Raw genomic sequence first — 72089 nt, 5'->3', positions numbered from 1 at the left:
GTACGGTGGCGTCCAAAGGGAAAGAAGATAGAGCAAAAGAGTCGCCCACAAGTTTTAGGAACTTGTAAACCAGGGTGAAGGTTACACCCCTTAACGATCCAAGATATCGTCAACTCCATAAGGTCTTGAACCAAATAGGGTTCGGGGATGAAGGTACAAATCCAACCTAAAAGAGATTGAACCTGCCCTAATAATAGGCCCTTACTTTATTCTGATCGTATTCATGTGCGCTTTCTGACTAACATGCAATCAATAGGTTTAACCCTAAACTTTTTTATCTATGTTGGTTCAATATTAATGCACAAATAAATCTATTATTGTCGATCACTTGAATTATAATCAAATTAACCCTAAACAAGATTATTAATTATCTTATTAAGCGTGATTACAAGTACAAATTCCCTTTAAGCATGCATAATAGGTGTGATCAAGCAATAAATAATAAATAAATATAATCAAGCAACATAATAATCATCATAATAATAATTATAATAATCATCATCATAAAATTATAATCATAATTAAAATAATCATGTTAAAGCATAATAATAGCAAGATCCTAGGCATGATACTAACAAGATTAATAACAAACCCTAACATGTCACTAAACAATAAAAAATCAAATATTTGGAAGAAAATAAAAGGCATCATACTTTTAATCATACTTGATATTAAAGTTACCCTAGACATGATACTAGGAATCAAAATAACAATCTAAGTATGATTTCTACATAATAATATCAATTAAACCATTAAAGTACTTACTTGGATGCCTCGTACCTCTTTATAATAACAAAATACACGCGTTAGTAACTTCAAGGAAAATAATAAAACAAACAATTAAATTAAATAATTGAAACAGAGATTTGGGACCAAACCCTCAGAAATATCAAACCTTTCACGTCTAGGGCGAAGGCAACTTTGAACTTGCCTAGGTGTGTCTAGTGCTAATGTATGAGCAATTGTGTTTGTAAAAGGGTTGGTTTAGAAAGAGAGAGAGAATCAAGAATTTCTTGATGAGAGTTGATGAGAATTGGTGAATGAAAACGGAGTTTTTAGAAGACTATTTATAGAGAAAATCAGCCAAAAAAGATAGAAAATCGAAACAGAGTTCTGACGCGCATAAAACATGATTAGCGTCGACGCTGGAAATTAGCGCCAGGCGCTGAAGGTTAGCGCCAGGCGCCAAGGCTTAGCGTCATGCGCTAATAATCAGTTTCACGCGTTTTTGTTTTTATCATATCTTTTGATCCGGAAGTCCAAATAAGGCATATAATATGTCGTTGGAAAGATCTTAGAAGTCTTATTTCCAACCCAATTAGAATCAGATTAAAATCTTTTGTAGATAAAAAGATATGGCCGAAATAGTGGAAGGGTGTCATTTTTGGATAGAGTTTCATGTCTCATTCATATCTTTTTCGTTATAACTCGGATTTAATATTATAATATATCATTGGAAAGATAATTTCAAGATCTATCCAACCATATAAGATTTGGATAAATATTATGAGGCACGAAAATAAAATCTGAATATATTCAACTTCGTACAAAACAAGGATTCTTAAAATGAGTAGTTTTATTCAATTTCAAACTCTTTAAAACATAATTATCAATCCTAACTCCATTAGGATTTAAAAGAACCTTCTAGAATATTCTATAAGACTATAATCAATCCTAATAGCTTTAGGAATGATAATTAATAATAGGCCCTCCTCTAGATCATTGGGCCGCATATAAAAACCAAATCGGGCCCAGTTTAGTATTTTGGCCATAACTTCCTTATTATTTATCGCAATTGGGCTTATAATATATCGTTGGAAAGGTCTTTTCAAACCCCATCCAACTACACCATTATTGGACCCTTATCTTGGACCAAACTAAACTAGAATGCACGTTTTTCAAAAATAAGGTAAGAAAAGAAATATTTTCAAAAACAGAAAGAAGAGATATTTTAATAAAAACATCCTTATCACTAGACTTTTCACACTTTTGCTTTGTTCGATAATCAAATGACATGAAAGGTATTCATCACTATGTTTTGTTCTGGGGAGACACATTTGGGTGTCTACACCAAACAACCAAGAATTTTCCCAGAAAGCCTATTCTTTTGAAGATCTAATGTTGTGTAGGATGTAAAATGGCATATAGACTTTGGGATTGAACCATTCATCAAGTTATTGGATAGGACGAGTGAAGTCAAACTAGGCATTATATGATACAGATGTTCTGGAAGTTGCCATGAGATGGAACTATAAGACAGATCAATTGTATTAGCCTGATAATACACCTTATTTCTATAGCTTGCACCAGGCATAAATAGGCAAGATAATGAGTTATGGGAGAGAAATAACTTATTAAAGTTAATGGGAAAGTTCGGACAACCACTGATATTGTTATAAGAGATATCCACATCAGAAAGAGATTGCAAATTATGAAACCATTTTGGCAATACCCTTGGATTCCATCATTAGATGAATCCAATTTGTAGAGATGATTTTGTGTTTTGAGCCATTGAGGTAGTTGACTATTGATCTTGCAAGTGCTGGCAAGGAAATGTGTAAGTTGGAAGGGAGGCACCCAACTAGAAGGCAACTTTAACGTTAAGAAGCTTTCATACATACTCAAATAAGTCAAGCTTGAAAGATTAGCAAAGTGAGTTTCAGACAAAACGGCTGCTTCCAACGAATTATAGGAAATGCTTAAAACTTCCAAGGCTGATAACATGCCTAGAGAAGTTGAAATTTTACCTGATATGCTGTTATTCCTAAGAGAAAGGTGCTTTAGGCTCTGGAACTCCTCTCCTAACCAAGTCGGTATACTGCCACTAATGAATGAATTGTCAGACAAATCCAGCCACTCTAAGTTAAAATGGGTGCTAATGGAGGACATATTTTCACGAAACTCCAACTTCACTTGTAGTTTATTATCACTCACATCTAGATATTTCAAGTTGCATAAATTGCGTACAAGGTTCCAAATATCCCCACCTTCAAATCTTCAATACCAGTGAAAGCGTTAAATCCTAATTCCAACCCTTCTAGACTTTTAATTTCACCTAGCCAAAGCGGGATTTTAGAATCAAAGTGATTATATGAAAGGTCAAGGTATCCAAGAGAAGTTAGATTTTAAATAAAAGGTGGATTATGAATCTGATGATTGTTTGTTAAGCTACACCCAGAAAAACCCAAAGTAGTTACAAAAGGAAGTGGCCCAATAAGTGAACCTATCCAATCATGTGCCTAACTTAGATTCACACCACTTAAACCAAGTAGACTCAATTGCTTAAGGTTAGAAGCCCATTTCAAATTTTGCAAAAATAAATCAGGGTCTTTAAATCTATTGACAACTTGCAAATAAGGATTATAAATTGATAGATCGAGGACTTGCAAGTTAGTGTGATTACCAAGCTCAGGGGGGGCTTCTCCATGAATGTTACCGTATGAGAGATTAAGGTACCTGAGTTAGTTCATGTAACCAAGGAATTTCGGGATTTTGCTATAACTGAAATTGCTTTTGCTTACATCCAAATGATTAAGATGATTCAATTTTACCAAAAAAATCAAAGATGACTCCTTCTTTCTAGATGCAAACAAATACTTAATGGAGACAAATCCATAATCATCCTCTGTGATAGTGCCATGGAGATGAAGTTTGACAACATGACCGGCAGTAGGATCACACTTGAACCTACGCCAGCTACAGCAATCCTCGCCTTCCCACGAAGACGAAACAGGTTTGTTAAGGAAGGTAACACTGTCCTTGAATTGGAGCAGTGCCTCCCTTTCATAAGGTATACACCTAAGGATGGAAATATCTAACGGATGATCCGACCACCCAGTCCATCCTCTTTATTAAACGGGTGAAAAATACGGTTTATATGGATGAGAGGCGGGTGACGGGTGATGGATCGGGTTGGATTCGGTTGGTGGTTAATCCCATCCGTCACCCATCCATCCATCCGTTTAGTATTATAAATATTCTTATTTTTTAAAAATAAATATAAATATCTTATACATATATAATATTTGCATATTAGAAGTTGTATGGTACAATTATATTTTATTTTTTATGTTAATATTTGACATATCACAATTATTTTACAATAATTATTTTAATATTAAAGGGTCAAAATAGTTTTCTCAAGTTTTTTTATCTAAAATTAATTTTTATTCACCCACCCGTTTACCACTCAGCCCATCCATTTCACTCGCGGATGGTAGATGGATGGATTTCGGGTGGTGTATTATGCGGGTGACGGATGGATCGGGTGAAACGGATGGATGTGGGTGACGGATGCGGGTGGAGCTCCACCTGATCCGAACCTGATCCATTTCCATCCTTAGCTGAGCACCTAACATTATATATATTTGTTTTGAATATTATTTATATAGGTTTTTCTGTTTTTTTTTTTAAATAAAACTCCCAATTTTTTTCCGGATCCAACGGGATTCAGTTGAACCCCCGCCGGATCCGCCCATTGCATGGGGGGGTGTTTTAGGCGCTGGTTTTTATTTTCTTTGTTTTTTTTAATTATCTTTAAAAAAAAGAAACAATTAGAAGGTGACATGTGACAAGTCACCTTCTAATTAAAACTAGTTACCAATTTTACAAACAGGTAAAGAGAATGTTTTGAGCAGATGAGTGTTTAAGGTGGGATTATTTCCATATTATGCAAATATGGGATTATTTTGAGCAGAAATGACAAAGGTGAGATTATACGTTTTATTTTTTTCCTTTACAATATTCTAATTTGTTAGTGTGTGTATCCTAATTGTAGGTTAGACACACCCAAAAATTTACAATAACCATGAGCACATCCCACGTATATATGACTAGTTTCTTATAAATTAGGTAAATCTTTAATAAGTGTTACACTTACCGAATCCGACCGTGTTTTGATAAGTGTTACACTTCCTTTTTTTGGCAAAAAACTACATTTAAACATTATATCTATCTCCTCTCATGGTCCCCACCTAAACCTACTACTCCCTCCATCCCCGATTGATTGTCACTTTTGCCATTTTTGGTGACTCAAAATGTTAGTCACATTTGCTTTTTTCAAGTACCAATAATATTATTTTTTTTTACCAAAATTCTCTAACATTTGCAAAAATATTTGTGCAAATTTAACTTTTCCATGTAAATTTTACTTTTTCATGTACTTTAATTACATTCTCTCTCTATTTTTTTGCATACCCAATGTAAATTTACCTTTTCAATGTACTTTTTTTTAATTCTCCTTAATTCCCGTGTTTTTTCTTCAAAAGTGACTATCAATCGGGGACGGAGGGAGTACTACTTTTATTTATAATATCTTTCATCTCACATTTATTACTTTTCAGTTAACTATATATTAACCCCCACTTTTTTTCTTTTATAATTTTTTTTTAATACACCAACTACCCCACTTACCACTTATATTTAACTCAATTAAATTATCTAAAACTATGTATCAGTTAAATTGTAACACTTATTAAAACACAGAGGGAGTAATTTATTTCATCTCAATGTAATTTTGGATTATTCAACTTTACATTTAATTCATTATATTTATTCTACCCCAAATTATTTACGTAGTAAAAGTTTATGGTATTCTTTTACCAATATGGTCAATTAGCCCTAAGATTTTATTGATTTACTCCCACCTAGGGATGGCAACGGGTCAGATCTGGACCGGGTCCGGATGGACCCGGATCCAGATCTGTTTTTGTACATAGGATCCAGATCCGACCCGGATCCGTCAGGTCTAAAAAATGAAGACTCGGATCCGGATCCGGATCCATCGGCTCCAAAACGGGTCCAATATATTTTGCCTAATTTTTTGCAATAAATGTAATGTTTGGGTCAAAAAATTTATTTATGTTGTTGGTTATTAAGTTCAACCCCCCAAATTAACCAACTTATACACTCATATTTTGAGTTAAACTTATAAACAACAAAAAAAATACGATGTTGCATATGAGCTAGTGAAAAAATAACGATGATGTATATAATACAAGCATCCAAAATTCATCTCTTGAAAGGGTTAATCTTTATCATTACTAACATTATCAATATTTTGAATAAAGAAACAAACAATTTTAGTTTTCTTTAATAGGATAAATAAAAAAACGGCTCCACGGATATGGATCCGGGTCTAGGGCCCACACCCAGATCCAGATCCGTTTTTGTCAATAGGACCCGGATCCGTCGAGTCCAAAATTTGAAGACTCAGATCCGTGAAAACGGATCTGGATCCACGGATCCGGGTCGGGTTCAGATCCATTGCCATCCCTATATCCAGCAAATAAGGAGCTAGAAAGAATCATTAGGGTGGTGTTTGGTACATGGGAATTAAGGGTGGGTGTAGGGAATAAATTTCAAGCGTTAAACCCCTAGCTTGAACCCCACTGTGATCATACACTAAAGTATGGTGGCGTCCAAAAGGGAAGAAGATAGAGCAAAAGAGTCGCCAACAAGTTTTAGGAACTTGTAAATCGTTCATAGGATGAAGGTTACACCCCTTAACGATCCAAGAGATCGTCAACTCCATAAGGTCTAGAACTAAATGAGGGTTCGGGGATGAAGATACAAATCCAACCTAAAAGAGATTGAACCTGCCCTAATAATAGGCCTCTACTTTATTCTGATCGTATTCATGTGCACTTTTTGACTAACATGCAATCAATAAGATTACCCTAAACCTGTTTAATCTATGTTGGTTGAATTTAATGCACAATTAAACTATTAATGGAAATCACTTGAATTTATAATCACAATTAACCATAAACAAGATTATTAATTATCTTATTAAGCGTGATTACAAGTATCAAAATTCCCTTTAAACATGCATAAAGGCGTGATCAAACAATAAAAATAAAATCAAGCAACATAATAAATAATCATGAATAATTATTAAATAATCATGAATAATAATAATCATCATAAAAATAATAATAATAATATTCATAATCATCATAAATTATAACAATTATAATCATAATCATGTTCATGTTAATATTAAAGCATAATAATAATAGCAAGATCCTAGGCATGATACTAACAAGATTAATAATAAATCCTAGCATGTGACTTAGCAATAAAACTCAAATCTTTAACCCTAACATGATACTAGCAATCATAAATATTAGGAAGAGAATAAAAGGCATCATAGCAATCATAATAAGCATATTTGATATTAAAATTACCCTAGACATGATACTAGGAATATCATAATAACAATATAAACATTGATTTCTACATCATAAATCAATAAAAATCATTAAAGCACTTACTTTGATGCTTCGTACCACTTTCTAATAACAAAATACACACATTAGTAACTTCAAGGAAAATAATAATCAAAACAATTAAATTAAATAATTGAAAGAGAGATTTGGGACCAAACCCTCAGAAATCAAACCTTTCACGTCTAGAGCGAAGGCAACTTCGAATATGGCTAGGTGTTTCTAGATCTTGGGAATGCGGAATTTTGTATGTAAAAACAAAGTTTAGAGAAAAAAAGAAAGAAAAAAATTGATGAATGATGAGAGAATTAATTGAATGATTGTAGGCGAATGCTAATTAAAACTGATTGTAGATGAGAACTCGTGAATGATGAGAATTGGTGAATGAAAACGGAGTTTTTAATACGTTATTTATAGAGAAAATCAGCCAAAAAGATAAAATAAACAAAACAGAGTCTGGCGCACGAGCTGGCGCAAACCCTGGCTAACTAGCGCCAGGCACCAACACTAGCGCCAAGCCTGGTTCCAGGCGCCAATGCCTGGAGTTAGGCGCCAAGCCTGTTTTTAACGCATTTTCAAAAATCAGATAATTTTGCCGTACTGAAAGATAAAATCATATAATTTCCTCAAAAATGCTATTTGATTTTAATTAAAACTCTGAAAAGTCAACAAAAGTCAATTTATTAATGCTAATTGAATTAGGAATGAAAAGAACCTTCTAGAAGAATCTAGAAGACTAAAAACCATTCCTAATTGCATTAGGAATGATAAATCATATTAGGCCCCCCCCTAGATCATTGGGCCGCATATAAGACTCAAACCGGGCCCAGTTTAGTAAATTGGTCATAACTTCCTCAATATTCATCGGAATTGGGCTTATAATATTTCGTTGGAAAGGTCTTGTCAAGCCCCATCCAACTACACCACTATTGGACCCATATCATGGACCAACCAAACTGGATTGACTATTTTCTTAAAATAAGTTTTCAAAAACAGAGAGAAGAGAAAAGAAATTAAAACTATCCGCAACACTAGACTTTCCACACTTTCGCTTCATTCGATTATAATTCGACGCGAAAGGTACTCATTACTGGGTTTGGTTTTGGGGAGACACAAATGGGTGTCTACAGTGGGAATGAGAATTTTGATCTCAAATCAAAAAAATATCTCTTATTTGTTAGATGTGATTAGGAATAAAGAAGGGAATGAAATTGGGAATAAATGAGGTGAATTCCCACCACTTTATTACGTAGGGAGAGTAGGTAATAAAATAGTGGGAATGGGAATAAGTGAAAAATGACATTTTTGCCAGCAATGAAAAGAATGGATGAGAAAGATTAAAAAGGGTAGTTTTATATTTTCATTATCTATTCCTTACATATCTCATCTTCCACCCAAACAGTGGTTGTGTTTGGTAAACATCTTATTTGAGTAAAATTAGCTTGTTTGACTAATATTAGCTTATTGACTATTAAATAAGCTAATTTAAGATGTTTGGTGGGAAGCTTATTTGAACAGCTTATTTCACTAAATAAGTTTTTTTTTTAAAAAAAGGCTTTAGGAGCCTTTTCAATTAGCTTATTCATTAATTTATGGTGAAATGACACTTATACCCCCATTTAATTTAAAATCCTACTTAAACTACCTACCCCACAATTAGTTTATTGGTCATTTCACATAATCAATCACCTTTAAGCTATCAGCTATTTATCAAACACTTTTATATTATTAGCTAATAAAATAAGTTAGTCAAATCAATTAATACAGACCCTGTTTGGGAGAAAGCTGAAAGTTGAAGCTGATTAAGTTAGCTGATTTTGACTAGCTGATTTTATTAACTGATTTGACTAACTTATTGTATTAATTGATTATATAAAAGTGTTTGGTAAATAGCTGATAGCTTAAAAGTGATTGAGTATGTGAAATGACCAATAAGCTAATTGTGGGGTAGGTAGTTTAGATAGGATTTTAAACTAAATGAGGTTATAAGTGTCATTTCACAATAATTAATGAATAAGCTAATTGAAAAAGCTCCTAAAATGAGCTTTTTCAAAAAGAGCTTATTTAGTGGAATAAGTTCTTTCAAGAAGCTTACTACCAAACACTTATATTAGTTTGTTTGACTAGTCAATCAGCTAAAATTAGTCAAATAAGCTAATATACCCCTAATAAGCTTACTACCAAACAGGGCCACAATCAGCTAGTCAAAATCAGCTAACATAATCAGCTTCAGCTTTAAGTTATTCACCAAACACGGCTAATGTATTACCATATTTTTATGATGGAAAAAAAATATAAGAAGCTTAAAGATGGAAAAAATTGACAATAAAAAAACATTTATTACACCAATTTACTCGTGGTTGTTGATACATTCCCAACTAGGGTTGTACAAAGTGCGGTTTAGACCACACCAAACTGCAAACCAAACCGCTGTTTAGACCGCAAACCGCAAACCAAACCTCACCAAACCTCACCAAACCAAACCAAACCTTGGATGGAAAAGAATGCGGTTTGGTGCGGTTTCCAAAAATATTTAGACCAAACCGCACTTTAATGTAGTTTTTAGTTTTTATACTACATTTGATTAAAAATATATAAAAGAACTAAAATATATGAGCTAACCTTTGACTATAAGTTAATTAAAGGTTAAAAAAAGTGTTAAATATTTGAATTATAAACTAATAATTATAAAATAAAATAAATATTTTGTTTTAAAAAGAATTATTATAATTTTAATAAACTACAGTTAAATCGCAAACCGCAGGTGCGGTTTGGTGCGGTTTTTTTAAAAGTGCGGTTTGTAATTTTTACAAACCACACTTTTGCGGTTTGGTGCGGTTTAGACTCCAAACCGCCCCGCAAACACCCATATTCCTAACTTAATACTCCCTCCGTGTTTTATTAAGTGTTACACTTACCAAATCCGGCCGCGTTTTAATAAGTGTTACACTTCCTACTTTGGCAAAAAGCTACATTAAAATATTATATCTCTCTCCTCTCATGGTCCCCACCCAAACCCACTACTCCCCCCGTCCCTTTATGGGATTTGTTAAACATCGCCCGCGTTTTTCTACATAAAGCCCACATTTTTTAAAAATGTTGACATTATTGCCCTTGTTTTAATTTTTACCGAAAATAAAATTTTTCACTCATAAAAAATGTGGAGCAGGACTGGATCGCCGAGTGAAACCGAAGAGCCCTCAACGTCGGGTAGATGCACCGGAGAGACGCCGTTGACGCCGGAAAAGGAGGTACGAAGCCATCTAAAACCACGAATTGGCGGCTGGCGTCCTGCCGGGACGCCGTGACCGTAGTGGTGGCGCCTAGCCAGGACGCCGCCACCGTGGCTCTGGCGCCTGGCCAGGACGCCGCCACCGTGGCGGTGGCGTCTGGCCAAGACGCCGCCGCCACGGTGGCGGCGTCCTGGCCAGGCGCCACCGCCACGGTGGCGGCGTCCTGGCTAGACGCCACCGCCACGGTGGCGGCGTCCTGGCTAGGCGCCACCACTATTTTTTTTTTTTTTTTTTTTAATTTAATTTAAAATTTGTTTATTTTTTTTTTTTTGTGTTACAATTTTTTTCTTTTTTTTTTTGGTTTTTTTTTTGTTTTGTTTTTAATTGTTTTAATTTGTTTTTGTTTTTAATTTATTTATTTTTTATTTTTTTTTTTACAATTTTTTTCGTTTTATGTTTTTTTTTTTGTTTTTATTTTTTTGGTTTATTTTTATTTATTTAATCTAAAGTTTTGTTTATGTTTTTTATTTTTGTGTTTTGTTTTTTTTTTTTTTTTGAATACTTTTTGTTTATTTCTTTGTTTGTTGTTTATAATTTATTATTGTTTTTGCTTTTGTGCTAATGTTGTGTCAAATGTATTAATTTAATCTACTCTTATGTGATTATATTTATATGTTATTGTTGCAGGATTATGGTGGAGACGGAAATGATTATAGTGGGATTTTTGTACACGATGGTCTGTTCGAAGATGCTCAACAAGCGGTTGATTGGGCGAAACAGGTTGCAATTAGATCAGGTTTTTGTTTAGTAGTAGCAACTCATAAATCTCAACGGGATGGTAGAATGGATCGCATTTTGAGATGCGACCGTTATCGCAAAAGGGAGGAACGAGATTTCAGTCAAGCGATTCGGTTTGATACAAAGCGGAAAGGTTGTGGGTGTCAGTTCAGAGTAAAGGTTCGACAACAGCAAAGGGGTGACGGTTGGGAAGTGAAGAGTTACGGTAAATGGGGGTATCACAACCATGAGATGATCGCATATGAAGTGGGTCATCGACAGTTAAGTGGCCTAAGTCCTGCTGCGAAACTAATTGTAAAAGAAATGAGTGATGCTCAAGTGAAGCCTGCTAAAATATTAGCATCTGTGTTGGAGAAATTTCCTGAAGACCAGCCAAACCGAAGACACATCTACAACGTCAGACATAAATTGAGGTTTGAACGGTCAGAGGGAAGGAACCCTATACAGCAGCTTCTACACCAGGCACAAGCACGTGGTTACCTGTACTGGTTTGAATCTGATGAAGACACATCGGAGGTGACTCATTTGTTCCTTGTGCATCCTGATTGTGCTGATATGATTTCGTCTTGGCCATCTGTGATTCTGATCGATTCAACGTACAAGACAAACAAGTATAAGTTTCCACTGGTTGAGATGGTTGGGATGACTCCAACGAACCAGAACTTTTTGATTGGTTATGCAGTTATGAAGGATGAGACGGTTGCGAGTTACCGTTGGGTGTTGGAGAAGTTGAGAAATTACATCGGCCCAAGTGTTCAGCCATCGGCCATCGTCAGCGATTGTGAGGGAGGTCTCTTTGCCCCTATAGCGGAGCTGTTTCCGGAGTCGAGCCATTTACTGTGCACATGGCACATCAACAAATGCGTGAAAGTCAAAGCCTACAACCTTTTCAACAAGAACTTAGATTCAGCAGAGAGATTGGTAAATGGTAAGTGGCGGAAGATCCTGCAAGCTACCACGGAGGCAGAGTACGACCGAGCCTTGGATAACTTCAAGGATGCATACCAATGGTGCCCGGCAATCGTAGACTATGTGATGCAGCAGTGGGTGCCTCAGAGGGAAAAGTTTGTCAAATATTGGACAAACCAAGTTCTTCATTTTGGAAACACTACTACATGTAGAGTTGAGAGCGCTCATAGAGCTCTGAAGGACTGGATTGATTCTTCCACCTCTGCTCTGGATACACTGTTCGAGAGAATAAACAAGGCTATTGATACTCAGAGGAACGGCATCAAGAACTCTCTCGAGGACTCCAGACGGCGACATGGCACGATGTATAGCCATTTCATATTTAAGATTCTCCATGGTCGTGTGTCACACTACTGCTTGGGGTTGATTCTGAGCGAGCACACCAGGATGAGGGAGTTGGGTGATGAAGTGGCTATTCGGTGCGGATGTGCTATATCGGTGACTCATGGACTACCTTGTGCATGCACCATTCACCGCGTAATTACGCAAGATAGGGCGTCGTTACATGTTGATCAGGTTCATACATTCTGGCGGACGCTCGTTATCGGAGAGCATGCTGTTCCACAGACAGTCAACCGTGAACAGGAGGAGTTGGAGCAGTTTCGTTCGATGTTTGACCAAGTGTCCTCCAGCCACCCTTCAGTCATTCGTAGTGCTACCCACGTACTTCATGACATGTTCAACTCGTCGTGCTTGGATCATGAGGAACCTGAGGGGGTCGAGCGACCACGGGGCCGACAACCACGGCGGGAAAGGAGTGCGTTTGAGTACATTCGTGGTCGTGGTCGTGGTCGTGGCCGTGGTCGTACATCGTCATCAAGTGGTAGTCAAACATCTTCGTCGGTGAATATGCCCGGCACCGGTACGGTACTTTAGTTTAATTTACTTTTTAGAGTGTTTGTTTAGTTTTCTGCTAACTTGTTAATTGTGTTTTTTGATGTGTGCAACAGGCAGAATGGACATTGAACATTTTCCATATAAAGACAGGATCCCTAACATCATGATGCCGTTCCTGGACGGGTGGAATGATGTGGTTGCAGATGGTAACTGTGGATTTCGGGTTGTGGCTGATGTGTTTCAGATGGGTGAAGACAACTACGGTTTAGTGCGTCAGTTGATGTACAGTGAAATCGCCTCAAACCGAGCTGTTTATCGCCACGTGTACGGACAGGACTTGGATAGGTCTCTGCAGCGTATCCGGTGGGGAGGAGGACGTTGCGGTCAAAATCATTGGTTCGACGCGCCCCTTGATCTCTTCGCCGTTGCAAACATCTACAAGTGTGCAGTGATGCATTTCGGCCTTGGTTTGCATGGTCGAGCTTACTATCCGTGTACCACGGTTCTGCCTTGGTGTTCGCGTGAGACCGTCACCAGACCGGTAAGAGAGGTTGCTATTGGATTTCTGGGGCCGTCATACAGACATTTCATCCGACTGGACCTGTCACCCGATTTTCCGGTCCCACCGATTATACCAACGTGGTACACCATTCGTACAGCAAGCGTAGAGGGCTGGGATGCGTTATATCATGACCGGGTGCAGCAGTGGAACAATCTAGTTGCCTTTTCTATGTGACCTAATATTGCTATTGCTATGTTTTTCCCATTTATTTAATTTTCGGATTCTAATTTTCGTATTTAGTTTTCCCATTTAAATGTGAACCTGTATTTAGTTTTCGTATGCCCACTAATTACAACTTAAAATAAAAGTTATAAAAACTAAAAATATAATGTCAAATTCTAAGAACTTAAAATAATAATTATAAGAACAGATAATGTTAACTTTTACAAACAACTAGGAAAATGTTTTATAAATGCACTGCCGACATATCAATAATCTCTCTGTGACGCCCACTGCCACTGCTCAAGGGCCCGTTCCAGTTCATCAATAACAGCTCTGCCTGTTGCAGTCGTCATGTTGTCCCTCTCCTCAAAAAGTCTGTGTCCCAACTGCGTCATCTTTCCCATCCACTACACATAACAAAACACATAAAATTCAATAACGACGTATTATGAGACGTATTATATGAAAAAAAACACAACTACAAATGTTTTATGAGACGTACCGCATCCACGGCAGTGGGCGGTGGCACATCATCATCATCGGCGTCGTCGCCGTGGTGGACGTCTCTGATCAACCTCGGGTGCGAGTGCCGGTTGTACCACTCCATGTAGTGCTGGTCACACATGGCAGCCACCCCAGTTGGCGGCCGCTGCAACTGCTCAATCCATATGCGGGCAACCATCGGAAACTGCTCCCACGTGCCAATCATGCTTGCCGGCCATTGGACGACGTACTCCTTCAACGACGCAGATCGGACGGCCTTACTGGGCCATGCTGGTGGAGGAGGAACAACTTGGACATATCCAAGCTGGCGAAGACAGCGCTGCGGCATGTACGCCTCTACGATCTCACGATACTGAATCAGTCCCGTGTAGAGGGTCCTGGGTACCCTATTACTAGGGTTCTGGCCGAAAGGCATCCAGTTCACCTGCACATTTTTTAAAATTAGTAAGATTCATACAATAAACACATCAAACTATAAAAGTAGAAATAATTTAAACACTTTACCTCTAATGGGGACATCCTGTCAAGCAATAACCGTATCGATCGCAGGCGGTCAATGGACTTCTTCTCGACACGCGGACTCCACGCACAGGCACGTGGCTGGCCATCCCCAATAGGAACCGGGTCGCGGTGTGGTCGAAACGCCGGGAAATACTCGTATATCCACGTCTGTAACAACGTCATACATCCAGTGATACCTGCCGCATCAGCCCGGCTCGAGAATCCTAACTGGCGATACATGTACGCTAATGTAGCCGACCCCCAAGAAAACTGGCCTACTCTGTCGGGCTCACACGCGTCAACTATGTCGCGTGGCCTGAGCTTGTTTCCGCTCTTATCCGGAAACAAGGTACACCCGAGAAGAAGAAAAACATATGCAGCCAGCTGTGTGTCCTGCGTCCTACGTGAAGTGGGGTGCAAACATCGCTGCAAAACTGCTGCGATCTTAACACCGCCGTGATCCCACACACCAAGTGCCGCTGTGTACAGCGCAGCCCTATCCACCGCCAACAGCTCCGCCAATAAATCTGCCTGATCCGCATCTGTGACAACAGATGCTCGGTTTCCCTCTACGGGAATCCCAAGGATGGCCTCGACGTCATGCAACATGATCGTCATCTCACCGAACGGAAGGTGGAAAGAGTTCGTGTCCGGCTGCCATCGCTCAACGAAAGCCGTGATCAGCGTCGAGTCAATCCTCTCATGCATGGTGGCAGGAAGGTGGCTCACTCTAGTGGCCCTCAATCGGCCGACCATCTCGCTCTCCTCCGGCCAAGCCTCAGCCCAACTACACAAGAAGTTACAAGTCCTCTCCCGGGTTTGGCATTTCAAAATGCCGCTATCCAAAGCCCGCTCTTGGTCCTCCCAAATACGGGTAGCGATGTGTCCTAGAAAGCTAGGAATCACACTCCCGTCTATAGGTCCCCCAGCCACCTCGCCCCTCACCACCCAAGAATCATTAACGGCCCTCGACCGTTTTCTGCTAACCGCAGACACAGTGGACGCAGATGATGTGCCAGATCTACTAACAAATCTACCATCTCTACCCTTACGCACGTCTACCCTACGCGTCTCATACACATCATCAAGCCTCTGACTGAATGGACCGTAATCATCATATGGTCCACTCTGATCGTCCACATCCTCATCTGCATCCTCCTCCTCCTCCTCCTCATCACCATCATCATCTTCATCATCCTCAGAATAGTGCACCCGTTCTCTACGAGCCGAGGCCGAAATACCACGGGATCTAACGTGTCTGGGCCCCGAGCTCTCCATTGAGTTCATCGTACTTCTCATAATGTCCATACTCTTCCCAGCCCCAGAACGAAAATACGATGCCTAACACAAAATAACAAAACATGTAATATGCAATATAAACATGTAATATAAACATAAAAAAAGTAATTAAAATAAATAAATAAAACAATATACATATGATGGAAAATAAATTAAAAACATTACAAAATATTAACAACCTAAAAATAAAAAAATTAATAACCTAATAAATAAATAAATAAAAAATTGGAAAAAACAAAGCAAAAAAAAAAATTACCCAAAAAAAACAAATTGGAAAAAACAAAGTGAAAAATATAAAATTATAAAAACTTAAAAAAAGAAGAACATCAAAATTTTAAAAAAAATTTATAACAAAAAAAAGGGAACATAAAATTTTTTTTAAGTAAAAAAACTAATTCAAAAAAAAAAAAACAAGAACAATAAACAAGAACATAAAATTAAAAATTAAAAAAAAAAAAGAGGAACATAAAATTTTTTTAAAAAAAACCAACAAAATTTAAAACAAAATAAAAAAAAAATCAGAAACATAAAATTTAAAATTAAAAAAAAGAAAAACAAATTTAAAAAAAAATCAAAAAAAAAATAATTATTTTCGAAAATTAAATTTCAAATTTAAAACCAAAAAAAAATTAAAAAAAAAAAATAAAAAGGCGGCGGCGCCTAGGCCAGACGCCGTGACGGTGGCGGCGGCGTCTAGCCCAGACGCCACTACCACGGCGGCGGCGCCTAGGCCAGACGCCGGTGCCGTGGTTCTGGCGCCTGGGCCAGACGCCACCGCCACCGTCACGGCGTCTGGCCTAGGCGCCGCCGCCGTGGTAGTGGCGTCTGGGCTAGACGCCGCCGCCGTGGTGGTGGCGTCTGGCCTAGGCGCCACCACCGCCTCCGACCTTTTTTTTTTAATTTTTAAACACAAAATTAATAAAAAATACCTTCTCGCCGGAAAACCGCTGTCCACCCGCCGCCTGTGCCGCCACTTCCTTGCCGGGCCGCCTCGACATCGCTCGGAAAGTTTTTTAGAGAGAGAAAGTGGAAGTAGAGAATTGAGAGAAGAAATTGTGTTTTTTACTTTGAGGGCAAAAGTGACAATTCACTCTAATTTTGTGGGCTTTATGTGGAGATTCGCGGGCGATGTTTAGCAATTGAGCCCTTTATTACATGCTTATTTTTCATTTTGCACGGGAATTAAGAAAGTTAAAGATTCGTTAAAAGTAATAGTTTAGAGTATAAATAGCATGTGGGGTTAGATAGAGATAGAGAGAAAGAAAAAGTGGTTGGGAATTAGGAGAGAGAAAGTATTGGAAATTGATGTTAACGTACAAAAAAGAAAAAAAAATGATGACAAATCATCAAAAAGAGAATAATACTGTAAAAAGTACAACCTATAAATAGAAATAGACACTTAATTTTGGTCACCCAAAAAAGAAATATAGACATGTAATAAAGGGACGGAAGGAGTATTATTTTTTTATTATATTTTTTTCTCTTACATTCATTACTTTTAAATAAAGTATTAACCCCACTATCTTTTCTTTACAATTTTTTAATACTCTAATTACCCCACTTACCTTTTATTTTATTTAAGTCAATTAAATTGCCTAAAACTATGTGCCGGTCAAACTGTAACACTTACAAAAAAAACAAAAGGAGTACTAAAAAAAGAAATATATTAAATACTTTTATGATTACCACATTTTAATCCCAAAACTTGCACTCCTACATTTCAAAGGCCCCTCAATTGTTATGCTTAGGGGTGATAATGAGACTGAGCTATTTGTGAACTGTTTGAGCTCGGTTCAGTCAAAGCTCAGTTCGACGAGGCTCAACTCGGGTTCTAGATCGGCTCGGAACCTTAATGAGCCAAGTCGAGCAAGTCAAAGCTCGGCTCGAAAAGCTCGTAAACAGGCTTGATTAAAATATAAGAAGCTTATATATATTATAAAATTGTTGATAATTTTTTTTATATATATAAAAATATGGATGTATAAAATCTAGACCTGACAAATGGGTCATTCGGGTCGGGAATGGGTCGGGTCATTTCGGGTTGATTTCGGGTCGACTGATAATCGGGTCGGGTCGGTTTGGGTTGGGTCAATTTTTGGGTCGGGTCAGTTCGGGTCAGGTCAATTTTCGGGTCCAATTTCCGAGTCAAATTCGGGTCGGGTCAACTTCTAGTCGAGTCATATTCGGGTGATTCATTGGGTTAAATTCAACTCTGTATATATATTTATTTATTTATTGACGAAAAACTCACTATATTTATTTATTAAGAATCACTTTCAGGATCTCGTGAAACTAAGAAGAACTAATTGAGTTATACCTCACTCTCTTATTGATCTTAGTTTAATACGTACTCTTATTATCATTGTCATTGTTGTAATAATTTCTTTGAATTATTCTTGTACTCCCTTCGTCCCAAATTACTCTTAACGATTTGACATTTTGCACTATTCACACATCTCACTTTGACCATCTTTTTTAGCTATTATATGAAAGTCAATGTAGTCATGTAAGATGTTGTTGGGTCTATTTTAATGTATAATTTCCTAATATAAACTTTTTATACTACCTCCGTTAACTTTTATTTGTAACTTTGGGGTATTATTTGTGAGATATAAAATATTCCAAAATTACAAAAAAAAAAGTTAACGGAGGTAGTAACTTATATAATTATTTACTAAAAGAAGTTAAAGGTCGGGTCATTTTCGGGTCGGGTCAACTTCGGGTCTCGGGTCAACTTCGGGTCGGGTCGTTTCGGGTTGGGTCATTTCGGGTTTCGGGTCAAGGTCGGGTCAGTTCCACTTCGGGTCGGGTATGGGTCGGGTCGGGTTACTTCGGGTTTTGGGTCGATTTCGAGTCACTTGGTTTCGGGTCGATTTCGGGTTATGGGTCGGGTCATTCGGGTCGGGTCATCGGGTCTGGGTCAGGATTGCCAGGTCTAATAAAATCTGATGCAATTACATGGTGGAGTAGTATACTTCGAGCAGTAGTATTTAATAAAGCTTTCAATATTCATTCATTTATTAAAAAAATACAAGTAAAATAAAAAATTTGCATTGTTAGTGGGGTTTGGTGGTTTACAGTTACAGCTCATGTCTTGATTAACTTGGCTATAGTTTTACTTTTACCTCATTCTCAATTTCTCATTTCTCACGCACAGCCGTCACTCCGTCAGGCTCACAATTTCACCAGCACAATCGTTCAACTCACAGCATGAACACCACCTGAATATAAATTCGAGTCTGGGCTCAAGCCAATAATAATTTTTAAAAAAAAAAATGAACTCGAGTCGAGCTTCGAACCGAGCCGAACCTGCGTCTTGTGTCACGAGCTCGAGCCGAGCCTATCTTTCGATAGCTCGTCGAGCTTCGAGCTCGAACCGAGCTTACATCAAGGCAAACGAGCTCGAGCCGAGCCTACCACTATTCGGGCTCGGCTCGAAGGTTTAGCACCCCTAGTGCCTTATGCTCTACACTTTTGACTTGGGGAGACTAATGTTTACTCTTTATGATCTACACTTTAGACTTCCGACAAACATCCAACTTCAAGCTTTGTCTCTCTCCCTTTTCGTATTAATATTCGGAGCAAATAATGCAACAACAATCTCACGATCTTTGCGTTTCTAAAACCGAGAATGATTCCGAACAGGTTATCTCTCTTGATTTAATCTATATTGGTTTTTCAATTTTTTAATCGATATCTGATTGCTCATCAATTTTGTGATTGCTTGAATTTTTTTTTTTTTTTTTTTTTTTTTTTTTAAGTTGATTAAATATGTTTATTGATAATTGCTTGAACTTTTTTAGGTACGTTTCGATTTTGATAACAACTGATGATTTTTGCTGGAATCTTATTTGGGTATTTTTTATTTATTTATTTATTTATTTATTAATTTTGCTTTTGTTCTTCTGTGTTTGATTTTATTATATGTTTTTTTCCCATCAAAAGCTTGAAATAATACTTATTCAATGTCTCTCAAAAAAAAAAAATACTTATTCAATGTTGTGGAATTGATTTTGTATTAAGTGATAATCATGTGATTTCTTTGATAGCTTCACTGAATTTAGCAAGGATCAAATTCTTGTTGATTCTTACAACTTTGGGTATATTTGTGATTCTTATTGTTTACAAGATCATGATGTGTGAACACACTGTGTTGCTTGGATTTGGGCACTCGTGTTAGACATGGGTACATGTCCAAGTGTTCAATTTGACTATGTAGTGAAAACATTTCATGACTTTGGTCCAAAGTAACGGGTCTAAGTGTCGTACTCTTGTCCGAGTGTTGAGGATCTGACATGGTATTTGAGGGAAGATGAAGTGTCCGAGCAACATACCCTGCAATAATATGTGTTATTGTGTTGTATGCTATGATTATTGAAGATAAGTTTTAAAAATGTGGCAAATTGTAAATTTTATTAGTATTCATTCTTATTTAACAAAATGTGGGAAAGCTGAAAACTCGAGAAATTTCCATTCTTGTTTTGAGGGCTTTGTTTTTTTGTTAAACATGATGTTTTAAGTTTAGAGTTGAAGCTAAAAAAGGTATAGACGCCTTCAATATCAGACCTTTATTTATCTCTTTTACAGTCGACATTATAGCGTAGCTAATTTTTGTGCTTCTTGAAGAATGGTTTAGGCTGATTGGTTTAAATGGAGCAATCATTGGAGCTCATTATTTTGATATGAGATGGATATAATTAGAGCGTAGGTAAGCTTGAGGATGTAAAAGTTAATTTTGAACGACTCGTACCTCACATGAACATATGGCATGATACTGGGATGAAACAAAAGAAGGGAATTTATAAAAGTATCATTGATTGCTTTACTGATTTGAAATTTTTTGGGATTTTAAGTTGGTGATGGTGAAGAAGCTGGAATGTGTGATGGGTGTATTGCCGTATTGGTGTATATGTGTTTCTAATTGTTTAAAAAACTAGAAAGCAGGAGAGTCCTAGATACATGTAAATACATGTTGCTGTAATGATCTTTGAAACTATTCCCCTTGTTATGAAATACTTCCCTAGCTCCTCTCCATTAGATATATACTATTTTAGAGACCTTCATTAACTTGGGAATCTCTTTCTTCATCATTAAATCTGTTTGTATTATATGTATCTTAAGATGGGCAGTGATATCATGTCAAAATAAATTTTCTCACTGTTTTAAGTGATCTCTCCTTCCCTAAATCGAAGCTCTATTTCTCCCAAATTATTGAACCTTATTAAAAGCTCCCTTCCTCATTTGGGTGGAAGTTATCACTTATACACTTTTTATCAACAAACCCCCTTCAACCCCCACTGGACTTTCTCTCACTTACCCTAAAAATAACAAGCTAGGGGAAAAAAAAATAAAAAAATAAAAAAATTCAACTGCTAATCAATAATATATACTAGAATTTCTCTTCTAATCTTGTGCTCAAGAGAAATGTGGCTTTTATTTAAGGACGAACGAAGAAATTAGGTTTTATTAATCACTTAATTATTTATTTGACTAAAATTCTATGACTAGTGAATCCTTAAATTACCGTTATTATTTTGATGTTATCGACTACCATAACCAGTACTCAGCCTAAAATGTCGATGAGTTGTTTCGGTACAACAACTACTCTTCTGTAAAAGTGAACCAATACCCTCAAGCCCTCAACTAACAACTAGTAATGTCAAAAGCATAAGCTCCAACCTCCAAGATACAATAATCAAATAGAATAAATATGCAACATGTCAACAAAATTTCGTTTAAAAAATAAAGCACCAACCTAGAACTTAATAGCCAAATCAACAAAATTAAACAAGTAAAACATTTAAAACACGAGGAATAATAAATAGGAATTAAACAGCCAATGGCCAGTAAAAGTTGATTATGCTAATTTAAAACAAGTTTAGTCCTTTTATTATGCTAATTCAAGGATGGGAAGATTGGTCTGGGAGGAGTCATGAGGGACTGTGTGGATGATATCATGGCTGCTACGTGCTATGTGGTGAAGGGTGCGGGTTCTGTCAAAGTTGCTGAGGCCATAGCAGCTAGACATGCATTGCAAATTGTTGTTGAGGCTGGTCTTACACGCGTGGAATTGGAGACTGACAGTCTTAAACTGTTTCATCAACTTGACCAGAAGAAATATGAAAACAGTTGTTTTGGTCTTATTGTTTGTGATATTTTAATGTTAGCAAAGCTGTGATGCTCTATTAGGTACTCTCATGCAGAGAGGAATTGTAACAAATTGGCCCATAAGCTAGCACAATTGAGCAAAAACTGTAATGTATTTCGTGTGTGGATTGAGGATGTGTCTCATGAAGCTACTAGTTTTGTATTAGCTGATTCTGCACTTTTGAATTAATAATACTCCCTGCTTTCTGTACATGATTAGGTGGACCAAAAATTATGTTTCGTTGAAACGAATCAGATTTGTAGTTTGACGGATTTCATATCTTTTCGACGTTGGAAGGATTTCATTCAAAAGGGAGAGGAAAGTGAATCCTACACTGATTATTTCCCTTTCCTTCCTAGTAAACATCTCCAAACAAGGGGATATGGATCCCTCCGGATTCCCCTATCTAGACAAATGTAAATCCACAAGTAATTAGCTAGTCTATGATAATTGGTAGCAGTAATCAGCCCATTTTCAAGGAAACTGAATAGTATTAGAGTAAGATGATAACCAATCAGCCCAAAATGACCCTTGTTCTTTTTGCATGAACTTTGTTGATTAAGTCTACAGATTGTGGTGCAGGAGTGAAATGTTATTGAAATGTGTTGTCTATGGTTATAGATAATGGTTCAAGAATGAACTTTTATCAATATACATAGTGTACCTGATATTTGGGCTGTAAAAGTCAATTAAAGACTTGCAATTACTAAGATCAAAGTTTGATAATGCTTAGTTCAATTCAGAATCAGTTTTTGATTAGATAATGATGAGATCAGAGGAATTTCACTGAAAGGGGTGTTACATGTAGGTGAATTCTTATGATTTGCATACAGTTGGTGAACAACAGTGAACTTCAGATTCAAAACGGGAAATCCCAAAACTTTCTCTTCAAATTCCTATAAAGCCTCTGGTATATACAAATTTTCAAGGTGGGGTTCACTTCAGCCTCAAATTTCATCAAAATGTGGTGCATCATCTCCAGGAAGTATCCTACGTGGTTTAAGCTTCAAGAAGAAAAGTAATCCTCCTGATGGTGAGAAAAGCCGCCTCTTAAATTCAAATCCACAAGCAGTCGCAGGAAGTTCATCTTTGTCCAGGGCCATGTGGGGGACAAGATGTTCTTCCCTTTCAGGACCTGCATTTGAATCATCCCCTTCAGTTACTACCCCTGCTTCTGCAAGAACTGCACGTGAAAATCAGAGATCATATGTAGGTTATTACGTTCTTTCCCTTTTACAAAGTATTTTTTTTATTTAATTTTATAGTATGTAACATCTGTATGCAGTTTTTGACCGTATGATCAAGCTTCTCCATCTCATGTTGGTCACTTACTCTAGACATAATGTACAATTCCTGAAAATGATACACTTGAGTCTTCGTCTATTAGAATTAATGATTTGCACGGTTGCACCCTTAGGTTCTGAGATTTTCTTTTGGTTCTTATGCCACTACCATGGAATTTTTTACAAAGAATCTTCTTCATGTTCCTCTAACTAGCTTGATTTTAAAACTACGGTGATAGAGATGAATTTCTAATTCAGTTTTGGACTAGCAGAAAGGGGCTGTTCATAAAAACGTTACAAGGTCATTGTCAGTACCTGGCAGAAATATTGTTATCGTGAGGTCCCCATCATTTGCGGCAAGTATTGTGCAGAATCAGCCTGATCATCCTGATGGTAAGTAATTTTTTTTTTTGTTCGTGTTTTTATTTTAATTTTTTTTGTAAGTCCTTTGTTTTTAGTAGTAGTTACGTGTATCAAAAGACAACACTTTATTAAATTTTAATCTCTTCGGAACTTGATTTTAACATAAAAAATGTGCAAATGAGGGAGTATTTAGATTCTGGGCCTTTATATCCAGTATTCTCAATAATTTTCTTTGTAAACTACATTAATTAACAATTTCTGCTCTATAGAACTAAAGATTCATAGATTTCTGAAATACATTTTCTCAACGCTTGAATTTAAGAAAAATATTGCGCAAATTGCGCTGTTTTACGTTCAAATACATTAGGTTTCACTTCATTGGGATAAGTAAGAGAATAAAAGATCCAATATGCAAGAGAAATATGAATATCTCCATTTCAAATAACTCTGTGAGTAAGAAAATTGCCATCCTAAAGCTAATAAGATACATATCACAATTATATTTAACTTAAACTAACAACTTTCTAGGCACTTTCACATGCCTCATACAGTATACATTAATCATCACATAATATACCTTTTAAAACAATTACTCTCTGTATCACCTTTAATAATATACCTTACATAAGAATTGTGAGAATAAAGAAGAATTTTACAACAAAAGTAGTAAATTACCCAAGTATATTTGGTTAATCACATGTTGACTTAGGGGTCTACTAGAATTAATCTTCTACTTTTTCTCTCTCTCAAAACACTCTCTCTCTCTCTCTCTAAAGTCATTTACTGACTTGACCGTTGGAGGGGCATCATCGGGAACATCCCTTGTTCCCCCCTAAAGCAGTTGACTTTCGTGGTGTGACTCGATAGGCTCCCCCGTTTTCACATCAGAAACATAAACAGAACCAAATTCTTACCAAATAGTAACGAAAGACTACCAAAAGATACAATATTCAGGGCTAAGCAACAAAAAAAGAATGGAAAATGTAATATAGGATAGAAAAGAGTCTATAGCAATGTGAGTTAAGGGGCTTTATCCCATTCATTATATTGATAGAGGGACTCAGGGAAGTGATTTCAGGAAGTCTTCGTTGTAGTTGGTTGAATTTTCCAGTGTAAATTTAATATTGTAAATGGAGGATTTATACGAGTTACTTTTTCTTACAGAAAAGGACTGTTTTCATAATTCTAGTGTTTGATTATCTGAAATATTTTTCTGTGTCGAGAGCTCACTGTCAATCGCTCATTTATCTTACTGTAAATTCTACTTTATACTGTATGAATTTGGCTATTGTTAAAATTCTTGTTGTACTAGGATTTTGGTCTCATTTATCTCTCTGTCTTAATTTATTGTAAATTGTATATGTTTATTTTATTCTACTTTAATTAGTTATACTTTCTTCTTAACTTTATATATATACATTCTGTTTCCTCATCTTTAGTTTGCTGTGCAAACTTTCTCCTGTAAGCATAATTTACTTTCTTAAGGTTTCCCAAACCTTTCTAATTTTTACCGCCCCACATTTTATTTTAAATGTTATTTAGTCCCTTTATTTTGTGGGTTTAGGTGTTATTAGTGTAATTTCAATATTCATATTCGTAATACCTAAACGGAACACATGCATATAAATAACATGGATCATAAAACAAATTAGGAATACAACCTTTGATGCATGTTTCCAATGTTACGTTCGAGCTCTTGCTTGGAGATTAGAGCCTTACACATTGCTCCTCTGTTGTTGTTCCACACGCACGGATCAATGAATCTACCTTGCGTTTAGGGAGAAAGGGAGCGCTGGTTATAAGTGAGAGAGAGAGAGAGTGAATAACATTCTTTGTGTTGTGGAATAATTCTACAATATCTCTCATTTTTATCCATCAATGTATGTAATCTTATTATCAATTTAGAACTAACTCCCTTGGTTTACTCCTCTCAACCGACCACTAAGCCCAAACATGGGCTTGATGTGTTTGCTTTGACCCGTCACTATTGTGTGACTCATATAGGATCCAGTTAATTATCAGTGAGCTAATCGTCCACAGATGATAATTGGTATCTAGCAAGACATTATGCCCACCAAAATATCAGAACTAATTATCCTGTTATCCCCATAATGATCCTTTATTTAGTAATTGCAGTAAAAATTGAGGCCACATTTCCTTCATTAACATCTCTTCTTAGCCTTTGAAATTTCCTCAAATTTTAACTTTATAATTATTTTTTTATTTCCATTTACACTGCCATTAGCTCCCTGTGTTTTCTCTCGTTTTCTTCCACTCTCATTCTCGCACAGTTCCTTATAATGATTTATTTCAGCCTACCCTAATCACTTAGAGCCTAGTGTTTTGTTGTTGTTGTTTGGGTAATGGGTTACATACTTACATGTCCGTTTGGCATACTATTGTCAACCGATAAGTATTTCGCTTCCTGTTGCCAGGGTAAGAACTATGAATTTATGACTGCTACAAGTTGTTAAATGTAATAACTAATTTTTGGGTCCAGGTGACGCCTTGAGTTATATCATGTTTAATAATAAATATGCGTAAATACTTTTATCAAATTTTGTTTATCATATGGTCATTTATTAATTTAATTGTATGATGATGTGGAATGATAATCAACTAAGGAGGAAGAGTGGCAGTGAATGGACTTGCCTAGGAGTGCTTATAGATTGTATAGTATAGATTTATTAGTGTTTGGTAATATATATGGGTAGATGCAACTGAAACAGAAGTGAGACTTGTTTTTTTTATTTTAATTTTTTTATTTATGCTATAACACCAAGTCATTTTTGTCTCCGTGGTCAGACCAAATAACTCCTGCCTCACCTGGTTGTGATAATGATGAAGAGATTCCTGAAGATGAAGCAATTTGCAGGATTTGCTTCGAGGCTTGTGAAGAAGAAAATACTCTTAAGATGGAGTGTAGTTGTAAAGGTGCCCTACAGTTAATACATGAAGATTGTGCAGTGAAATGGTTTAGTATTAAGAGAAATAAGATATGTGATGTATGTGGGCAAGAGGTTCTTAACTTACCAGTGACCTTGCTTAGAATTTCCTCTGATGTGCAGAGGAACAATGGACCAGTCCAAAGTCACCAGGCTGTAACTTCTCGATCATTTAGGTGAGTTTATATTTTTGATGGGTATAACATAGCTTGTATTACCTAGCTGGCTGGTTCAGTTATTGTCTTTGTATGGATCTGCTCGGCTAAAACTTTATTTCTTAAGAGTTAACATGTGAATTTCCCGTCAAAAAAAAAAAAAAAGGTGAATTTTGTGTCAAGAGGTATGAATCAAGCAGTCATTTTGCTGTTTATCTAATAATGCTACTTTTGCAAATGTTGGTAATATTTTTGACATTTTCTGCAGTGCTTGGCAAGATTTTGTGGTGCTGGCCATAATAAGCATAATATGCTATTTTTTCTTCATTGAGCAGCTGTTGGTAAGACATTATTGCTACACAAACATACTCCCATGCTCATCTGCCTCTCTAATTTCGTGGCCAAATGCAGATCCAAGATTTAAAGACTCGAGCAGTTGTGATTGCAGCACCATTTGCATTTGCATTGGGCCTCGTGGCATCAATGCTGGCTGTCTTCCTAGGTAAGACATTCCTATTGAATGCGAATGACAATAGACTTATTTATCAATAAACTTATTAATGTAATTTTCCTTTTGATTCAGCAATTAGAGAGTATGTATGGACGTATGCAGCTATAGAGTTTGCATTTGTGGCCGTAATTCTTTGTATTTTCTACAGTGTGGTGAGTGTTACAAAGTTTTGGGTTTCTCTTGGGTGTTGCATGGACCTAAAAGTTTCTTAACCACTATTTTACTTGAATTTTTATGGAAAGTGCATTGTTCCAACTACATTTAGCCACTACTCAGAAAAAATTGGACAGGCTGCTAATTGATATCTTTCTCTGTTGCAGCTTCATCTGAATGCAGTCTATGCTGTAATGCTTTCATCAGTGTTGGGATTTTCGTTCGCCTTGAGCCTTAACGCGCTGTATATTCATTTTTTTTATTGGAGGATTCGTGCTGCTGAGAGCTCCACCAATGTATGATTTTAAGTTAGTAAATTGATGAAATGTAAAGTATTTATTTATTTTTTTTGAAAAAGAAAAACTATTATTTTGAGGGATGATGGTGTATTATAATTTTTGAGATTATCCTTTTTTATACAATAAAAATCCAACATTCCTTAATCTTTGGATCTATACTAAAAATCTAGGAATTGTTGGCAAAATTATTGAATAAAAGAAGGGTGCAACAAGGTTATAAATGATATCATTGTTTAATGTTTTACTTGAGAGCTTGCCTCAGTACAATATTTCTGACCTTCTACTTGTGATTTCTTTATTAAGCATGGTCTGTAAATTTATAATATTCTTTTTAATATAGAGAGTTTATTTGTTCATTTTAAGGGTCTGTTCACATTTACTTAATTTCATTTCAGTTCAGCTCCAATCAGTTCAGTTCAGTTCAACTCCAATCAGTTCAGTTCAGCTCTTGATTTCTCTCTCTTATTAAATATTCATTTCAGCTCAATTCAATTCAGTTCAGTTCAGTTCAGTTCCAATCAGTTCAGTTCAGCTCCAATCAGTTCAGCTCAGTTTAGTAAATGTGAACAGGCCCTAAGTCCATATTAACAAGCCGACCTTGATTTTCAAATTGCATCTACTCCCTCCATCCCCTTTTGATAGTCCCTTATGGACATTTTTCACGGGAATTAATAAACACAAATAAGAATAGTAAAAGTACATTGAAAATTTAAATTGACATTGGGTATACAAAAAAGTAGAGAGATAAAGTAATAAAAGTACATGGGAAAACAAAATTTATATGATAAATTTAAATTTGCACAAATATTGTTGCAAATTGGAGAGAATTGTGGTAAAAAATTAATATTAATGGTTGTTGGAAAAAGTAAATGGGGTGAACATTTTGAGACTAAAGTTTGCCCATAAGGGACTATCAAAAGGGGACGGAGTGAGTATTATATATTGTATGTAGACACTTATATTAGATATACTACCACTGCTTTTTTTTACTTGTAACAAATGAAATGTTTTGTCTCATATTAAATACCCATTTGTGCCTATAAAAAGAGGTAGTGCTTAAAATGAGGATGAAGAGTTGTGGTTAACTATCCAAGCACGTGCAACGCTTGTTTTTGTGTTAGAGCAATAGTAATGGGGTTCTTAAGGAGAGAGAAATTGTAAGAGCACCAGCATTCAAGAGGAAGCTACAATCCTTTCCCAATTTCTCTCTCCTTTTCTCCACTTGACACATCACACTCTCTTTCTTCCACATCACTTCTCACTATTTCCATCCTTTTACTTATCCTCTTTCTTAAATACTCCCTCTGTTTTTTTTTTTAATTTGCATCACTTTTCTTTTATGAGTGTTTTTTTTAAATGCATCACTTCTATATTTGATAACTTTATACTATATTTTATCATTTCTCTTTCATACTTTAAACCCCGCTCTAATTATTTTATCATTTATCTCTCCTCCATGGTCCCCACTTAAATAATAAAATTAGTTATCTTATCTCACATACATTCTCTTTCATGGTCACCATCTTACTTTTATTATAATAATTTATTCACCCACTCACAATATTTTATTACACTCCTAAAACTTTGTGCATCCTCAAGTGATGCAAATATTAAAAAAACGGAGGGAGTATTTCCAACATCAATGAGTATCCTTTCCCATTTACTCTCTCCTTTCTACATATACCCCACCATATAATCTCTCTCCTATTTACGCACTTAGTTATTATTAAAGTTTGTAAAATGTGTTTATCATTATTATTATTATTATTATTATTATTATTATTACTATTATTATTATTATTATTATTATTATTATTATTATTATTATTATTATTACTATTACTACTACTATTACTATTACTATTACTATTATTATTATAATTATTATTATTATTAATACTATTATTAATGTTATTATTATTAATGTTGTTGTTGTTGTTGTTGTTGTTGTTTTAGTTGTTGTTGTTGTTGTTGTTGTTATTATTATTATTATTATTATTATTATTATTATTATTATTATTATTACTATTATTATTATTATTAATAATACTATTATCAATGTTATTATTATTAATGTTGTTGTTGTTATTATTATTACTATTACTATTACTAGGTGCATATACCATTGATTTAGGTGAGTGAAAACATAAATATATGTATACCATATTTAACATATGTTAATTGTAGAAAGATAAAAAAAACAATGGTTTACTTATATTTATTTTACCAAAATTTTAAAATAAAATGATTTAATGAGTAATAATGATTTTACTTATAAATTTGTCTTAATAATATATTTTTAACCATAAAAATAATAATGATATACAAAGTACTACTTGAAAACAATCTCTTTTTTTTAATTCTTAAATTGTATGTAAAGATTTGAAAAATAATTCACTCAATGAACTAACAATCAATACCCACATACATATAATGTTTCTACACATTGTGAATCTAATATCAAATGTTTATAAAAGAAATTGTTATTAATTATTATTATTATTTATTTATTTGAAATAATTGTTATAATTATTAGAAATTATTAGTTAATAATATTATTAAATATTAATTCTTAATAGTTTGAATTATTAAATATTAATAATGATAACTATTATTATTAATTATTATTATGATTAATAAATATTAATTATTATTAATATTAATAATTATTATAATTATTCAAAATAATAAATTATTATCATCAATACAATATTAATTATTATTATTATTGAATATTAGTTATTATTGTTATTATTAATTATTATTTGAAAATAGAGCAGAGCAGAGCAGATTTGATTTGAGCAGAGGAAACAGAGCAGGGCTCAGCAGAGCAAAGCAGAGCAACTCTAAAGAACGAGGCCTTATTCAACTTCATCAAAGAACGGGCTTCTGCATTAACCTTTCTAACATTCTAAACTTCATGGCCTCGTCCTTTTGTTGTTTCTTTTCTTCAACTTGTGCTTTTTTAAGTTCATCTCTTTCCTTCAACTGATCCAGAAGTCGCCCACCCAAGTCATTCAACTTATCACCAACTTCGTTAAAATTTGTGTTTAACGCTTCAAGATTTATACTTGAAGATGAAGTAGTAGATGCTTTACCTTTCATCTTTGTTTGTTTTATGCCAGCAGGTCTTTTACCTCTTCCTCCAACCTCGGATGGTGAATCAGGTTGTGATCTTTTATCGCTTCCCCCACTTTCGGTTGACGTTTGTTGGCCACCGGGTAACATATTAGATTGATCTTTGGCCAAAAATGGATCCCATTTCAGATATTTTCTCAATTCTTCAAAACAGTGCAATAAATAAAACATCTTGTTGTTAGTTGCGTAATAATCTTTGTGAGCAAATTTCTCCAGATTTTGCTTAGACTCGCCACTACCCTTGGTTCGATGATGATACTCATATGCATCTACCCATTACTACAATGTAAATTGATATGATCCCATCGATTTTGCATAGATTTAATGTTTCTTACCTTTATTTCAATCCATCGGGGTTTTCTATTCTAGAACGTTCATAACGATTATAGATGTCAACCCATAACCCACTTCTCTTTGTCTTGGTTCCTCTCAGTACGTCACCCCCTGCGTTTATGTAGGCCGATACAAGTGTTTTGTCTTCATCTATGCTCCATGATTGGTTTTTCCTTTGCCCAGTGGTGTTGACATTTTGTTCGGAAACAATTTCGACATCAACATCGTTAATGTCTTCTAGATGTTGCGCCCCCACTAATTGTTCCACATGTTCATCACCACTCTCCTCTATTGGAGTTGCATTGCTACCACCAAAACCTCCCGGTGGTTCATCCATGTTCTGAGTGAAATGTTCAGAAATGGGAAAACCTGGCATATTACCAAGAGATTGTTGAGATGACGAGCTATTTTGAGGAAAAGGGAAAGAAGGTTGACATTGTGGAATATTATTGACATTTATTGGGCTTGATTGACTATTAAACCATTGCAAAGCAGCTTGAAAATGAGGATTACTCAATAAATTTGGGTCAAAAGAAGGATTATTTTGATTATATTAAAAGTTTGGATTATTTGGAAAATACATATTATTCCCGTTATTTGAATTATTACGATCCATATTGAAGGGTATTTGAAATTGAAAGTGATATGTTGGTCAAAAAAAGAAATTAGCAGTAGAAGTGTTATGAAGAAAAAATGACTTGGAGATATGGAACTGAAAATATGAATTGGAAATATGGAGAGTACTTTCTAACTGAAAATGAAAGTTTGTGAAAATATGGACAAATTATACTCATTTTATATATAGCGAAAAAAAATTTCATAAACATTGGTGTTTTTAGTTTTTCCAAATAAGTTACTGTTTACATATTATAGTTATACAAAATTGAAGCAAAAAAAATTCAAATGCAATAATATCATGACAAGTGTCATGAAGCAACTTCAATTTATCATTGCATTGCAATGAATTCACATGCCTTGCTTGTCAGCTAAGTTACCGTTGTAATATAAAATTCGTCCACTTTTTGCCAAATACATGACCCACTTTTTGTCTTTATACTTGCTCAATCTTGCGCTTGGGCCGAGGAAGTTATTTTTTCCATGGAAAGGAAACAGTGTTAAACCAACATTGGTAAGGATACCAAAAAGTATCCTAAAGTGGCTCTAAAAGGATTACAATCCTTGCCACTGTTGGTGCTCTAAGAAGCTCTTATATATTAGGAATGGGGGTTTCTTACCTAGAGTTTGCAATGCGAAGTTTCACCTATAGACCATATCTAATGGTGAGAGATGTTGGAGTTTTTTTTAGGATAGAGTATTTTATGTAAAGAATATCAAAAAGTTACTAGCAAAGACAAACCTAATAATTGAAGAGCTCTACAACCTTATTACTACCTCCGTTAACTTTTAGTTGCAACTTTGAGGTATTATTTGTGAGATATTATTACAAAATAATCCAAAGATTGTATTATTTAAAAATAAATAAATAAACTGGCGACTGGTTATATTATTTTCGGTAATTTTTCCTATTTCTAATAACCATTAAGTAAATTATAATGAACATAAAAGAATTTTTAATGAATTGATAACACGATCAATTTTTCTTTAACAATTATATCAAATACAGTTTTAAACTATAGTTTCTGAAAAATGAACATATAAAATATGAATATGACACTATTAGAATTTGAACTTATAATTTTTGAAAATAAACATGGAAAAATTGAAAAGAATAGTCCCACATTTCGCCCATCTGCTCAAAATAATCCCACCTTTTCGAATTCCAGAAATAATCCCACTTTGTCACCCCATCTTCCCAAAATGAAACTTTTACCGGTTTATGAAATTAGTAACTTGTTTTAGAAGGTGACTTGACACTTGTCACCTTATAATTGGTCTTAATTTTAAATAATTTTAAAAAAACAAAACAATTAGAAATTAAAAAAAAAGTTCTCCTAACACCACGACCACCTCCTTCATTGCCACCATCACCACCATCACAACCCCCTACCGCCATCCCTTTATCACCGCCATCACAACCCTTGTCGCTGCCCCTTTTACCACCGTCTCAACCCGAAACCCCCACCTAACCTTGAACCCGAAGCCCCACTTGAACTGGAAGGAAATGGAAGTCGGCCGACGTTTAGAATCGACAGCGAAATAGCCTCCTCCCCACCTAACCCACAAAAACCACCTCCACCCCCGATTTAGGCTGATTTGTAGGTTGAGTTGCAAATTCTAGCGCTATTTTTGTTCAAATGGGAGGCTATCGGGATTGATGTTTGGCTGATTGGTGGCACGACGCCGCTGGTGCGCTGTCGGTTTTGGTGCTTATTGGCGTCTAGTTGAGGTAGTGGGTGTTATACGGCGGAGAGGCATAGGGTTTGTGGGTTGTTTGCGAGCTGGTGGGAGGTGAATAGTGGCGTGTGGTTAAGTTGGGTGTTATTCGACGAGTGGGAGGTGATTGGTGATTAATAGGGGTGTTCAAATCCGGGTACCCGGGTTTTCGGGTACCCGAAAACCCGGGTACCCGGGTTCCGGGTACCCGAATTATTCGGGTCGGGACATAGGGTACCCGGATCTCTTTTTATTTTTCTTTTTGAAAAAAGGTTTATTTTTCTTTCTGAAAACCAATGTTTATTTCTCTTATATACTCCGTATATACTAGTATAAAATATCTCATAAAATTATACAACACTAACAATAGTATTTCTTGTAAAAAAAAAAACAACAATATTAAAATTATTAAAAAAAAAGCAAACAACAAAACAACTTTCTTATCAGTATAATATAATATGAACGTTGAACAAGTTATACAATCCCAACAAAAAACCCAATAAAAAGAGTAATTTCACGTTATTAATATCAAATCAAGAATGAATATACTAATCCAAACACAATAAAAATTAATTTAGTGCTAATTAAATTGTAAAACACTAAAACCCACAATAACATGGGTATACATATTCATCCCTAATTACTTAACAAACATACTCCATTATGTTTATTGGAAACTTGTAATCTTCTTGTACATCTAAGCATGAATAGGGGCGGAGAAAGAGAGGCCTTTGGTGTTGTTGTTGTTGTAGTCGTTGTTGCTTCAATCATACGCCTTCGGTGTTTTGTTGTTTGGGTGGAAAAAAAGAATTTCTCCCCAAATTTCCCATCGGGTATTTACCGGGTTATCGGGAAATCGGGGCGGGACAATCAGGTCCGGTTTTTTTGAACACCCCTAGTGATTAGTGGCGTGTGATTGGTGGCTGCTGGTCCGACATGGATGGAGGAGGGTGGTTGGTTGTTGCGAGGTTAGGGGTGGTGGCTGCACGGTTGTGGGTTGCAGGGTAGGAACCGAGATTGATTTTTTGTTGGTGTAGTGAAGTTGTTTGGGTGGAGGTCAGGTGGTGGTGTGGGTGGAGGTCAGGTCAATGGTGAAAGGGGGTGGGGATGAGAATAGGTTGGAATTAGGATTTTGGGAGGAGGTCAGGTGGTGGTGTGGAGGTGGTTATGGTGGTTGACATGGATGCAACTGTGAAAGGGTTGAGGTGAGAAAAGAGGAATTTAAAAAAAAAAAAAAATCTAACTTGTTTTACACGTTGAAGGTAAAAATGTTCATTTTGGGAAGATGGGGTTACAAGGTGGAATTATTTCTGAAATTCGAAAAAGGTAGAATTATTTTGAGCAGATGGGCGAAAGGTGGGATTATTCTTTTCAATTTATAAACATTGAAATTTTTAATAATAATCATTGCATTATTTAATAATGAGTATCAATAAATATGAACATGACAATATTTGAATTTGAACATTTTTTTTATTTTAAAATGAACATTGAAATTTTAAGTCCAATTTTCAAGATAATTGGAACCAAAGCAATATCATATTTTATGTACTATGATATGACCAAAAAAGTGCAATCATGTCAGTTTTAGATCGAATTTAGTAATTTGATCATATCTCATTCATTTTAAATTAGAATTGGACTTATGATATATCATTGAAAAGCTTATTTTAAGGGATCATCCATGTAATTTTTGCATAAAAATTATGAAGAACTGAAATCAGATTTACTCTGTTTTCGGGCTGTGGTTATAAGAATAGGAAATTGGGTTAAGCTTTATGAATATTGCATCTATATATTGTTATATTCATAATATTGTTCAATTTCTAATGAGATTTTTATCATTGACCTCGCATAATAATTACCTTAAAATTATTTTGAGGGGGCATAATATCTCACATTTAGTTCAAGTTCTCCTTTATAATTTACTCATACTCCTTCCTTTTATTACAATTACAACAAAGTCATCGATACTTATCATATTTTACAAACTTTTATCAATATATTTCTAATACAAATTACTTAAGATCTTATGTTTTATTTTAATTTCTCAAAATTATTTATACATTTTGATGTGGGTTAAACCATATATTACACTTTCATAACAATACCAATACATGGATTTTTTTTAGGGGGGGGGGGGGAGGGTTTTCATTTGAGAGATTTTTAATGTTAGTGCGACTTCTTTTTCCCCTTACCAATTCCCTTCCCTTTCTTCTAGTAATGTCTTCAATAAAAAAAAAAGAAAAAAAAATTCGGACAAAAAGCATCATAAAAGCAACATTTCATTCCCTTGTTTTTTCGTGGCACACTTTAATTTCCTTACAAGTACGTACCCCCAACTCAGAGAGTGAGGGATAACTCAAGTGGTTAGAGCTTCCTTCCCGATACTAGGAGATTCTGAGATCGATTGACTCTCTAAAAACCAAATAAACATACCCCCAACTCAAGGGATCAAAAAACACTTTGGTTTCTCCGATTCATCGACCTTTGTCACCTTAAACAAACCTCGAGCCTTAATATTGTCGCTATATTTCTCAATTTCTGATAGAAATCGTCGCATTGACCTAAAGACTTCTAAAAGATAAAAAACCAATAGGTAGAAGAAATAAGCAAGGAACAGAGAAAATAAGTGTACTAATGGCTTACTTTTTGGTATATTATTATCATTATCTAGCTCATTATGCATTATACTAGGTCATCACACATTTAAGACGTTATTCTTTGCATGCATAACATTGCATGTATAGTACCATGTACACATACTTAACTTATCACACTTACACATAGCTTAGCATCAACACATCAAATTTTAGCGTGGATTTGGATGAGATAAGTAACAAACTAACAAAGACATGCCAACACTAATAAGGGCCTCTTCTCATACGATTATTTTCAGTTCATTTCAGCTTTAATAAGTTCAACTCCTAATTTCTTTCTCTCATAAAATATTCATTTCAGTTCAGCTCCTAATTTCCTTCTCTCATAAAATATTCATTTCAATTCAGTTCAGTTCAGCTCAGTTCTAATTAGTTCAGTTCAGTTCAACTCATTTCAGTCAATGAGAACAATCCCTTAGTTATGTGTTGGCAAGTATGTCAGTCAAAGTGGAGCTTTTATTTTGAAACAGAAGAAATGTTGTTGATTAAGCATATGTCCACAAGAAAAACACTAACCAATTGAATTCAAAGTGAATGTATATGATGCTAGAGCAAGTACACCATAAAATCTACCCTTACCGGATGAATTTACAAGACAGAAGCGAGATGAATATGTACTAAACTAACACAATGCTAACATGCCGAACTAACATCCCTAACTAGAACAAGTCTACGACACTTACTAGTAATTTTTTTAACCATCACAATTGCACAAATTTGATCTAAATCTTACAAAATTGATGTATTGAAATTTAACTTGCAATTACCACAAAGACAAGACAACAGAGAAAAAAAAAAAAAAAAAAGGTTTTGGTATCAAGTTCTGATGGCACTGTCGCACTACCAATGGATAGATTCTCCACAATAAGCATTTAATATTCAGAAATTGTACAACTCTTTGCCAAATTTAGGGGTTTTATTCGTCCTAAACCCCTAAAAAGGTCGTCTTTCTCTTTTCTCCCACAATTTTAACACCAACAAAGCATTTCTGCTCTACGACTCTTCCAACTTTTCTGGAATTTTTTTTTTTTCAATTTCCAGATTTTACGCTCTTAGGTAACTCAATTTATTAATTAATTTAATAAAGTTTGTCTCTTTTCCTTTCAAATTCAATTTTTTGATTTTTGTTTTTCAATTTCATAATCTAAATTTTATAATTTTTGCAGAGTTGTAGTAGGTTGAAATTCCTCCAATTTTGTAGAAACCCCAAATTAATCAACCCAGATTTGTAGATTTCCACTTTCTCTCTCCTCAAATTCCATGGCTACAACTGACGTCAGCCCTAAATTCCACAACCACGAGCTCCGACCACTCCCTGACCACCCTCCGCCGCCGCCACCTCCGCCGCAGCAGCAGTTAGCAATGGATCCTTCGCCGTCGCACACGCACCACGACGGTCTTCTCTTTTGGCAATTCATGGTTGCAGGTTCAATCGCCGGGTGCGCCGAACACATGGCTATGTTCCCCGTTGACACCATTAAAACCCGAATGCAAGCTCTCGGTTCTTGCCCAATTAAAACTGTCGGTGTTCGGACCGCTCTCCGGTCCATTCTAAAGTCCGATGGGACTGCCGGGCTTTACCGGGGAATCGCTGCAATGGGGCTGGGTGCCGGCCCGGCTCACGCCGTTTACTTCTCGATGTATGAGTTTTGTAAGAAAGAATTTTCAGGCGGAAACCCTGATAATCATGTAGCACATGCTGCATCAGGGGTTTGTGCTACGGTTATGAGTGATGCGGTATTGACTCCACTGGATATGGTGAAGCAGAGGTTGCAGCTTAGTGGGGGGAATGGTGGGGCTTATAGAGGGGTTTGGGATTGTGTTAAGCTGGTTTTTAAGAAGGAAGGGTTTGGGGCGTTTTACGCGTCGTATAGGACTACTGTGATCATGAATGCTCCGTTTACTGCGGTGCATTTCGCTACTTATGAGGCTGCTAAGAAGGGTTTGAGGGAGGTTTCTCCTCATCATACTGAGGGGGATGATGAGGACGAGGGGTTGATTGTTCATGCTACGGCTGGGGCAGCTGCTGGGGCGCTTGCTGCTGTGATTACTACGCCGTTGGATGTTGTCAAGACGCAGTTGCAGTGCCAGGTGAGTGTTTGTTCTGTTTTTGATTTGTTGTTGGTGTTGATTGAGTTATAATGTTTGATTGTTTGCTTGGTGTTATTGTGGACTTAGGGCCTGTTCTCATTGAGTGAACTCAGCTGAACTTAAGCTGTGGAATGCTTTAAAGAAATTTAAAATGGGCTAATCATGCTATAAAATTCCTGTTATAAGAATATGTATAAGTGTTTTAATTCAAAACATAAATGGTAAACAGTAATACATGAATAACCTGGTTGTATTGCTTTTGGCTCCACATAACCTGGTTGTAAAGCCTTTTCCTTTCAGCATCAATACACAGATCAAGTCTAAGTCTCCATCCTCCATCCTACAATTGGGTGCACTAATAATCCCATAATGCTTTCAGCTTCATAACATGGCTGTAAAGCCTCTTCCTTTTAGCATAGATCTTGTATGTTCTTTTTTAAATGCTAATAAAAGTTAGCTACTTTGGAGAGGTGAAGTTGAGTATGAGGAAAAAGGGAACATAAGCTGATGAAAAATATGTTTAAATTTGAATCCCAAAGTTTATCTCCCATTATATCTTCTACTGCATTTGATAAAGCTATATGTTCCTTCCACTAACTCTAAGCTATCAGGTGAGTGATGACAATTTGAGCAGCTCTCCGCCTCTCCTTCTTTCTGGACTTTAACCATATCTTCGAATGAAACAGCCATGATGATTATTGTTTATCTATTGGAACAAAGCCATCGTAAGTCTTTAGGTATTAGATAAAATAAATGGGATTAGAACTTTTTTTTAAATAAAGAAAAAAGAATCTGCTCAGAAAACATTGCTTAAGAAGATGAAAATTGTACGGTTATGACAGCATTAATCCATGTTTTAATTATTGTTAACAGTTATAAATTTGTCAAGTGAGCGAATGAGTGATGATTAGGACAAACAATAGATTTTTAGGATTAGTTAATTTTAATTTTGAATTCCATTATGCCATTGCTAATGATCAAGTCTGTGACATCTTGTTAGTTAAAGATTTATGCAAAGCATCCTTTGTTAGAGGAAAAGGGGGTAGGGTAGAGCTATCAAATTAAGTGTGCGGGTCAGGTTCATGTTGGGTCTAGTCTGATTGGGTTGATTAATTCTTGCTAAACCACTCCCTTTGTGGATTGATTTTTGGTCGGTTACTTTGGGATTAGTACTATAGTTTGTTAGGTTGACAATTGATTTGCGCTTGATCTTTGTCAAGTAATGAGAGAAATAGTGTCAGTCTTTACATGATTTCCTAGTTTTACCCTAATCTTAACTTTACCTAAGCAGTCAGCAGTAATAAAATTTGAATTACTTCGCTTTCTTGTTTATTAAATGTAGATTCTGTCCAAAACAAATGTGTTAGGATATGAATGTTTGTTGTGATAGTGGACATTTTATCTTGGACATATTGGTAATGAACATAACCTTGTTTATCACAATGAAAAACAAAGATGATAATTTGGGAAAACTTCATTATCAGTATTACGTCTAATTTATATGATTATGAATGCTACCATATTGGGGATTGGGGGGTAGGGAGCATTGGTATGATCGATAAGCTTGAAGATAAAAATAATTTTTATGATAGATGTTGCAAATATCCATTGGGCCTAACTTGAGAAGCATGAAGGCCTTTGATGGAGTCCAACTGTTCAGGGTGGTATATAGTCTATATAGGAAACTTCTCAAAGGTGTGCCAAAAGACTCTTGATGGAAGTTTGAAGGAGTTTCTAGTTGGAAGTTTTTAGAAACCCTTTGGTATACTCTTTTACATATTATGTAAGCTCTTAGAATATATTAGACAGGAATTGTCCAGAATGTGCTTGTATATACTTAAGGGATGTATGTAGAATGGTTTTGGGGACTGTTGTATAACTATCCTTGTAAGGAGGCTAAATTGTTCTAGATCAAGGAAGATCCTAGGCTAGAGACTTGAGAGGCCTATTTAGGCCATGTGGCTCATTTGTACATTTGTGATCTACATATCTTCCTACAAGCTAGAACACTAAGAGTGAGGAAAACTAAGGCACAATAGTGCCAACTGCCAAGTGAGTGTGTGTTTGGGACTTTAGCAAATGTGACTGTGTGATCACTTGTCTGTGATGAGGATTGTAACGGATTGAGCTATAAACCTAAGGGTACATGCTGAATTCACTTAAAGGGAATTACTTACTAGTTAGCACTTAAAAGTTTTATTTTTATATTTATTATTTTTTTTAAAGAGCATTTCCATTAAAATAAGATCAAGGGTTAGAATTCCTTAAAATAGAAAAAGAAAAAAAAGGTAACATGTGGCTTGTGGAATATCTTTGTGGTAGTGTTATTCTCTAATGACAGTCAAAATTTATATTGTATCAATCATCTTACTTTTCTGAATAATTTCATTATTATGGATTGTAGAAGTTGCCATCACTACCATCATAAGAATAATAAATACAAAAAAAACCCTCAACCCATACTCTAAATACGATCGTCATAACAACCACCCAATTCACGGAATATAACTACTCAAATAAATCATTTTTTCTCTGTTCGTCATTGGTTAAATCATTTTAAATCACCCCACATCTTAAAATTTAATTGACATATATTACCTGTCATGGTTTAGAATAATACTAGATTTAAAATAATCGATAAAAGTATACTCATACATGCAAAAACGACACACATGAAAAGTTGCATTATTAAAGCTAACAATATGTCATTGATTTTAAAAAATTACATATTAACTTTGTATTACTTATTTTCAATTTTTTATTAAAACCTATAATAGACCGTGATAAAAAAAATTTTAAATAAAAAAATGATTTAATTTTTCATTTAAATGAAAATATTATACAATGATATTTAATTAATAGATTGTATTATTACATGACATATTGTAAATGAGATATATTATAATTGTATTAGTACATGACATATTATAAATGAGATATATAGAGAAGTACATTACATTTTTTGTTCATACATATATAATTTTTTATACTAGAATAATTTTTAACTATCAATTTTTTTCTTTCTTTTTGACATGCAAAATGTGTTTCTAGTAGCGCTTTACTCACACTAATGTCTCTTTGGTGTTCAATTTATCTTAGTTTAAAATTTAAAATTTAAGTATCTAGAAGATAAGGCACAACTTTAACACATGCAATTTAGTATAAAATTGAAAGTGCATGTGCTTGGGTTGTGCCTTAGTTTTCGAAGGTGCAAAGACCTGCAAAAGGTGCGCATTGACTATGCATTTTTTTTTATAGGGAAATACCATTGTTTAAATTAGAGGAGAGAGATATTATGTATCCTCAAATTTATTTAAAAAAAATTATTGATCACATAAACCCTTTACTTCTTTTTTCAGAATTCTTTTTTTTAGACTTTTTAAATATAAATTATGTTATTTTATAAATATTGTATGCCTCATTTATAAAGGGCGCACACTTTCATCTTGCGCTTAGGCTCCAAGGGTTTTTGCGTCTTGATGTGTATCACACCTTTTGAAATATTTTATTTTTCAAATCTGTGAATACATTGTCTTCTTCTCCAACATTATATTTGCCTCTCATTTTCTACTTTGAAAGGGAATTCCCCCTTCGTAGATTGAAAATTCTATCGTTTGAGTTTTCAACTACTCATTAACTCTCAATATTACATTATTACTATTTCTAAATTCTCTTTAAAAAATTTTATGCATTAAACTTCTCTATCAACACCAACATATTTAGATGATTGGATTATAAGTTATAACTCATAAAATGATGCAGCAGCTGTATCCAACAATTAATTATTATCTCACAAAATACAAAAAAATATTAAGAAATAATAGCTAAGTAGAAATGAGAGATAGAGAGAAGATAAACATATATGATTGGATTATGATTGGATTTTGAGCCTAAAGGGTTATGTCCCGCTATATTCAGATCAAAGTTCAGTGTTTTTTTAGCCACACTACATTATTTATAGGCATATGTACAGAGTCATATTAGAAATTTTAAAGTTGAAGCTCATTTTAAAGTAGCAGCTATAACACAACAAAGCAACATGGTTTTCCTGATAATTAGCATTCTATTGGTAGCAGGTTTGTATTTATTAGACAAATCTGAGACCACAAGGCAGCAATCTATGTGAGATCCTGTTCTTAACAAAAAAAACCTACTGATGCAAAATATCATGATATGATACAAAACACTTTAGTAAAACCTTGCTTCATCAGAATCTCCAAGTTCAAGAGCAAAATTCTGCTGTTGAACCAAGTCTATATCAACATCAGCACAATCCTATACTCAATCTGGCCTAGACAAAAAAGATAGGCCTAAAAATTGCATGCTGACTCAGGAAAATTGAGAAGCAGAGCTAGCTATTTTACTCGCAAAGAATAGCATGATTTGGTAAATTTTCTAAAAATGTAATTTTACATATGCTGAAGTGCTTACAGCCTTCCCCATGCCGCGTTTTGTCATTTTAAGTACTATTTTGGTGAAGTTTCTTTAATGAACTTAGCCAAAATTTTGTTCATTTTCTTCCATATTGAATAGGCCTAATGTAATAGCACTTGCCAAATTTATCCAACTGTCCGTTGCTCTGGACCCTATTTTAAAACCAATGCAAATGTAATTTTATGATTCGAGTTTATGTAGGTCTGATGTGTTTAAAGCTAAAGCAATGGACCTTTTTCTTTTTTTTATTATGCTAAAGTGAATTATTGAATCGTCTAAAGCTTTCATTTTTAGGATGTTTTTCTATCCTACCGACACAGTTTCATTTTTCTTGGAACGTTGTATATATTACTCGTCAATGGGTAATGATATGTGCGATGTTTAGGATTGCAAATAAGCATTTATTACAATGCTTAAAGTGATTGTAATTTAGGAATGCATGGCACTATTAATGTTTGATTTAGCTCAATTTTTTTTACCCTTTTGCTTCTTATATGCAGCAGCCTTGAGGGTACATCATTTTCTTATTTAAATCACCATTGCTGATATGCTTTTGTGGTGTTCTTTTTTCTTGATTGTGTAAAATGTCATGAAGCACTTCAGACAACCTTTCTTGTGAAGGTAGATTGAAATATCAGATTTTTCTTGCAGCTTAATACAAAACCTATCCTTAGAAATCAATAAAAACAATAGAGCCAGCCACACCTCCCTATTAATAGTAAAGCCATGTTACTGTTAAGTATAATCCTCTGAATTTTTTTGTGATTGTTTGTTGCTCCTTACTTTCTTTTTTTTTTTCAGATTAGTTTCGACTAATGACACGTAGCTTTAGGTGATATCCTGCTTAGGTGTCATTTATTATTCTTTTGATAATGTAGGTGTGGAGATAATTAGGTTTTATTTTATTGAAAAATTAGACATAATGGATGTAGTAATAATTAATCATATGAAAGTTAAGTATTGATGGTAATTTTTGAGGGAGTATTATTTATTTGTCATCTATGTTTTACTAATATCTGAATACCCCTTTTTGCCTTCCTAATGCCCAAGTATTGACTCTTGTCACAGGGCGTTTGTGGATGTGATAGATTCACTAGTGGTTCAATAAGGGATGTTATTAAAACCATAGTTAAAAAGGATGGATACAGGGGGCTCATGAGGGGATGGTCTCCTAGAATGATGTTCCATGCTCCTGCTGCAGCGATTTGTTGGTCTACATATGAAGCCGCAAAGACCTTCTTCCAGGATTTGAATGACCAAAAAAATAGCAGCAGTGTGACCTAATTTATGTTGAGCTACTCAATTTTTTTCCCACTTATTTATGAGTGCATTGCTGTGAAAGGTACAGATATTCAGTGATAAACATGGCATCATACACATATACATGCATTCTTCAGGTTCGTAGTTCTAATTGAGGAGCAGCTTCAGGCTAGTTAGAATGTCAGACTGTATTGTATCATTATGTTCAAAATTTTGATAATTTCAAATTACATTAAGTGGTTTTCATTTTGTTCCAATTCTGAGTAATAGCTGGTAGCCTGGTACAACATCAGATCTGTGGAAAAGGAATTTATAAATTACCAGTAGCAAAATAATATCTTGGTGAATACAAGAATTTTAAGGTGTTGGATATAGTTAGAAAAAGGCCTAAGTTGCAAAGATTTGTATGAATAAGTACTTATTTTTATTTTTTTAAAATTTTCTTTTTATACTCTCTTTGTAGTTTAATGTTCACAGATCATTTTTGTATTTTGGCAGTTGTTGACAATTTTGCTGTAATAGTTTGATTAATCTTGCAACATCATCTTGTAGTGCAATCGTGTTTATAATACTCCATATATCCATGGACCACGGCTACGTAGCTAATTGCTTGGAGTTGAATAGCTTGAACTTTGGTCCAGTGGTACTGTGGTAGGCATCCTCTACTAGGTGGACGATGCAATTTTGGGGCAAATATTAGACATTCACACTTGCATAAGTTTTGGACTCAACTTCATATTCGCTACAAATTAAATTTCATATTCGAATATATAATAATTTATAAGTAATGTTATGGCCAAAAAGGATGATGTTGAAATATGCCTTGAATTTGTGTTTAGGAGCAGCGAGCTATAGCTCGAGAGGTAGCTCGGTAGTTTCGGAAGCATATGGAGTTGCGATGAAATTGGAGATATAGCTCCTATGCGAGTGAGCTATAGCTTACGAAGACATATTGGTTCGAATAGGCCGAGCGATAGCTCGCTCGGTAGCTCGCGAAGGTCGAAGGTGAGATAGGGGCCGAGCGATAGCTCGCTCGACCATGAGCGATAGCTCGACTGGGGTCCGAGCGATAGCTCGCTCGATGGTGAGCGAGAGCTCTCCGTTTGTGCACGGTGGAACCCACACGATTTATTAGGGTTTCATGGGCCGTTTTTATGCACTTATCTATCTTATTTGGGGATGCTATATATATTCCTAGTTAGGGTTTATTCATAACTTAGTCTATTATTGATAATTGAAATTATCAATCTGTAATCTGGAATTTCCTCGAGATCAATAAAGCTTTTCTCTCGCCTGCCCGTGGGCGTAGCCAACACATTGTTGGTGAACCACGTAAATCTGTGTGTGCTATTTATTTGTTTTGCATTCATTAATTTGTTCTTTCTCACATCCGTTACAACAAATGAGAAGGGGGTTAAGGGTGCATCATTCAACTATGACTCGGCCAACATATGCTTTTTAAATTTTTTAGAATAAAGCTGAATATTGTATAGAACTATTAGTAAAAACGGTATAAATTCATCCACGATACCCATCAAAGCATAAAGAGGTGAGACCTTATCAGTTGCAAACTCTGCACTTCTGCAGTGAAGAGAACCGGGGGGGGGGGGGGGGGTGACTAAGACAAAGACAAAGACTAACTTACAAGACTAGTATGCAAAATTGCAAACTCGACCTATTACCAGTTGGTTGTAGACTTGTAGGATTGAAATTGTAGTGACTTTAAATCGGCCAAGTGTGTTTATACTCCCTTCATCTCTAAATGTTCTTCCCACTTTGACTGTGCACATTTGCCAATGTAAAACTTTAACCATTAAAATTATTAGTTGCTCATTAGTGAAAATTTGGAGACAGAAGGAGCATTTTATTAGTAGTATTCTCTTGAGATCAGTGATAAAGAGGTGACATGTGGTCTAATGGAAGTCATCAAATGTATTGAAGTTTGTGTAAGACTCCACAATTAGGGTCTGTTCTCATACGTTGAAATTCAGTTCAGTTCAGTTCAACTCAGCTCAGTTCAGTTTAGTTCAGTTCAGCTCCTAATTTCCTTCTCTTATAAAATATTCAGTTCAGTTCAGTTCAGTTCAATTCAGTTCAGCTGAGTTTAGTCAATGAGAACATGCCCTTAATCAAAGTGTAAACACAATGAAGTCCAAGGGCTATAACTAGGGATGACAGTAAATCTGGACTCGACCCGGGTCCGTGGATACAGAATCGTTTTTCACGGATATAGGTCTTCAAATTTTAGATTCGTCAAATTCGAAACCTGCTGGAAAAAACAGATCTGGATCCGGGTCTAACCTCCAGACCCGGATCCAATTTTGTTTACCTGTTTTATAATTTTCTTATTAAAAAAAACTACAATTGTTTGTTTTTTTTTTATTAAAAATGTTGATGATGTTCGTATAAAAAAAATAAATAAATAAAAAATTGATGATTTAGGATGCTCACGTGGTATACATCATCGTTGTTTTTTTGCTTGCTTATTTGTAACATCGTACTTTTTTTCATTGTTTATACTCCCTCTGTTTTTAAATACTTGCTCTATTTCTCTTGGACACGCATGCCGATGCTAATCTTTGATCACTAATATCTTTAATTATCAATAAGTATATATTATAACAATTGAAAATTAATAATCTATTCATTGAGATGATTCCGACAAGTACCCACAAGACTATATTTTTTCTTATGTATAAATCACAAACATTAGTCAAAGTAGGACAGATGAATAGTGCAAAAAATAGAAATGGAGCAAGTATTTAAAAACGGAGGGAGTATATATTTTTTCAAAAGAGAAGTGTTTAAGTTGGTTGCTTTGTAAATTTGGATTAGTTGTATAACTTTAATTTAGGTTGATGTTGCAGAAGTTTGAAATGCATTTTTTTTTTACTCCAATATTACAAAAAACTTGATTTGTTGGGCTATACAGAAAATTGGAAAGCCGATTGGTTCTGACAAGGATTCTATCTCCCAGGTTATAGCGGAGACATTCCTTGAGATCGGTGCAAATAAGCTTCCTTGTGACATCTTTACAAAGAGGGCTACTCTTAACACCAATGAATAACGATGCAGATTGTATAAACTCATTCTTAATTGATAAATTCCCTAGTGCTTCTGTTACCTGCAAATTAAAAGCTTTGACATTATACTTAATGATACATTACATACAATTAATAAGCTCTGTACTGGAGGAATGAGTCCTCGTGAGTTGGTACGTAACCCTGTAAGGAATAATTTCAAGCGTTAACCCCTAGCTTGAACCCCACTGTGATCATACACTAAAGTACGGTGGCGTCCAAAAGGGAAGAAGATAGAGCAAAAGAGTCGCCAACAAGTTTTAGGAACTTGTAAACCGTTCACAGGGTGAAGGTTACACCCCTTAACGATCCAAGAGATCGTCAACTCCATAATGTCTAGAACCAAATAAGGGTTCGGGGATGAAGGTACAAATCCAACCTAAAAGAGATTGAACCTGCCCTAATAATAGGCCTCTACTTTATTCTGATCGTATTCATGTGCTCTTTCTAATTAACATGCAATCAATGAGATTAACCCTAAACCTGTTTAATCTATGTTGGTTGAATTTAATGCACAAATAAACTATTATTGGCGATCACTTGAATTATAATCAAATTAACCTAACAAGATTATTAATTATCTTATTAAGCGTGATATTACAACTACCAATTCCCTTTAAACATGCATAAAAGGTGTGATCAAGCAATAAATATAAATAATATCAAGCAACATAATAAATAATCAATATCATGAATAATAATTATAATAATCCTAATAATAATAATATCATCATAAATAAAATAATCATCATCAAAATAATAATAATAATAATAATAATAATCATCATAAATCATAACAATTATAATCATAATCATATTCATGTTAATATTAAAGCATAATAATAATAGCAAGATCCTAGGCATGATACTAACAAGATTAATAACAAACCCTAGCATGTCACAAAGCAATAAAAATCAAATCTTTAACTCTAACATGATACTAACAATCATAAATATTAGGAAGAACATAGGAAGCATCGCAGGAATCATATTTAATATTAAAATTACCCTAGACATGATACTAGGAATATCATAAGAACAATGTAAACATGATTTCTACATCATAATATCAATAAATCAATTAAAGCACTTACTTTGATGCCTCGTACCTCTTTCTAATAACAAAATACACACGTTAGTAACTTCAAGGAAAGTAACAATCAAAACAATTAAATTAAATAATTGAAATAGAGATTTGAGACCAAACCCTCAGAAATTAAACCTTTCACCTCTAGGGCGAAGGCAACTTCGAATATGGCTAGGTGTTTCTAGATCTCGCGAATGCGGAATTTTGTATTTGAAAAAAAGTTTAGAAAAGAGAAAGATGAATTAATGAATTAAAGAAGAAAACTTGATGAGAATTAGAGAATGATTAAAGAGAGAATTAGAGAATTAATGATTGCGAATGAAAACTGATTGTAGGTGAATGAAAACAGCGTTTTTAATACATTATTTATAGAGAAATCAGCCAAAAAGATAAAATATCAAAACAGAGCACTTGGCGCATGCAAAACGAGATTGACGCACGCAAAATAAAGCTGGCGCCAGCACCAGCTAATTGGCGCTAGGCACCAATGGCTAGCACCAGGCGCCAGGCCTGTTTTTGACGCGTTTTTGAAAATCAGATAAGTTTTGCCGTTCAGGAGGATAAAATCGTATATTTTCCTCGAAAATGCTTTTTGATTTTAATTAAAACTCTGAAAAGTCAACAAAAGTCAATTTATCAATGCTAATTGAATTAGGAATGGAAAGAACCTTCTAGAAGAATTTAGAAGACTAAAACCATTCCTAATTGCATTAGGAATGATAAATCATATTAGGCTCTCCCCTAGATCATTGGGCCGCATATAAGGCTCAAACCGGGCCCAGTTTAGTAAATTGGCCATAACTTCCTCAATATTCATCGGAATTGGGCTTATAGTATATCGTTGGAAAGCTCTTGTCAAGACCCATCCAACTACACTACTATTGGACCCATATCATTGACCAACCAAACTGAATTGATTTCTTTCTTAAAATAAGTTTTCAAAAACAGAGAGAAGAGAAATGAAAAAAAACTATCCGCAACACTAGACTTTCCACACTTTCGCTTCATTCGATTATGATTCGATGCGAAAGGTACTCATCACTGGGTTTGGTTTTGGGGAGACACAAATGGGTGTCTACAGAAGCCCCCACTTTGGCTGAGTTTGAAAAAACGCAAGTTTTGAAAACGAAAGTCCAAGTAGCGATAGGGACGGAGAATGATTCAGAACGTTCTGTGATCCTAAATCACTCTTGTAACGCCGATTCCTGCAAACTAGCGTTAGTTAAACAGATAAAAGAGTTAAGAAACGCGTATCTTGCACCGTCGAGCACACGTCTCTGAAAGTAACCGATTTGCTGCTTCACTGTTTTGATGACCTCCTGCAAGCTAGAGAATGCCATCCCGCTTGAAAACCGCTACGCCCGGAACTGCTTCCAAATTTGGAAGATTGCTTCGCCTGAAACGATCCTCCTCTGCTATGATAATATTCCACGTCCAAGGGAATACTATCGAAGATTGCTTCTCTTGAAACAATCCTCATCCGCTATGATAATACTCCACGTCCAAGGGAATACTATCGAAGATTGCTTCTCTTGAAACAATCCTCAGTTGTTTGTGACAACTCTCCACAATCTAGGGAACGCCACCTTGCTGTTTCGATGTTCACTCGTCTCTGAACAAAGAGCTTCTTTTTTTGATATGTTCACGCGTCTCTGAACAAAGAGCTTCTTTATTATATTCCTTTTTAATATGAACTTCTGAATGATGTGTCCACGCGTCTCTGAATGAAGAGCTTGATAATAGGATGCCCACGCGTCTCTGAGCAAAAGAGCTTGAAAATAGGAGATCTTTGATGATATGTCCACGCGTCTCTGAACAAAAGTGCTTTTGAATGATATGCCCACGCGTCTCTGGAGCAAAAGAGCTTGACGATATGTCCACGCGTCTCTGAACAAAGAGCTTGAAAGAAATGTCCATGCGTCTCTGAACAAAAGAGCTTTGATGATATGTCCACGCGTCTCTGAACAAAAGAGCTTGAATGAAATGTCCACGCGTCTCTGAACAAAAGATCTTGAATAGAAATGTTCACGCGTCTCTGAACAAAAGAGCTTGAATAATACGCCCACGCGTCTCTGGAGCAAAGAGCTTTGATAATATGTCCACGCGTCTCTGAACAAAAGAGATTCGGTACTTGAACGTTTGTTGTGATAATATTCTGAAGAAAAATTTCCAAAGACCAACGTTTTGTCGATCTCTAAATCTCGCTTGAACTTGGCTTCCGCTAAAACCAGTATGTCGGTGTCTCCGTGATGAGCCAATTCTTAGGCGCTTTAAGCTAAGTGAGACGATATTTCGTCAGGTCGATCACTTACTTGCGGTTGTAATCAAATCGACTACTCAATCATGTCAAAATGCTTATAGGGGCTAACTAGCGTACCAAGGAACCCGAAATTGCTGTATGAGGTCGAAATCACCTTTCTGAGAGGCTCGAGCTCTGTCGTTGCTGAGAAATTTCTGGCGCTAGGAATTGGAGTAGGGTCCTCCCTATTCTGCTGCACCTGTATTTATTTTGACTATAGAACTTTTCCAATCTTTTTAATTATCTTAGGTTTGACCTAAGGCTTAATGTTGCTTGACTCATCGACTTGACACGACTCAAGGTATAAAATTGACTCTCTGTGATCAACTGACTCGAGGTTGACTCGACTCAAAGTGAAATGACACGTGTGAATCATGACCCGTGTGTGCATTGTATTATGATTGTGCGACTCGCAAAAAAGCAAAAATTTTCCGTAATTTTTGTGGAGGGTACCGACTTTCTCCCGAAAAAAGAAAGACGCGAAAAGAAATCGAAGTGAAGGTGCATGTTTAATGAGCTTAGTCAAATGTTGTTTGATACTATCTCTCAAGGTGTAAGGATTAATCCATCCTAGGCTATCTCAATGGTTGACTCCATGATGAAAGTATTTGGGTAACTTAGGCACGGAGGCTAAGCACTTTGTTAGTTGAGACGAACACTACTAGAGGGGGGGGGTGAATTGTAGGTAAGATCCTAGTGACTACTTTGTGCAAATATGAACAGAATAAAATAGGAACTTGCAATGCATACAAGATTTTATGAGGAAACCTTCTAGTGCCCAACAAGAAGTAAAACCTCGACCCTACCTTAGGGATTTCAAACACAAACCACTTCACTATAATAGGGTAAACACCAAGTTACAACCTATTATACTAGAAACCTCTACTCACAAGTTCCTGAATGAACTTGCAACAGAATAGGATTCTATCCTACCCAATCCAAGTCCCAAACTTAGATTCTCTCGTACTACCTAAGTACAAACCTTCTTAGCTTCTCACCAGAAGCTCTCTCTTTGTATGCAATGAATACCAAAACACTCTCACCCAAATAACCCCAACCAATTACAAATATTGACACCTAGTATATGATAGGCAAGCTATGCATGAAACCCGAAACTAATATGACAAGATAATAAGCTTGGCAAACTTACACAATTAAAGCTCTGTAAATTCTTCACGCATAAACTCACAAGAAAAAAACCTAAACTCCTTTTTATCAATACTATTTATACAAGTATTACTTGTATAGAAAGTAGGTTTTCTTAAAGATAAATAAGTTAAACTTAACTTATCTTTATACACGGTTTTTAAGTAAATCATTCTTGAAGAAAATCTTTTTCGAAAAATAAGATAGAAAGATTGAGTTAAAACGCATAATATCTTTTTAACAAACTGATTTTAAGAAATAACATTTATTGAAAATCTTTTTCGAATTCTATCTTTTATCTTTTCCGATTTTAATATATTTGCCAAGCTAACTTGCCACACGTCTAATAGATTTCATACATATCCTACTTAACATATTTAACAATGAATCTAGAAGATAAAATCTTAACTAAGTCATTGCTGCGCTGCATTTTTGTACTGGTAGGATTACTTGGGCTCTACCCTTACTAAGGTCCACCAAAGATCTTAGTCAGCCATCTTCAAGTTCCTGTGAAGGAACGTTCCTGTTAAGGAACTCAGTTTCTGTAAGGGAACTCTTCTTCTGTTTCAAATAACCTTTTTGAATAAAGATCTCTTCAAGTCTTCTTAGTTCCAGTTACTTCTTCCATCTCCAAGATCAATTTCACCTAAACTAAACAAACACTTGAAAAACCTTTATTAAATGAGTTTGCTGTAGTTTAAGTTCCTCATCATCAAAACCTTTAAACATCAACAATTTCCCCCTTTTTGATGATGACAAACTTAAGCAAACTCTAGAGAAAGTTAAAGCAAAATAGAAGGACGTATTTTTGTATTTTTGGTTTATTAACAGAAAATAAACACACAACTGAATTAAAACAGAAACTAAAAGAAAAAATTAAACAAAAATAGCTAAGAAAGTACTAATCTAATCTATCAGCATCATATCAGAAGAAAGTTCTGATACTTTCTCAACTGGAACCCAGAACAACTTCAGCCTCCATGTTTGCTTCTTCTTTTCCCCCTTTTGGCATTATCAAAAAGTCATGCTTTTTCAAGTTTATTAAGCATCTACTCACATCCCCACAAGCAATTCATCGAGTGTGGGAATCTGAAGGCAGCGCTGCTAACTTCCCTTAGGAAAGTTCCACTCTCCTATTTAAGCATTCATAACATACTAAAGCACATATGTATAGACAATTCCAAAAGCATTCATTAAAAACAAAAGATTCATCATCCTGCTAGATAAAAGGTTATTACAAACCAAAAAAAAAATTTAAGCATTTAAAAACATAAACTGAAATTGTTCATGACTGCTAAAGGAAGTTAAGGTAGGCTTGTTTTAGGAAGGCTAAGAGGGAAATGGCTAAGTTTGCAAGAGGTCCAGAATCTGTTTGCTGTCTTCTTTTTGTTGTGAAATGAGAGCTTCCAGCCTTTGCTCAAGACTCTGTAGCTTCTATTGGAAATCCTCCTTCTGTTCCTTCAGAGCCTTGTCCTGTGCTTGCACCAGTTTCTTCTATTCCTTTAGTACCTTGCCCTGCTCCTGCTCCTGCACCAGTTTGTCCAGCTTCTGAAACTGAACCTTCCCAACTGATTCCTTGACTTGAATTTCAACCCTTTCCATTCTATCCATCAGTTTAGCCACTTGCCCATCAAGTACTTTCTCATCAGCATCCAGCTCCAATGGTTTCTCCAAGCTGGTCTGAGGGAAAGAATTTGTAGATAGCCTCCTGCTCTTTCTCACAGGTTTGTCACTCACTTCCTTTTCCTTTCTCTTCCCAGTACTCTTTTCAGCCTTCTCTTCTTCTTTCTCTAATTTCTGAATTTTTCCTTGAACCACTTCTAAGCTCAGACCAGCCAGAGTATCTGCATTAATCACATTCTCTGGCTTCTCATCCAAGCCCACATACTTTCCTTTCAACTGCACCCCGAGACTTTCAAAGACAGTAGACAAAATAGCACCATATCCTACTTTTGTTCCACTTGGAACACAGTGTACCAAGTGCTGATACATAAGTGAGGGAAAATTAACTTTAATTTTCCTTGACAGACAGAAAATCACAGCCATGTCCATCAAACATGCTTCACCCTTCTTTGCAGTTCTTGGCAAGATGGTTTTCTTGACAAGATTGAACAATAGCTTATTTAAAGGACTTAGATCATTATGACTCATAATGTTCTTCCCCCTTTTTCCTCCCAGGGCTTCAACTATGTCACCACTCAAGTAATTCCCAACCTTAACACTTGACTTACCCTTAATGTAAGTCTCATACCCTTCCATTGGGGTTTTCAGAATATTGCTAAGGGTCTCCACATCTAATTCAATGTTTATACCACCAACCTTACTAGTAATTATTCCCAATTTTGCTTGAAAATTTTGACAAAATTCAGTCATAGCAATCGGATACATGAAATTATTAGAAACTTTAACCAACAAGTGCTCCCAGCCTTGGAACTTAATCAAATCAACAAATTCTAGAAACCTAGCACTTCTACACCAATATAAATCAATACGGTGACCAACAACATACCTTCCTGCCTGTGATTCAAGCTCAGCTTGATCAATTTCTTCTTCGTCCTCCGATTTTTCCTTTTGTGATCCCTCCTCATCCATGTTACGAGAAAACTCCTCTACTTCCTCAATGTGATCCTCCAGAGTCTTTTCTTGACTTTTATTTGCCTTCCATTCCTTCAATTTGTCAAGTACGGACTTGGTGATGTTCTCCAACTGTTCAGGGTTAGGGTTTTGCATGGTGGATGAAGAAGGAGGTATGATTTGTGTTTCGGTGCAAGAAATAATCGGAAGTGAAGAGACTTCTTCTTGCTCAGAGGGATGGTTGTTGTGTGAATTTTCAGAGGAGCTTAGAGAGGTAATAATGGCCATGGTTTTCTTCTTCACGAGGTTTTAGAAGGGTGTAGAAATTTTTTACAGTAAAGTAAATTTGATTTGACAGTGTGATGATGTAAGGTGGTTGTGGGTGCCTTTTGTATTTAATGAATCGGTGTAAGGATTTAAGGAGATTACTGTGCAGTCATTAATTGAACAAGTTCAATTAATTTTCTAAAATTAAATTACGCAGGATGAATTTACCAAAAATCCTTTTCTTTCCAAATTCATTTAATTTCCAAAAACAGGGTTTATGTTCACAAATACGCAATTGGAACACGCTTTTTACACATATGCAATGTACATTACTACAAGCAAAATTATTTGAGTGTTTAATGAACTTACCTTCAGTGATTAACAACGGTGACACTTCAGCTATGTTTAGCACACCATAATTGTGTTAAATGCTCTTTTTGCTCTATTTACATTATTTTTGACTTTGCCATATCTTGGAACTTCAGAGGCTAGCACTTCAGCTTGATCATCCCAAGTTCCAGTCTCAATTTCTCAAATCTTTCTCTGTTCAAGGGCTTGGTTAGAATATCTGCAATTTGATTTTCAGTTTGACAAAATTCTAACTTTATATTCCCTTGCTCCACATTATCTTTTAAAAAGTGATGCCTAATGTGGATGTGTTTTACCTTTGAGTGTTGAACTGGATCCTTAGAAATACATATAGCGCTTGTATTATCACAGTAATAAGGTACACATTTAAAAATAATACCAAAATCTCTGACCTGTTGTTTTATCCATAGAACTTGTGAATAACATGCTGCTGCTGCCACATATTCAGCTTCTGCTGTAGATAAAGCAACTGTGTTTTGCTTCTTGGAACCTCAAGAAACTAAACAAGGACCTAAAAACTGTACCATGCCTGAAGTGCTTTTTCTATTAACCAAATCACCTGCATAGTCAGCATCAGTAAAACTATTTAAATCAAAAGAATCACTTATGGGATAGAATAGACCCAGATCATCAGTTCCTTTCAAGTATCTTAGGATTCTTTTTACTGCTATCAAGTGAGACTCCTTTGGATTTGCTTGGAATCTGGCACACAGATCTACACTAAAAGATATGTCAGGTCTTCTAGCTGTTAAGTAAAGTAGTGAGCTTATCATACCTCGATACATAGATTGATCTATGCAAGTTCCAGATAGATCTTCATCCAATCTAGTGGCAATTCCCATAGGGGTATTATTGGTTTTGGCAGTTTCTAACTTGTATTTCTTGATCAGTTCCTTGATATACTTTTGTTGATGAATCATGATTCCTTCTTCAGTTTGCTTGATTTGCAATCCGAGGAAGAAATTTAATTCTCCAGTCATACTCATTTCAAATTCTCCACTCATAAGGTGAGCAAAGTACTTGCATAGAGATTCATTAGTTTCACCAAATAAAATATCATCAACATAAATCTGTACAACTAAGATATCAGTTCCATTTGACTTCAAAAACAATGTTTTGTCAATTTTACGACGTTTAAAACCATTAGCCAAAAGGAACTTAGATGATCTTTCATACCATGCTCTAGGAGCTTGCTTTAACCCATAAAGAGCTTTGTCAAGCTTATAGACATGGTTTGGGAACTCTGGATTTTCAAATCCAGGAGGCTGTTCCACATAGACTTCCTCATTTAAGTTTCCATTTAAGAAAGCACATTTAACATCCATCTGGTACAGCCTAAATCCCATATAAGCAGTACAGACTTCTTCATAATCGATTCCTTCCTGCTAGTTGAAACCTTGTACAACAAGTCTTTCTTTGTTCCTGACAATAATACCATGTTCATCTAGTTTGTTTCTGAATACCCATTTTAGTCCAATGGACTTCTTGTCTTTAGGTCTAGGTTCCAGATGCCAAACTTTGTTTCTTTCAAATTCATTTAGTTCAGCTTACATAGCATTAATCTAGTCAGCGTCAGTTAAAGCCTCAACATAGTTCTTAGGTTCCATGGATGAGAGGAATGCATTGAATGCACAGAAATTCCTAAGCTGAGATCTGGTTTGAGTTCCTTTTGTGATATCACTCATGATTGCATCAACTGGATGTGATTTCTGATATTTCCAGGGCCTTGGTGTAAAGTCTTTGATTGGATACAATCGTTCTTCATTGTTGTTGACTGGTTCTTCTGTAGGAACTTGGTCATGGATCTCAGTTTGAACTTCTTCAGGTGTTTCCACATTCTGGTTTTTGTTATGTTCATCAGTCTGTTCTTGAAGTGGAGTTCCTGGTGCATTCTCTATTTCTAGTTCAGTATTTGCTTCAGGATTCGTTACTTCTGTAATTTCCACTTGCTGCTTCTGCAGTGATGATGGTTCCTCATCTGGATTCTGCTTACGCACAAGTCCAATTTCGAAATCATCATCACAATCCTGTACATCAACCAAATGTTCAGTTTCATCAAATATGATATGTACAGACTCCTCAACACTCATAGTCCTTTTGTTATAGACTCTATAAGCTTTACTATTCGAGGCATATCCTAGGAACACTGCCTCATCACTACGTTCATCAAATTTTCCCAAGTATCTTTTACCATTATTGTGAAAAAAGCATTTAAATCCAAAAGATCTGAAGTAAGAAATATTAGGTTTTCTCCCTTTCATGAGTTCATAGGGAGTTTTGTTGGTGATGGCACTAACAGATACCCTGTTAAGTATATAGCATGCTGTGTTTACTGCTTCTGCCCAGAAGTTCCTAGGCAGCCTTCTTGATATCAGCATTGTTCTTGCCATGTCTTCAAGGATCCTATTCTTGCGCTCCACCACTCCATTCTGTTGTGGAATTCTTGGGGCAGAGAAATTGTGATCCATACCATACTCGGTACAAAATTCATCAAATTTGGAATTTTTGAATTCTGTTCCATGATCTGAACTAAGATGTATCAATTGATTACCTGTTCTTCTCTGTTATTTCTTTACAAAAGCAACAAATTCATCAAACGTCTCATCCTTGCTTACAAGAAAGAAAACCCAAGTGAACCTTGAAAAATCATCAACAATAACCATTACATATTTCTTACCACTTCTACTTTGGATTCTCATTGGACCACAGAGATCCATATGAATGAGTTCCGAAGGACTTTTGGTACTAACCATCTTTTTGGACTTGAAGGAACTTCAAGTCTGTTTTCCTCTAACACAAGCCTCACACACTTTGTCATACAGGAACTTAATGCAAGGAAGTCCTTCCACTAAATTCTTAGATCTTAGTTTATCAAGTAGAGAAAATCTTGCATGGCCAAATATTTTGTGCCATAATAGAGGATCATCCTCAATAACACTTAGACATGTTAGACTGCTGTTAGGAACCTCGTTAAGATCCACAACATATGTGTTCCCTTTACGAGTTCCTTCTAAAATAATGTTCCCAGTGTTATTGTGGATGATTCTACACTTATTTGAAGTAAAGCTAACAGAATTACCTTTGTCACAAAACTATGAAATACTTAACAAGTTGTGTTTGAGACCCTCGACTTAAAATACATTATCAATGGCATGGGAACGTGACCTTCCTACCTTTCTAATAGCAATTATATCACCTTTCATATTATCACCAAAAGTCACGGTTCCACCATAGTAGGCATCCAGTGAGAGAAATCTAGATTTATCTCCAGTCATGTGCTTAGAAAAACCACTGTCGAGGTACCAAGTGTTGTTCCCCCTCACTGGAACCTGCAAGAAGAGTTAAACGTTAAAGTTAGGAACCCAGGTTTCCTTGGGTTCCTGTGTAACAGGAGTTGATTCATTTTTCTTGACCCAGATTTGTTCTACATGTTTGACATTCTTCTGAGTGCTTTGTTCTTTCTTAGGACACTTAACCTGCTTATGTCCTGTATTGCCACAGAAATAACAAACAATGCTACTAGGCAAGTTGACATACTTCTTTTCTTTCCGGAACTTCTTTTTAAAACCTAAACCTACAGTTCTCTTGGTTTGAGCCTTAGTGATCCAATCAGGAACTCTATACTCTATTGGTTGCTTACCTTTCCTAGCTCTCTCAAGTTCCCCCTCAAGACGTGCTTTATCCATTTTTAAATCTTCCAAATCATATTTTAATTTTTCAAAATTCGAATATTCAGTAAGTGAAGGAACTTCAGAGTTAGGAGTATCAATACCAAGTTTTAACAAAGACAATTCCACATTTAGAAGTATGTTATCATGTTTCAGATTTTCAATAGTCTCTTTTAAGATTTTATTATCATCGAACAGACTAAAGAACCTGTATTGAATGTCAAACTTCATGTTATCAACCCATTCACTGTTCACTTTGTAAGTTACTAAAGCTTTATCACTTTGCTGTTTGGATCTATGTAATTCCTTTAAATCTTCTTGAATTTCCAAAACAGCATATATTAGTTTCTCTTTAGACAGATGTTTTAATTCATTGTAAGAGAACCATACCTCAGACTCTAGCTCCTTTAGTTTGGCAGCTTCATCAGTTTTTGCCATTAGACACAAATGAGCAGTTTCTTCTAATGGTTGGTCCTCCTCTTCTTCTGAATCTGTATCTCCCCAAGCAGCTAGCATAGCTTTCTTCACATTGTCCTTGGTGAAGTGAGGCTTATAGACTCTTGACTCTTTGGATTGCTCCTTGCCTTTTGTCTTTCCTTTCTCTCCATCCTGTACAGGACAATCCTTAATAAAGTGATCTTTTGACCCACACTTGAAACATGTTGTGTTTCTGGAACTTGTGTACTTCTTGTTCCTGTCAAACTTCTTATTGTTCATCATCCTTTTAAATTTCCTTACTAGCATAGCCATCTCTTCCTCATCAACTTCTGATTCTTCTGAGTCTCGTGCCTTGAGTGCAAGACTCTTGCTTCTGGAACTTTCAGTATTGGAACTCAGATGAAGTTCATGAGTCATCAATGATCCAGCTAGTTGTTCCATATTGAACTTGGTGAAGTCCTTAGCTTCCTGCATAGCAGTAACCTTGGATCTCCAGCGTTCATCTTGTGGTAGGCTCCTTAAGATCTTCCTAGCCTGTTCATCAATAGGATTATGCCTGCCAAGGGAGTTCAGTTCATTAATAATAACATTAAATCTAGTAAACATCTCTTCTATGGTTTCTTTAGATTGCATTTCAAACCTTTCATATCTAGACATCAATAAATCTATTTTAGAACGTTTTACCTCATTAGTACCTTCATGAGTTACCTGTAGTAAATCCCAAATCTGTTTAGCAGACTTGCATCCCATGATACGATTATGTTCATGAGGTCCAAGTCCACAGTGCAAATACTTTATAGCTAAAGCATTCAGTTCAAGTTTCTGATAGTCTTCTTTGTCATAATCAGAAATGGATTTAGAGACTACCTCATGTTTGTCATTGGTTGCAGTTATTTCAAAATCACCAGTTTCAATACGCCTAACTTGGTAATTTTCAGCCTTAATAAAGATCTCCATCATGTTCTTCCAGTAGGCATAGAACTTACCATTGAACATAGGTGGACGTTGGGTTGAGTACCCTTCTTCAAGTTTCTCCTTGTAATTCATCTCTCCAGGAACTTACTCAGCAAAGTTATCTGCTTGTACGTGAGAACCTTGCTCTGATACCAATTGTTAGTTGAGACGAACACTATAAGAGGGGGGGGGGGTGAATTGTAGGTGAGTTCCTAGTGACTACTTTTTGCAAATATAAACAGAATAAAATAGGAACTTGCAATGCACACAGGATTTTACGAGGAAACCTTCTAGTGCCTAACTAGAAGTAAAACCTCGACCCTACCTTAGGGATTTCAAACACAAACCACTTCACTATAATAGGGCAAACACCAAGTTACAACCTATTATACTAGAAACCTCTACTCACAAGTTCCTGAATGAACTTGCAACAGAATAGGATTTTATCCTACCCAATCGAAGTCCCAAACTTAGATTCTCTCGTACTACCTAAGTACAAACCTTCTTAGCTTCTCACCAGAAGCTCTCTCTTTGTATGCAATGAATACCAAAACACTCTCACCCAAATAACCCCAACCAATTACAAATATTGACACCTAGTATATGATAGGCAAGCTATGCATGAAACCCGAAACTAATATGACAAGATAATAAGCTTGGCAAACTTACACAATTAAAGCTCTGTAAATTCTTCACGCATAAACTCACAAGAAAAAAACCTAAACTCCTTTTTATCAATACTATTTATACAAGTATTACTTGTATAGAAAGTAGGTTTTCTTAAAGATAAATAAGTTAAAATTAACTTATCTTTATACACGGTTTTTAAGTAAATCATTCTTGAAGAAAATCTTTTTCGAAAAATAAGATAGAAAGATTGAGTTAAAACGCATAATATCTTTTTAACAAACTGATTTTAAGAAATAACATTTATTGAAAATCTTTTTCGAATTCTATCTTTTATCTTTTCCGATTTTAATATATTTGCCAAGCTAACTTGCCACGCGTCTAATAGATTTCATACATATCCTACTTAACATATTTAACAATGAATCTAGAAGATAAAATCTTAACTAAGTCATTGCTGCGCTGCATTTCTGTACTGGTAGGATTACTTGGGCTCTACCCTTACTAAGTTCCACCAAAGATCTTAGTCAGCCATCTTCAAGTTCCTGTGAAGGAACGTTCCTGTTAAGGAACTCAGTTCCTGTAAGGGAACTCTTCTTCTGTTTCAAATAACCTTTTTGAATAAAGATCTCTTCAAGTCTTCTTAGTTCCAGTTACTTCTTCCATCTCCAAGATCAATTTCACCTAAACTAAACAAACACTTGAAAAACCTTTATTAAATGAGTTTGCTGTAGTTTAAGTTCCTCATCATCAAAACCTTTAAACATCAACACACTTCATACTTCGTGATGCAATGACCATTATGGTTGATGAGTGATGTTGACATGACAAGGCATGCTTCAGCGTTGTGTTAAGATTCCATGACAAAGGGTTCTTAAGGGAAGTATATTTGGTCATGCATCTGTGCAGTGTGTGAAAGTGACACTAAAGTTAGGCTGCAAGGGCTAAGTGTGTGGAAATATATTATTTGTTAAAAGAGTCAAATAGTGGTGACTCTTAGGCTAGGTAAGCTAATGATATAGGGATCAAGCCCCCAAGTCTAGCTCTACATGAAAAGGGATGAAAATAAGGAATCCTTGATATGATCATGGTGTGAGTGTGTGAATGTGAATATGAATGCATGTTTATTACGGCCGCACCTCGATGTGAATTTGCCTACGTATCCGTTACGAATCAGGCCGAACGTAGCTCTAGCCGAACCTCGCACAAGTGTGTGTATACCTCAAAAAGGTCTTTTAAGGGTTGTAACGCGGTTAGGCTAAAGGCTGAAGAAGAAGGGGATAAAGGCTCAAGACCCTAGATTAGCCTCCAAGGTGTGCAACCTTGCTTTTGAGTCTTTATATTTTTATGCTTGAGGCTTTTAGCTCTTTTTTATTTCTTTTTGCTTTAGAATTTATTTTATTTTTATAAGTGTGGGCAATCCCGATCATGCGGTCTATCACTCACTTGGAATTCATGTTTCTCAGGCACGGTACCGAGCACTCGATAAGAGACGCAATCTGAGACATGTTCTTATCGAAGATATTTTCATATCAAAGACATTGGAACACTTGCCCTTTTGTACACTATTATTTATTTTTTGCTTTTGCTTATTTTTGTTTTGATCTTTTGAAATCACTCAAGCCTTTTTAGAATTGCATAAGTTACACACCATCCCATCCCAAGGTTAGGTAGATGTAGGTTGAAAAAAGAAAGGTCTATCATTAGACGAGGCTCAAAGTGGTTTATGAAGAAAGGATTGTAAATTAGAAGGGTGAAAGGAGACATGATGTGGCTACAAGGGGTGCCTCAAATCATTGGTATACCTTGTGCTTAATTTGACACGGATTTTTTTTTAATGCAATATAATGAAATGATCATATATAAGGAAATAAATGCTCATTTTATTAAAAAAGAAACTATATAATGATCCTACAAAATAAATCTAAGGAATAAAAAGGTGCCTATGCTAGACTTATTAGGGAAAAGGGTAAATAAAAAAGAAGTAGAAAAAAGAGGTCACAAAATCTTGTCGTTGAAACTCGCCTCATGTCTTGTGTTGTTTCCTTTATCATCACTCGCTCTTCTTGTTAACTGGAGGTATAGGAAGCTTGTTGTTATCAATAAAATGTTGGATAGCCTCCTTTAGCTTCCAACAGCTCTCAGTAGCATGACCCCTACCTTGATGGTACTTGCAGTGTTCGTCTGGATTCCAAATAGGCGATCTCTTCTCAAGTGGGGGATCTCAAATAGGTCCAATGGGAGTAATGATTCCTTTGGCATAGAGTCGATCTAAAGCATCATCGTAGCTAATTCCAATAGGGGTAAATTCCCTTTTCGGTTGCTTTCGATTACCCATGGCTAGGATCTCACTAAGGTCGAAAGTACCAACACTGTTGCTAGAGTAGGTGTTTCCGGAAGGAGAAGGATAGTCGTTCTTCTTCCCTTTACAGCCACTGTTACTATTGTTACTAATCTTGGCCTTCTTGTCGCGCGGAGGAACATGAAGGAGATTTGAATCACTGAAGTCTTGAACACGATCCTTGAGGGCGAGGCCCTTTTCAGCAGTGTGACCACAACTTATATGGTATCGGCAATAGGAATTTGGATCCCAATTGGGAAAATGTTTTTCAGATGGAGGGTCTTGACTGGGACCAATGGAGTGAATATGACCTTGATCATGTAGACAGTCAAAAGCTTCATTGTAAGTCGTTCCTATTGGTGTGTATCCTTGAATGGTCCGTTTTGCTCGTGGCTTAGGAGCATTGAGTTCTTCATTAAACTCTTGGAGAGAATTCTGTTCGATGGCCATCACCCGATTTGCTAATCCTTCTACCACATTCAAGAGCATGTCAACGACATCTTGCAGTTTTCGAACGTCCTCTTTTAGACTTGACGAGTCTTCCTTGGTATCATCTAATAAAAGACTTTCATCCTCCCCAATCATGGCCACCTCATCGAGAGAGGTTATATAAGCTGTCTCGATCATGGGTTCTCCTACAGGTATGATAAGAAGTGATGGATTGAAGGATGTTTGGTCATCTTCGATGGCTAGAATCTCGGAAGTTTCATTGTTATCGATCAGATCTTGAATAGCTTCTTTGAGTTTCCAACACTCCTCAGTGTTGTGACCCTTTCCTTGGTGATATTTGCAGTGCTTATTAGGGTCCCACTTGGGTGGCCTGGCTTCTGGAACTGGATCTTTGATGGGCCCTATGGGCATGACTAGTCCTTTGTGATGTAGTTTGTCGAAAGCTGTTTCATAACTCATACCAAGTGGAGTGAACACCCTCTTTGATCTTTGGATTCGTGGTTTAGAGGCGTTCGTGGCATGTACTTCATTAATGGGAGAGGAAGAAGAAGGATGGTCGTTCTTCTTTCCTCTCGCACCATTATCTTTCAGAAGGTCATCTTCAATGTCAATGCCTATATTATAGACGGCTTTGAAAGTATTTAAATTGTGTTGGTACTTTAAGTGCTTTGAATACTTCCCTTGGAGATTCTTGATAAACATCCTCACAGATTCTTTTTCGGTAGGAGCCTAGACCATATTAGCGGAAGTTTCCCTCCATTTGTTGAAGAAAGAAGTGAACCCTTCGTTTTTTTTTTGTTTTAACATCTCAAGTTGTCTATGGTCTGTTTCGTCTTGGATGTTGCACTTATACCTATCTATGAAAGCGTTTGTTATCGACTCCCAAGAAGAGGTTTTTTCTTTCTCGAGAGAAAAGAACCATTGTTGAAAAACGATTTCGAGAGATAATGGGAATAGAGAGGGAAAAACCTTCTTATCGATACCCTTAATGTTCATTATGTTTTCAAAAGCTCTTAGATGGAAGTAAGGTTATCTATTGCCTTAAATTTTGGGATGTCGGTGGCGTTGAACTTATGAGGAAGAAGTTCCTTGTCCAGCGAGACCCCTTGTGAACTCATGCCCTGGAATTTATAGTCACTAGATAGCTTGCTTGGACTCTCTTGCATGAGGTCCATCTGTTGTTGCTTCACAGGATCATCGATATTGAGTGTGAGTAGCTTCAGTGTCTCAGTTACAGTAACCAATTGGTTCCTAAGCTTATTGACTTCTTCTTGACTTGCCATTATCTTTTTAGCCTTCCTCTTTTGACGAATCAGTTTATCAAAAAGTAAGACTTGAACAAAGAGGTTATCCTTGATTAATCGCCCTTCTCTCCTCGACCAAGTACTGTGGAAAAGGAAATTGGGGATATTTATTGTTAATTATTTGACTTAAACTTTATTCAACATGCAATGGATGGAGGAAGTGAAGAAAGATTGGAATAGAATTTGAAGGAAAATGATGTAGATGGAAGGATATGAAGAATTAGGAGTAGAATGTACCCCCCAACTCAAATGACGGAAAAGACCGACTCATGCATGAACCTAAGACATGGTCATGGTGATGTGTACTCAAAGTGTGTGCTAAGACTAGTGAGTGTAGGTGACATGTTAAGACTCTTGTCATGACCATGTGGCTAGACTATGTGACTAGACTCAAGCAAAGACTAAGTTAAGACTTCACGTATAAGCATTAAACTGGACATACTATGGTATTTTAGTCATAACTTTTTATCTGTGACTGATTTGGATGAAACCAACGCCAAATTAAAGATAAAACTCGGGGCTACAGATCCATAGGTTGTAGGACTCGTAGTTCTTCCTATAACTCCGGATATGACCAAAACAAGTTGACGTTTGTGCAGTATACGGGAATAAAAATCCGGGTTCACTTAAAGGAACTATGACTCGATTTTATAGTTATTTATTAGCTCAAATTAATTAATTAATTAATTAAACAAATTCCTTTAGTCACAAGTCAAACAAACGGTTAAGAAAACATAGAATATATGCACAACAAATAATGCACAATTAGTCAAGTAGGCACAATATGATGCAATAAGTTCGCAACCTAACCATGGCTCTAGTTCTCTAAAGTTCGGGATATGGTTTAGTCAATAGAGGGTCATGGTTAATTGTCCGAATGCACCGCGCGGAAGCCTAACCGTGAAGGTTGGCGCGAGTGGATGGGACACCGCGAGCTTTAGAAAAAAACTCGCTTCCATGGTTTGGTGAATTCAACATTCTCGGATGTACCCTTTGTTGCACGGAGCGTTCAATCGGGTAGATGGAGCATGAATTCCCAGTGGGTTATGTCCATATGTAGAACACATATGGGTTTCAGAAAAGTGAGAAAAAATTCAATCAGGAAGTAGGATCGAGCAAACAATACGAAAAACTGGTCGAAATTAGAATGCATATTTCAGGCTCGGTATTGGGGGAGGTTGGCGCCAACAATCAGAGACTGGCGCCAGTTTTTAACTGTAGCGCCTGGTGCCAATGCTGGCGTCTGGCGCCAAGCTCTGGCCCCTGGCGCTACTTCCCACATGCCTCAGCAGCTTTCTGTGCTCGATAAAATTTTCCAGTTTCGCGCGGTGTTATTTCGGTCCTAGTTGTGAAAGATATTTCTCAAATTTCCTACGTGTAAAATCCTATGTTTTTAACTCATTACGGATGGTCTTTGCAATGAGATCTTTTTTATGCATATGACAATAATGTTAATCAAAATTACGCACATGAAATACGTAGAACGTTTCCAGTCTCATCCACTCATTCTAAATCATTGCCGAAACAAATTCAGGAATTAAAATAGAAATCCTCCCCAGTGGAGTCGCCAAAAACTATAGGGAATAATTTCAAGCGTTAACCCCTAGCTTGAACCCCACTGTGATCATACACTAAAGTACGGTGGCGTCCAAAAGGGAAGAAGATAGAGCAAAAGAGTCGCCAACAAGTTTTAGGAACTTGTAAACCGTTCACAGGGTGAAGGTTACACCCCTTAACGATCCAAGAGATCGTCAACTCCATAAGGTCTAGAACCAAATAAGGGTTCGGGGATGAAGGTAAAAATCCAACCCAAAAGAGATTGAACCTGCCCTAATAATAGGCCTCTACTTTATTCTGATCGTATTCATGTGCGCTTTCTAATTAACATGCAATCAATAGGATTAACCCTAAACCTGTTTAATCTATGTTGGTTGAATTTAATGCACAAATAAACTATTATTGGCGATCACTTGAATTATAATCAAATTAACCTAACAAGATTATTAATTATCTTATTAAGCGTGATATTACAAGTACCAATTCCCTTTAAACATGCATAAAAGGTGTGATCAAGCAATAAATATAAATAATATCAAGCAACATAATAAATAATCAATATCATGAATAATAATTATAATAATCATAATAATAATAATAATATCATCATAAATAAAATAATCATCATCAAAATAATAATAATAATAATAATCATCATAAATCATAACAATTATAATCATAATCATATTCATTTTAATATTAAAGCATAATAATAATAGCAAGATCCTAGGCATGATAATAACAAGATTAACAACAAACCCTAGCATGTCACTAAGCAATAAAAATCAAATCTTTAACCCTAACATGATACTAACAATCATAAATATTAGGAAGAACATAGGAAGCATCGCAGGAATCATATTTAATATTAAAATTACCCTAGACATGATACTAGGAATATCATAAGAACAATGTAAACATGATTTCTACATCATAATATCAATAAATCAATTAAAGCACTTACTTTGATGCCTCGTACCTCTTTCTAATAACAAAATACACACGTTAGTAACTTCAAGGAAAGTAACAATCAAAACAATTAAATTAAATAATTGAAATAAAGAATTGGGACCAAACCCTCAGAAATTAAACCTTTCACGTCTTGGGCGAAGGCAACTTCGAATATGGCTAGGTGTTTCTAGATCTCGCGAATGCGGAATTTTTTATTTGAAAACAAAGTTTAGAAAAGAGAAAGATGAATTAATGAATTAAAGAAGAAAACTTGATGAGAATTGGAGAATGATTAAAGAGAGAATTAGAGAATTAATGATTGCGAATGAAAACTGATTGTAGGTGAATGAAAACGGAGTTTTGAATACGTTATTTATAGAGAAATCAGCCAAAAAGATAAAATATCAAAACATAGCACTTGGCGCACGCAAAACGAGATTGACGCACGCAAAACAAAGCTGGCGCCAACACCAGCTAATTGGTGCTAGGCGCCAATGGCTAGCACCAGGCGCTAGGCCTGGTTCCAAGCGCCAATGCCTGGAGTCAGGCGCCAGGCCTGTTTTTGACGCATTCTCGAAAAACAGATAAGTTTTGCCGTTCAGGAGGATAAAATCGTATAGTTTCCTCAAAAATGCTTTTTAATTTTAATTAAAACTCTGAAAAGTCAACAAAAGTCAATTTATCAATGCTAATTGAATTATGAATGAAAAGAACCTTCTAGAAGAATTTAGAAGACTAAAACCATTCCTAATTGCATTAGGAATGATAAATCATATTAGGCCTTCCCCTAGATCATTGGGCCGCATATAAGGCTCAAACCGGGCCTAGTTTAGTAAATTGACCATAACTTCCTCAATATTATCGGAATTGGGCTTATAGTATATCGTTGGAAAGCTCTTGTCAAGACCCATCCAAATAAACTACTATTGGACCCATATCATGGACCAACCAAACTAGATTGACTGCTTTCTTAAAATAAGTTTTCAAAAACAAAGAGAAGAGAAAAGAAAAAAAACTATCCGCAACACTAGACTTTCCACACTTTCGCTTCATTCGATTATGATTCGATGCGAAAGGTACTCATCACTGGGTTTGGTTTTGGGGAGACACAAATGGGTGTCTACAGAAGCCCCCACTTTGACTGAGTTTGGAAACACGCAAGTTTTGAAAACGAAAGTCCAAGTAGCGATAGGGACGGAGAATGATTCAGAACGTTCTGCGATCCTAAATCACTCTTGTAATGCCGATACTTGCAAACTAGCGTTAGTTAAACAGATAAAAGAGTTAAGAAACGCGTATCTTGCACCGTCGAGCACACGTCTCTGAAAGTAACCGATTTGCTGCTTCACTGTTTTGATGACCTCCTGCAAGCTAGAGAATGCCATCCCGCTTGAAAACTGCTACGCCCGTAACTGCTTCCAAATTTGGAAGATTGCATCGCCTGAAACGATCCTCCTCTGCTATGATAATATTCCACGTCCAAGGGAATACTATCGAAGATTGCTTCTCTTGAAACAATCCTCATCCGCTATGATAATACTCCACGTCTAAGGGAATACTATCGAAGATTGCTTCTCTTGAAACAATCCTCAGTTGTTTGTGACAACTCACCACAACAGTACTGCCTTTTTTGTTGACTCTTGTGCGGTGCAATCAAATATACTTATACACTATGAGCTTGTCCCTATGCAATACTTGCTTTTACTAGTTCCTTAAAGTCTTAAAAAAATAAGGCTATTTACGGAAGCTGAGGGTAACGAAGTCTTCATAATGCTCCTACTCAGATGCAATCCGATCCAGAATCACTTGAATTTGCAAGGCTTGAAACTAGACCTCGAAAGAAGCTGCAAACAACCTTGTTCACTAAAGCCAGCCTTAGCACAGAAAAGGCTCTCACTATACAAGGATCAGACTGCTCTTGTTGTTGCACCTAATGCTCCTACTGCTATCACAACTACGGAAACTTTCAATGTAGAAGACACAGTCAAGGAAGACTCAAGTTCTGCTCCACTCAGGGTTACACCTCGCTTCTAATGTAAATAGCTGCTTGTCACGTGCTGACTCTTTCCCTAAGTCCTTTGCACGTGTCCTACTAGAATTACCCCCGCAACTCTAGTCAAGGATCCCCGAAAACCTTAGCTATGCTAAGTACGATGCTACAAGTTAAGTGAAAAAGCTTGGAAAATGGCTAGGTGAGCAAGTAAGTAAGTGAACAAAGAGAGATTGCTTTGAAAGTGCTTTGTATTGCTTGAGAGAAGATTACAAGTGTCTGAATGAACTACAAAATGAAGGGAAAGGTCCTATTTATAGGCCTCCCAATTGACTAGAGAGTTCTTCTCTAAAACCTTCTAACCTCCTCAAATGGAGGGTCCTAGAAGCTTACTTCTCTAGAGCTTTCTACACAATTCTAAGTTACAACTCATATGTACATCTTTCCGGAGTATTCTACACTACTCTAGAGCTACAAGAATGTACATGAGCAACCTAGAAACTTCCGGACGTATCCCGAGACTCCTAGCGCATTCTGGAAGGTTTTGGACCTCTCCTTGAAATTCTGGCTGCACCATTGTATTCCTTGGGTCCAATAACGGTGGACCACCAAGTTTAGGCTCATTTGGATTCCATTTGGTCTCCCAAATGACCCATTATTGTGTTATTGTCAATGCGGTGTTCACTAGTATTGTACCAAGGGTGCTAAATAAAGCTTTTTAGGGGGAAGGTGCTTACCAGCACTCATGGGCATCTCCCTTGGCCCAAGTTGCTGCCTACCGCCCATATGACCGTATTGACGCTATCAAGGGTGTGGGACATGAGTCGTGACATGATCCTCCACCCGAGTCTTGACGACCCTGTCAAGGCCGTCCCTCAAACTCGAAGATCTTGTCCCGGAATTGCCACAAGTCTTCCTCCCGATCCCATGATGCTTTACTATCTTGAAGACCTTTCCAACGAATAAGATACTCGTTGTAGCTTAGCACCCCTCTTCTTCTTATGACTCTCTGGGCCTCAATGTCCTTGATGTCCCACTCGAACGAAGTCACCACCGCTGTTGGTGCTCGGTGTGACTCACCCCTCGATGGATCTTCTTTGTCTTCATGATAGGGTTTGAGCATACTCACATGGAACACTGGGTGGATTTTAAGCTTCGGTGGTAGCTCAAGCTTGTAACTAACCTTCCCAACCTTCCTTAAGACCGGGAAAGGCCCTTCATACTTTCGCACGAGGCCATTGTGCACCTTGCGGAAGACTTTGAACTGTTAGGGTAGCAATTTTATAATGACCAAGTCACGGACTTGAAATTCAAGGGGTCTTCTATGCTTGTCTTCCCATTTCTTCATCTGCTCTGCCGCCTTGTCCAAGTAGGCCCTTGAAATATCGAGCTGCTCGTGCCACCCTTTAGCAAGTTTGTATGCAACAGGGCTACTTCCCTTGTAGCCAGATGCAACGCTTTGTGGAGTCAAGGGTTGTTGGCCCATGACTATCTCAAAGGGACTTCTTCCGGTTGCCTCGGATCGCTGCAGATTGAAAGAGAATTGGGCAACGTCCATCAACTTAGCCCAATCTCGCTGATTGGCACTAACAAAGTGCCTTAGATATAGCTCTAACAAGGCATTCACCCTTTTTTTTTGCCCATCGGTCTGTGGGTGAAAGCTTGTAGAGAAGTGCAATCTTGACCCAAGGAGTTTGAAGAGCTCCGTCCAAAACTTTGCCGTGAACCTTGGGTCTCGGTCACTGATAATGCTCTTTGGCAAGCCCCAATACTTGACAACATGCTTGAAAAAGAGCTTGGCGGCTTGCTCGGCTGTGCAATCATTCAGGGCCGGTATGAATGTCCCATATTTCGAGAAGCGGTCTACTATCACCATAATAGAACCGCATCCCTCAGACTTGGGCAGAGCTGAGATGAAATCCATAGACACACTCTCCCAAGGATGCTTCGGAATAGGAAATGGTTCAAGTAAATCCCGCCGGCACCCGTCGCTCAATCTTGTCTTGTTGGCATACAAGACAAGTCTTCACGTAGGCTTCCACATCATCCCGCATGTGAGGCCAATAGTAAGTATCTTCCAAGAGTGCCAAAGTACGTTGAATACCTAGGTGTCTAGCCCACATTGAATCATGACACTCTTTGAGAATGTCGCGCCTAAGGTTGTCCCACTTAGGCACAAAAATTCGATGTTCGGTGGTGTAGAGGACCTCGTCCTCTACCCAAAATTTCCGAGTCTTCCCCTCCTTGGCCAACTCCATCAATCCTCTGGCCATAGGGTCATGAGGGAGGCCATCCTTGATCCGATCAATAATAAAGCTTGTGATGCTGCTGATAGCAGCGAGCATGGCCTTTCGGTTGAGAGCATCGGCGACGAAATTGACTTTGCCTGGTTTGTACTCCATGACATAGTCATAGTCATCCAAGAAGTCTTGCCAACGAGCTTTCTTGGGACTAATTTTCTTCTGGTTTTGAAAGTAGCTGGTTGCAACATTGTCGGTATAAATGATGAACTGACTCCCAAGAAAATAGTGCCTCCAAATACGCAAGCAATGTATGATAGCTGTCATCTCCTTTTCATGCACAGGATACCTCTTCATGGTATCGTTGAGCTTGCGAGATTCGTAGGCAATGGGATGCCCCTCTTGCACTAGCACACCTCCAATGGCAAAGTCGGACGCATCCGTATGAAGCTCGAACGACTTTTTGTAGTCGGGCAGTGCTAATACAGGCTCATTGGTGACTGCTTCCTTCAAATCATCAAAGGCTTTCTGACAGGGTAAAGTCGTATC

General features: G+C 36.3%; 5 protein-coding genes across 6 annotated transcripts; 3 read left to right on the top strand and 2 right to left on the bottom strand.

The window, feature by feature from the left end:
• Positions 1-11862: 11862 nt before the first annotated feature.
• LOC110730867 lies at positions 11863-13860 on the top strand. The gene is made up of 2 exons (XM_021910699.1): positions 11863-13088; positions 13177-13860. The coding sequence occupies exons 1-2, from the start codon at positions 11891-11893 to the stop codon at positions 13797-13799; spliced, it is 1821 nt and encodes a 606-aa protein (XP_021766391.1). The 5' UTR covers positions 11863-11890; the 3' UTR covers positions 13800-13860.
• A 91-nt stretch (positions 13861-13951) lies between these two features.
• Positions 13952-17148, bottom strand: LOC110730866 (protein MAIN-LIKE 1-like). Its single transcript, XM_021910698.1, has 4 exons — positions 17021-17148; positions 14796-16133; positions 14290-14715; positions 13952-14194 (listed from the first exon to the last, which is right to left on the bottom strand). Exons 1-4 carry the CDS (start codon positions 17087-17089, stop codon positions 14054-14056), a joined length of 1974 nt encoding a protein of 657 aa, XP_021766390.1. The 5' UTR covers positions 17090-17148; the 3' UTR covers positions 13952-14053.
• Positions 17149-19546: 2398 nt separating this feature from the next.
• LOC110730865 lies at positions 19547-28231 on the top strand. Of its 2 annotated transcripts, XM_021910696.1 has the most exons (9): positions 19547-19736; positions 19895-19946; positions 23048-23448; positions 23795-23915; positions 26691-27006; positions 27254-27326; positions 27397-27487; positions 27569-27648; positions 27817-28231. In XM_021910696.1, the coding sequence occupies exons 3-9, from the start codon at positions 23341-23343 to the stop codon at positions 27949-27951; spliced, it is 924 nt and encodes a 307-aa protein (XP_021766388.1). In that variant the 5' UTR covers positions 19547-19736; positions 19895-19946; positions 23048-23340; the 3' UTR covers positions 27952-28231. The 2 variants fall into 2 exon arrangements, with proteins under 2 accessions (XP_021766388.1, XP_021766389.1); XM_021910697.1 differs by lacking the exon at positions 19895-19946.
• Positions 28232-37016: 8785 nt separating this feature from the next.
• Positions 37017-44906, top strand: LOC110730864 (mitoferrin-like). The gene is made up of 3 exons (XM_021910695.1): positions 37017-37469; positions 37580-38504; positions 44007-44906. The coding sequence occupies exons 2-3, from the start codon at positions 37674-37676 to the stop codon at positions 44220-44222; spliced, it is 1047 nt and encodes a 348-aa protein (XP_021766387.1). The 5' UTR covers positions 37017-37469; positions 37580-37673; the 3' UTR covers positions 44223-44906.
• A 10605-nt stretch (positions 44907-55511) lies between these two features.
• Positions 55512-56006, bottom strand: LOC110730771 (uncharacterized mitochondrial protein AtMg00810-like). The gene is made up of 2 exons (XM_021910594.1): positions 55643-56006; positions 55512-55579 (listed from the first exon to the last, which is right to left on the bottom strand). The coding sequence occupies exons 1-2, from the start codon at positions 56004-56006 to the stop codon at positions 55512-55514; spliced, it is 432 nt and encodes a 143-aa protein (XP_021766286.1).
• Between the last annotated feature and the right edge of the window lie 16083 nt (positions 56007-72089).

This window comes from Chenopodium quinoa, unplaced genomic scaffold, assembly GCF_001683475.1.
Source record: "Chenopodium quinoa cultivar QQ74 unplaced genomic scaffold, ASM168347v1, whole genome shotgun sequence".
Classification (NCBI taxonomy): domain Eukaryota; kingdom Viridiplantae; phylum Streptophyta; class Magnoliopsida; order Caryophyllales; family Amaranthaceae; genus Chenopodium; species Chenopodium quinoa.
The sequence above is the reverse complement of the archived record's forward strand: the minus strand, read 5'-3'. Positions and strand labels throughout refer to the sequence as shown.

Excerpts from the sequence above, each read along its gene's own strand:
- LOC110730867 (XM_021910699.1), top strand. The coding sequence starts at position 11,891 with ATGGTTGGGATGACTCCAACGAACCAGAACTTTTTGATTGGTTATGCA. Across the intron at positions 13,089-13,176 it reads GGTGAATATGCCCGGCACCG|GCAGAATGGACATTGAACAT; the intron begins GTACGGTACTTT and ends TGTGTGCAACAG.
- LOC110730866 (XM_021910698.1), bottom strand. The coding sequence starts at position 17,089 with ATGTCGAGGCGGCCCGGCAAGGAAGTGGCGGCACAGGCGGCGGGTGGA. Across the intron at positions 16,134-17,020 it reads AGCGGTTTTCCGGCGAGAAG|GCATCGTATTTTCGTTCTGG; the intron begins GTATTTTTTATT and ends ATTTTGTGTTAG. Across the intron at positions 14,716-14,795 it reads ACAGGATGTCCCCATTAGAG|GTGAACTGGATGCCTTTCGG; the intron begins GTAAAGTGTTTA and ends AAAAATGTGCAG.
- LOC110730865 (XM_021910697.1), top strand. The coding sequence starts at position 23,341 with ATGTGGGGGACAAGATGTTCTTCCCTTTCAGGACCTGCATTTGAATCA. Across the intron at positions 23,916-26,690 it reads TCAGCCTGATCATCCTGATG|ACCAAATAACTCCTGCCTCA; the intron begins GTAAGTAATTTT and ends CTCCGTGGTCAG. Across the intron at positions 27,649-27,816 it reads TTTGTATTTTCTACAGTGTG|CTTCATCTGAATGCAGTCTA; the intron begins GTGAGTGTTACA and ends TCTCTGTTGCAG.
- LOC110730864 (XM_021910695.1), top strand. The coding sequence starts at position 37,674 with ATGGCTACAACTGACGTCAGCCCTAAATTCCACAACCACGAGCTCCGA. Across the intron at positions 38,505-44,006 it reads AGACGCAGTTGCAGTGCCAG|GGCGTTTGTGGATGTGATAG; the intron begins GTGAGTGTTTGT and ends CTCTTGTCACAG.
- LOC110730771 (XM_021910594.1), bottom strand. The coding sequence starts at position 56,006 with ATGAGTATGACTGGAGAATTAAATTTCTTCCTCGGATTGCAAATCAAG. Across the intron at positions 55,580-55,642 it reads GAAAGGAACTGATGATCTGG|GTGATTTGGTTAATAGAAAA; the intron begins GTCTATTCTATC and ends CTGACTATGCAG.